At 43.7% G+C, this 62,480-nt stretch overlaps 2 protein-coding genes across 2 annotated transcripts; both read left to right on the forward strand.

The window, feature by feature from the left end:
* Nucleotides 1-20,302: 20,302 nt before the first annotated feature.
* Nucleotides 20,303-52,294, forward strand: LOC131185860 (2'-5'-oligoadenylate synthase 3-like). Its single transcript, XM_058158792.1, has 14 exons — nucleotides 20,303-20,607; nucleotides 22,973-23,255; nucleotides 24,226-24,233; nucleotides 26,507-26,789; nucleotides 29,934-30,103; nucleotides 32,981-33,204; nucleotides 35,083-35,230; nucleotides 42,758-43,162; nucleotides 45,515-45,670; nucleotides 46,191-47,328; nucleotides 47,940-48,109; nucleotides 50,669-50,892; nucleotides 51,710-51,857; nucleotides 52,184-52,294. Exons 1-14 carry the CDS (start codon nucleotides 20,425-20,427, stop codon nucleotides 52,235-52,237), a joined length of 3,594 nt encoding a protein of 1,197 aa, XP_058014775.1. The 5' UTR covers nucleotides 20,303-20,424; the 3' UTR covers nucleotides 52,238-52,294.
* Nucleotides 52,295-58,372: 6,078 nt separating this feature from the next.
* On the forward strand, nucleotides 58,373-59,786 carry ISG15 (ISG15 ubiquitin like modifier). Its single transcript, XM_058158022.1, has 2 exons — nucleotides 58,373-58,534; nucleotides 58,830-59,786. The coding sequence occupies exons 1-2, from the start codon at nucleotides 58,532-58,534 to the stop codon at nucleotides 59,298-59,300; spliced, it is 474 nt and encodes a 157-aa protein (XP_058014005.1). The 5' UTR covers nucleotides 58,373-58,531; the 3' UTR covers nucleotides 59,301-59,786.
* The last annotated feature ends 2,694 nt before the right edge of the window (nucleotides 59,787-62,480 follow it).

Here is a 62,480-nt window from a genome sequence, read left to right on the forward strand (position 1 = left end):
ACATCTGCAGGAAGAGTGGCGACAAGATATTCGAATGAACTGGGAGAACGTGGGACCATGTGACCAGCAAAGGGGTTAGGGGGGTGGGACTCTTGGGGTTTGTATAACTGGGAAAAGAATCCGGAAGTTCCATTTTGGAATTTCACTCATCGTGTGCCAGTTTCCTCATGCTAGTAAAGAACTCTGAAAGACAATGGCTTCTGAGTTTTTTTTATGCAGAAGAGGTTTTTCTGGAACCTTGACAGATACATTAATCAAGAATCATAAGGTACAACACTTAATAATAATCATAGGGTACAATTAAGCAATCAGGAAACAATATCAATATAAATCATAAGGATTACCAGCAACAAAGTTACAGTCATACAGTCATAAGTGGAAGGAGATGGGTGATGGGAACGATGAGAAGATTAATAGTAGTGCAGATCTATCGATCTATCTATCTATCTATCTATCTATCTATCTATCTATCTATCTATCTATCTATCTATCTATCTATCTATCTATCATGTTTTTCTTTATCGTCCATAAGTGCTTAGTGAACAGTGTATTGTTTGGGTCGATGTACTTTATACACAATACTAATAACAATAACAATACTATTGAGATATTCATAATCATAATCTCCCGACTTCTAACATTATAATATATTCTGTTATATATCCGTATACATAATACTATTTTCCCAATTTCTACTTTCTACCTCTTTTTTCTCAGCCCTTCATGAAACAGCCACCCTACGAAGAAGTGTTCTACATCTATCCCTCAGCTCTTGCCCTTTTTAGAATTTCAACTCTTATTGACTTCTTTTGTGTGTGTGTGTGAAGACATTTCGCTTCTTCTCCCAGAAGCTTCTTCAGCTCTGACCGGATGGTGGGGAATGGAAGGATTTATACTCCTTGCAGACAGCTGGTCATTTGCATCCTTTTAGAGGGTCCTTGAAGCCACCTTGGAGGAGAAAAAAAAAATCTTTGGGGCAACTGTGTCCTGGATGGCCAAGAACAACAACTCCAAAGCAGGTAGACTGCCCTTGAAATTGGAGGCTTTGCTCTTAATGATCCTAGGGCCAATTAAGACCCAGACCCTGGGCCTGCATTTGTGCAAGTGATGTATTAAAACAGCATCCCCCACAACCTTTGGGGCACCAGGGTCCGGTTCCATGGAGAAAGGATATTTTTCCCACCGACCGGAATGGGGGCTGTAGTTTTGTGTGCTGCCTGCATCCCAGGGATGGGGTTTGGGTGGCCCGGTTTCTTTTTATTTATTTATATATAAGTATTTTGAATACGGTGTATTGTCCGCCCATACCATTTTGCAAACGAGAAAGAAAAAATTAACATATATACTACCCTGTTTCCCCCAAAATAAGACATCCCCTGATAATAAACCCCAATTGAGCCTTTGAACACATGGCAATAAGGCCAAGTGCTTATTTCAGAGTTCAAAAAAATATAAGACAGGGGTCACGCAATCGACAGCTGGACAACCGGTTCATATATATAAAATAAGTATTATTATTATTATATTACTATACTATTATATCATTAATACTATTGTGATGAATACTACAACAGATATGTGGACTATGATTCTTTAAAAAGAATTGTACCCAGACCGCACGCTGTTGGATGGAATTTAAATGTTATAGAAATAAAACAAATAAAACATGAAGATGATAGATAGTTAGATAGATAGATAGATAGATAGATAGATAGATAGATAGATAGATAGATAGACAGACAGACAGACAGACAGACAGACAGACAGACAGACAGATACATACTTACATACATCCGTGAAATCCAGATTTTTTTACTAGCAGTTCTGTGGGCATGGCTTGGTGGGTGTGGCAGGAGAAGGATACTGCAAAATCTCCATTCCCATCCCACTCTGGGGCCAGCCGGAGGTGGTATTTGCTGGTTCTCTGAATTACTCAAAATTTCCACTACCAGAACCTGTCAGAACCTGCTGGATTTCACCCCTGTATAGTGTGTATGTATATATATATATGTATATATGTATGTATTTATGTATGTGTGTGTGTGTGTGTGTGTATGTGTGTGTGTATATATATAACATTATATATATATAATGTTAAAAAGGAAGAAACAGCTGCAATCACACATTGCTCCCAGAAGCACGAAGCTGAAGCCTGAAGATGACGAATGAGACTTCGTCGAAACGTCGCCAAGACACTTCCAATTTTACGTGGGAGAAAACCCGAATAACCAAAGACCTACATACAAACACCTGTGAACATTGCTCCTAGAAGCACAAAGCTGTAAACACCAGCCTGAAGATGACGAATGAGACTTCGTCGAAACGTCGCCAAGACACTTCCAATTTTATGTGGGAGAAAACCCGAATAACCAAAGACATATACATATACATATACATATATATATATATATCTCATATATATATATATGTTTTCGTACCAAAACCTGCATACACACACACACACACACACACACACACACACACACACACACACACAATGGTGGGATTCAAATAATTGAACAACCGGTTCTCTGCCCGAATGATTTCTTCCAACAACCAGTTTGCCAAACTGCTCAGAAAGTTAACAACCGGTTCTCCCGAAGTGGTCTTTATCAGCAAATATATATTTGAGGTATATGTACATATGCATACACGTGCGCACACAAACACACACACACACACAAAACTGCAGGGGTTCGCTTCACAAACGTGGCAAGGAAAGGAAACCCACGTCTCAAATTTCTCACTTCGCAGCACAAAACTCTGGTGGTCTCCGTTGCGGTCGTAGGTCGAGGACAATGCCCGTAGAGAGGAACACCACCGGCCACCGTGTGTGTGTGTGTGTGTGTGTGTGTGTGTGTGTGTGTGTGTGTAGGAGACTAGTTTGGAAAGTCGTCTCCGGCTGCTGGCACAGAGCCTCCTCCTCTCCTCCTTCGGGTGCCGTCTCCGTTTCCTGCCCCTCCCAAAGGCTGGTATGACTCACCCATCACCCGATGGGACGTCTGAGAAAGGATCCCGCCCAGTTAAGGCAAAACCTGGCCAGGCGGGTTGGGGAGGTCAGAAGAAGGCAAGAAGTCAAGAGGGAGCCTGCGGATTGGCTAAGAGGCGTCTGATGATTAGGTCAATATGAGAATCCCTTTTCCAGGAAAACACCTGTCTCTTTCTGGAGATCGAAGTGGGTCTCTGCGAGGCCAAGTTCAAAAATCCCCACTGCTTCAGAACAGAACAGAACAGAACAGAACATAATATAACATAACGTAACATAACACAACATAATATAACATAACATAATGTAACGTAACATTTCTGGCAAAATTTATGGGAAAGGAACTATAGATTAATGATGGCAACCTCTTATCAAGAACATTTATACAAAATGTTTTATAGATGGCATTTACCACCTGCTAGGTTAGCTAAGAGGGATGCAGTGGCTCAGTGGCTAAGATGTTGAGCTTGTCGATCAAAAGGTCGGCAGTTCGGCAGTTCGAATCCCTAGTGCCGCATAACGGGGTGAGCTCCCGTGACTTGTCCCAGCTTCTGCCAACCTAGCAGTTCGAAAGCAGGTAAAAAATGCAAGTAGAAAAATAAGGACCACCTTTGGTGGGAAGGGAACAGCATTCCGTGCATCTTTGGCATTGAGTCATGCCGGCCACCTGACCACGGAGACGTCTTCGGACAGCGCTGGCTCTTCGGCTTTGAAACGGAGATGAGCACCGCCCCCTAGAGTCGGGAACGACTAGCACATATGTGCGAGGGGGAACATTTACCTTTATCTTTAGGATAGCTAAAATGTTCAAAAATAGGTCTAGCCAATGTTGGAAATGTAACCAGAAACATTTTATCATATGTGGTGGATTTGTGCTAAAAAAAAATTGGGCAAAAATACACAGATGGTTAGAAAAAATAATAGGGGAAACCTGTAGCTTTTAAACCTGAACTATTTTTAATTAAGGATGATATCCGAAAAAATTGATAAAGAGAAATATGTATTTAGTATGACGTGTTTTAAAAGCAGGGAGGATTCTCTTCGCACAATATTGGAAAGATGCAAGAAACACCGCGAGACGAAGAGATAATTAAGAAAATATTAAGATTGTGCAGAAATGGACAGACCGACACTGAAAATCAAGCAGAAAGAAGACACAGAATATTATCAAACTTATTTTACTACTGGTTGGAAAAAAGGGGTGGAGATTAAGAATGGAATCTGTATTGCTAAGCAAATTAAATTCCCAGGCAACATAATGTTTATTAAACACTAAGAAATGTAATTAACAGAAAATTAATAAAAATTATTTTTTTTTTAAAAAAGAAAAGAACAGAACAAATATTTATGACTGTTGCTGTGTCGCGGGGTCACATGATCCCCTTTTGTGACCTTCTCGCAAGCTGCGGAAGCCAGCTTTGTTGGCTCAGTGGCTAAGACACTGAGCTTGTCGATCGGAAAGGTCGGCAGTTCAGCGGTTCGAATCCCTAGCGCCGCGTAACGGGGTGAGCTCCCGTGACTTGTCCCAGCTTCTGCCAACCTAGCAGTTCGAAAGCAGGTAAAAAATGCAAGTAGAAAAATAAGGACCACCTTTGGTGGGAAGGGAACAGCGTTCCGTGCATCTTTGGCATTGAGTCATGCCGGCCACATGACCACGGAGATGTCTTCGGACAGCGCTGGCTCTTCGGCTTTGAAATGGAGATGAGCACCGCCCCCTAGAGTCGGGAACGACTAGCACATATGTGCGAGGGGGAACATTTACCTTTATCTTTAGGATAGCTAAAATGTTCAAAAATAGGTCTAGCCAACGTTGGAAATGTACCAGAAAACAGGCACATTTTATCATATGTGGTGGATTTGTGCTAAAAAAAAAAATTGGGCAAAAATACACAGATGGTTAGAAAAAATAATAGGGGAAACCTGTAGATTTTAAACCTGAACTGTTTTTAATTAGGGATGATATCCGAAAAATTTGATAAAGAGAAATATGTATTTAGTATGACGTGTTTTAAAAGCAGGGAGGATTCTCTTCGCACAATATTGGAAAGATGCAAGAAACACCGCGAGACGAAGAGATAATTAAGAAAATATTAAGATTGTGCAGAAATGGACAGACCGACACTGAAAATCAAGCAGAAAGAAGACACAGAATATTATCAAACTTATTTTACTACTGGTTGGAAAAAAGGGGTGGAGATTAAGAATGGAATCTGTATTGCTAAGCAAATTAAATTCCCAGGCAACATAATGTTTATTAAACACTAAGAAATGTAATTAACAGAAAATTAATAAAAATTATTTTTTTTTAAAAAAAGAAAAGAACAGAACAAATATTTATGACCGTTGCTGTGTCGCGGGGTCACATGATCCCCTTTTGTGACCTTCTCGCAAGCTGCGGAAGCCAGCTTTGTTGGCTCAGTGGCGAGGACACTGAGCTTGTCGATCGGAAAGGTCGGCAAGTTCGGCGGTTCGAATCCCTAGTACGGATCTCCTGCGTGAGCAGGGGGTTGGACCAGATGACCTTCAAGGTCCCTTCCAACTGTGTTACTTTGCAATCGGTTACGTGAAAATACTAACTTATTAACGACGGAGGCGAGTAAGGTCGTATGATGGGGCAAAACATCGCTTTATAAACGTCCCACTTAACAATGGAAATCTGGTGCTCCTCCGTTGTGGTCGTTAAGTCAAAATCTACCTGTCTAGGCCCGCTCTCTTTTCAACAAGAGGGAGGAATTAATAATAATAATAATAATAATAATAATAATAACAACAACAACAACAACAACAACAACAACAACAACAACAACAGAGTTGGAAGGGACCTTGGAGGCCTTCTAGTCCAACCCCCTGCCCAGGCAGGAAACCCTACACCACTTCTGACAAATGGTTATCCAACATTTTCTTTAAAATTTCCAGTGTTGGAGCATTCACAACTTCTGGAGGCAATTCATACTTTTTAGACCCCTCTGCAAGCCTATCCCTGCTTCTCAGGACTGGATCCAGCATCCTCCAACTCTTCCTAGACTGAATTGTATCATCTTGGTCGGATCTTCCTGGACAAAAACCTCCCTGCATTTCTTCCAATCCGTCTGAAAGGGAGGCAGCTTGCGAAATGGAGCCTGGCGAAATAAGGTGGCATGATGCCTTCGTGCGCTCAAGCTATTATATTTCTGCTGACGCAACCTAGGTTTGGTCTTTTGCTGTTTTGCAAAACAGTCCATCCTGAACTCTGATTTGTCGTCGCTGTCACAACAATCCCGCCAGGAAAATGAGATTGAGATCGAGGAGGAGGAGGAGGAGGAGGAAGAAGAGCAAAAAAAATAATAATAATCAATCAGTCGCAATAGAGCTGGAAGGCAGAAGTGAAATCTAAATTTCTTTCCTACCGGTTCTGTGGGCGTGGCTTGGTGGGCGTGGCTTGGTGTGGGGGTGTCACGTGACTGGGTGGGCGTGGCTATGTGATTGCGGGATCAAAAGACAGAAACTCACTAATAATGTCCTGCTGGAGCAGGGTTGGACTAGATGATCTCCAGGCTCCCTTCCAGCCCTGGATTATCCTCTGAAGCTGTGTCTAGTGCCAGGTTTGTTTCCTCTCCTTTTTCCTCCCTCCCTCCCTCTTCCTTCCTTCCTTCCTTCCTTCCTTCCTTCCTTCCTTCCTTCCTTCCTTCCTTCCTTTCTTTCTCTTTCTTTCTTTCTTTCTCTCTCTCCCTTTTTTTCTCAAACGAATCCCACCCCCCCATTTTTTGCCTAGCAGGCTTCAGCTTTTTTTACCATTTAAAAAATACTTTTAAAAGTAAAAAAAAAAAATGCTCTGACGATCGCGTGGCTCAGCTGGCCATGTGGGGGAGGGGCAGGGATTTTTGCTACCGATTCTCCGAACCACCCGCTGCTCAATCGCTACCGGATTGAGCGATCCGGTCCGAACCGGGAACATTTCACCCCTGCGCTACACCTACTACACCATTTCAGACAGTCCAGCCTCTTCTTAAAAACCTCCAGTGATGAAGCACCCACAACTTCTGGTGGCCAGCTGTTCCCCTGGTTGATTGTCCTCACTGTTAGGAAGTTGCTCCTTAATTCCAGGTTGCTTCTCTCCTTGATTAAATTTCCATCCATTATTTCTTGCCTTGCTTTCAGGTGCTTTGGAGAATAATTTGAAACCCCCCCCCTCTTCTTTGTGGAAGTCCCCCAAATCCTGGAAGACTGCTATCGTGTGTCCCCCCCCCCCTTAGTCCTTCTTTTCTCTAGACTACCCAAACTCAAATCCTGCAACTGTTCATTGTATGATTTAGTCTCCGGGCCCTTAAATCATCTTAGTTGTTCTTCTCTGCACTTTTTCCAAAATCTCAACTTCTTTTTTGTTTCATGTGGTGACCAAAACTGGATGCAGTGTTCAAGATTGCTGATTTCCTGGCTCTTTGATGCTTGCAAATATGCTGATGGTGTTGCTATTGCCGTTTCTCTGTCTCGGCTTATCTTAATCCCACAGAAGCAACACACTGATCCGTAAATACGCAGTAATTAATTTAAGCTGCTCGTTGTTTGCAAGATGTTAATGGCTGGTAGTTTCCAAAGGCACACCATTGTTAACCACGATGCTCAGGAGTGATAATATCTCCACATCATTTGCCAGGTTGCAGAAATAAATAAAACAAAATTTTATTAAACGGTTTGTCTTTAAAAAAACAACACAAAAAACCATCACACATGTATACAAACAAGACATATCAAGACATAACGTATTAAAAGTTACATAACATTCATGGTAAGTTTACACCATTTTGTATCGACTTACGTATTTTGCTTCTGTAGTTCTCTATTCTACCATTTCTATTTACTACTCAATAGTAGGATAATCGCGTTACTCCAACATATATATATTAATCGAAGGAACTTGGTATGGGGGGGTCTACGACAACTCACCGCGGCCAACTCACCGCAGGACAAGAGTTACACCAATATTGAAGAAAGCTGGAACAGAATCATTATGAGCCACATAATGGCTCAGTGGTTAGAGTGCAGTACTACAGGCTACTTCTGCCGACTGCCGCCTGCCTGCAGTTTGGCAGTTCGAATCTCACCAGGCTCAAGGTTGACTCAGCCATCCCTCCTTCCGAGGTGGGTAAAATGAGGACCCAGATTACTGGAGGCAAGAGGCTGACTCTGTAAACCGCTTAGAGAGGGCTGTAAAGCACTGTGAAGCGGTATATAAGTCTAAATGTTATTGCTAGTGCTATTTTCCTTCCTTCCTTCCTTCCTTCTTTCCTTCCTTCCTTCCTTCCTTCTTTCCTTCCTTCCATGGTGCACAGTGGTTAGAAGGCAGTATTGCAGGCTAATTCTGCCCACAGCCAGGAGTTCGATCCTGACCAGTTCAAGGTTAACTCAGCCTTCCATCCTTCCGAGGTCGGTAAATGAGGAGACCCAGATTACTGGGGGCAAGAGGCTGACTCTGTAAACCGCTTAGAGAGGACCATAAAAGCACTGTGAAGCGGGAGATAAGTCTAAGGGCTATTGCTATTAAAGAAAGGATGCCAAAGGAAGGGCCAAACCAAGTGGGAACGACAAAAATTAACCTAAAAATGGAAACACCGTGTTGGCTGGGGAATTCTGGGCGTCGAAGCCCGCAGGTCTTCAAGCGGTTGAGGGGGAGACCCCGCGATCGATTTTAAGAGCCTGGGGAGACATCGGCCATTAGACGTCAACGCCAAATAAAAGCCTGAATAAAGGGATAAATATTGTCATAGTCTTCTTATCTCATCAGGCGGTGTCTCCCCAGAGGGGAGCCTGGATTCTCGGCCTTGATCTGTTACTTGAAGTCCTGCACAAGGTGTGCTAAATTTAAAAGGAAAGCAATGGGCTTGAAGAGACTTCAAAGCAGGGGCTGTATTTTTATAAAATGTTTTATAGAAGGCATTTAGATCCTAAGACATTATCGCGTATGTATCCAGATATGCAAGCAAAATGTTGGAGATGTAATTGTGATGACGCTACATATTTTCACATTTGGTGGACTTTGTAAGGCTATAAAGGCCTTCTGGATAAAAATTTGGTGGATTTTTACAAAATGTTTTGAAAAAGAAGATAAAAGTTCCTGCCGCAATTTTTTTCTGTTGGGAATTATTACGGACTGTACAGTAATTGAGACTAAATTGATTTTAAATCTAATAACAGCAGCAAGATTACTAATAGGACAGTACTGGAAGGAAAAAGAAGTACCTACAATAGAAGGATGGATATTGAAAGTTGCCAATTTGGCTGAGATGGCGAAGATATCAGCCTTTTTGAAAGACCATACGCAAGAAAGATACTTAAAGGAATGGAAAAAATGGATTGACTATATTCAAAGTAGATATCAGACTAAGAGTTATCAGACTGCCTTTGAATGATTAGGATGTATTATTTTTGATTGTTTTCGGGGGAAGTTAGGAATTGATGAGAATTGTAGGGGTATAATTAAGTTGGGACGAAATTTTTTTAGCATATGTTTGTTTTATTTTTAACTATACTTTGTGCTCATTCCGGGAAGTCGGGGGAGGGGGGTTGTGAAGGGAGGGGGGAGGGGAGGGGGGGGGAAAGGGGGGGAAATTTTTCTGTAAAACTTTTTGAATAAAACAAAACAAAACCAGGGACTGTATAAGTAAAATAATTCAGGCAATTCAATGTTCACCAAGCACTTATGTTGATTAAAATAAACAAATAAACAAACTAAGGGAGCTATAATCCAGCAACACCCAGCGGCTCAGATCATTTCCCAGAAGATTGGAATCTCCAAACCTGGGAACACGGTGCCCTATTTAAGAGACCGAAGCAGAGATGTGCAGATCTGGTTTATGCGGGCTTGTCAAGGTAAACGCTACGCCAGACAAACCAGGATGTGCCTCCTCAGAGCCCCGGAGGCTGTTGAGTTTCTTCGCTTGTTGGGTTTGTTTTCATCCTTCGGACTCGGATTCTGCCGCTTGTCTGATGAGAAAATGTTGCTCCCTGTTCAGCAAGCTGATTACGTGGCGCTCGGGGAAGATAATAGCTGATAATGTATCAGCGCCGAAAAGGATTGTGTTTAGCTAAAAAGGGATTATGGAAACCTCGGGTGATTCGGCAACGGTAAAGGTGTGGGGAGATTTTATTTATTTGTTGGCATCAGCATCCTTCGGTCTCAAAAGACTTTGGTATCGTGCTTTGGAAACAGCATCTAGTGTGGCTAAAAAGGCCAATTTGAGAGCGGCAATTTCTTCCACATTGAGGGCAGATACATTCTGTCCAGTGGTGGGATTCAAATAATTTAACAACCGGTTCTCTTCCCTAATGACCAAATGGATAGGCGTGGCTTGGTGGTCATGTGACCCTGTGGGAGTGGCCAACTCAATGTCACTCACGTCGATGGGCACTTCGCCTTACCTGTTACAATGTAACAAGGGGTGGTTTTTTGGGTTTTTTTTGAATTTATATCAAAAAATGATATGCCAAGAGTACGTTGGAGACAGCGCATATGAAAGGTGTTCAACTTTCTCTCCTGCCGTACGTAAAGGGTCCAAGACTCACTTCCGTACAAGACTGTGCTCAGGACGCAGGCTCTATAGACCTGGATCTTTGTATGTTCCGTCAGCTTCTGTCGTGTCCCACTCCTCCGCTGACGGCCGGGTCGGGGAAGTCCGTATCAGGCGTGCCTCTGCAGCTCTGCCAAAGTCCTAGCAGAGTTCTCAAGGCAGGCAGGAGACCAGGAAGTGACTTCAGCAATCCAAGGTAGACTTTGCCTGACTCAGAGAATGCCAGAAAGCAGATCCTTTATATAGGCCATGGGGTGTGGCTCCATGACTCAGCACTTATCCAGGCCTGCCCCTCCCTTCCTTTTGCTGACGTCGCCTCTCTACTTTCCGGAAGCGAGGATCTCTCCAGCCTCCAGCTGTTGGTAATCTGAGCTCATGACTGGCTTCACATTCTTCAGACTCACATGCTGTGGGGGAGGGGTTTAGTTGCTCCGTTTGCCTGGGCATGGTGCCAGGACTGGGGGCTGAAGGCATGTCAGGCCCTTCGTCTTGCTCGGCCTGTCCGGGCATGGTGCCAGGGCTGGGGGCTGGAGGCATTCCAGGACTATTCTTCTGAACTATCAGCGTCCGGCAGGAGATAAGAGGGGCCCGGCTGCGGCGGGGGGGGGCGAGCGAGACACAACAGCTTCTTATTAAGCCATACTCTCTTTGTAAGTCTGGAGAATGTGGTGGCCGTTTTACCAATACATTTATTCAGCTCAGTATCTAAAGAGAGAGTGTCGGAGGTAGTTGAGCCGAGGTACACAAAGTCATGGATGACCTCCAGTTCTTGTGCAGAGATTGTAATACGGGGAGGTGAATCCACAAGAAAACAAGCAAGCTGAGACACCACCAAGGACTCCACAGTGATGATCTTCCTCCTCCTCCTCCATCTCCATCTCCACTTCCACTTTCCCTTTCCTTCTCCTCTCTGCAAACCCCCTTCCCTTCTAGCACTGATGATGTTACCTAGATGGGTCGTGAAACGTCAGAAAAGAAAACAAGCAAACTCAGAGAGCGCCAAGGACCCCTACAATGGTCCTCCTTCTCCTTTCCTCCTTCTCCTCATCTCCTTCTCCTCCTTCTTTTCTCCTCCTCCTCCTCCTAATCCTCTTCTCCTCCACTTCTCTGCAAACCCCCCCTCCCTTTTAGCACTGATGTTGTTACCTAGTTGGGTCATGAAACGTCTTCAAGAAAACGAGCCAGCTCAGAGAGCACCAAGGGCCCCACAGTCATTGCCCTCCTCCTCCTCCTCCTCCTCTTTCCCTTTCCTTCTTCTCCTGTCTGCAAACCCCACCTCCCTTCTAGCACTGATGATGTTACCTAGGCGGGTCATGAAACGTCGGGCGAGAAAACAAGCCAGCTCATAGATTACCAAGGGCCCCGCAGTCTTCCTCCTCCTCCTCTCTGCAAACCCCCCTCCCTTCTAGCTCTGATGATGTTACCTAGGCGGGTCATGAAACGTCGGGCGAGAAAAACGAGCCAGCTCAGAGAGCAGACCCTTCACGTCAGCCTGAGCTACAAAAATTCTCCTTTCTTGAGACCACTGATAAGCCCTAACAAAGGGCTCCTTGCAGGAGAGACCACGGGGATAAGCAGGCAGCGGGACCTCTTACTCAGTCAGCCCTGGGATAGCGGAAGGGGGGGGGATGAAGGGTGGTGGGGTCAGGTTTAATCCCCTTGCAAGGGTGCCCCACACAGCCACATCTCTCCTGGCTCGTGACAAGGCGAGGGTCGATCATGCTACAGTGGTACCACCCAGGCTGACCTATGGAGTTGCAAGGAGTGAGGAAGGGTCAGCAGTTACCCCCACCCCACCCCGGGGGGGTGAGCTAATTAAGTACATTCATCTCTTTTGTCCAATTGTGTTCAGTGGCAAAAGCTAGAGGCCTCCTCTTTTTTTTTTCCTCCTCTGCCACTTAAGGGGGGCTTTGAAAGCTGCAGGGCACTTTCCTTCGGGAATTTGGATGCTCTCAGGGGGAAATGGATGGAAGCTCCTGAAGAAGCTCCTTGGAGGAGAGGCGAAACATCCTCCAAGAAAAAGCAGGAAGCCCAGCTCTGAAGAAGCTCCTTGGATGAGAAGTAAAACGTCTTCCAAGAAAAAGCAGGAAGCCCAGCTCTGAAGAAGCTCCTTGGATGAGAAGTAAAACGTCTTTCAAGAAAAAGCAGGAAGCCCAGCTCTGAAGAAGCTCCTTGGATGAGAGGCGAAACGCAATAAAATACTTTATGTCTCCAGACTCCAGATTTTGGGCTTAGACAACTTAGAACTACGCCGACTTCAATTTGACCTAAGCATAGTACATAAAATTATCTACCCCAATGTCCTACCTGTCAACGACTACTTCAGCTTCAACCACAACAATACACGAGCAAATAATAGATATAAACTCGAGATAAACCGCTCCAAACTTGATTGCAGAAAATATGACTCCAGTGACAGAGTGGTCAATGCCCGGAATGCACTACCTGACTCTGTGGTTTCTTCCCCAAACCCCCAAAACTTTAAGCTTAAACTGTCCACTGTTGACCTCTCCCCATTCCTAAGAGGTCTGTAAGGGGCCTGCATAAGAGCACCCGCGTGCCTACCGTCCCTGTCCTAATATTCCTTTTTTACTTACTCTTTTCATGTATCCAAATTATGTTTACACTTTTACCTGTTTTCTTATACTGTAGATGATTGACAAAATAAATCAAATAAAAATAAAAATAAATAAATGTAGATTCTCCATCATCCGGGTTAAAGTTGTCCCAAAAATGCTTTTTTTCAAGAGGCAACTGGACTTTCTGGTGGTGGTGGTTGTTTTCTTTGAAGGCGTTTCGCTTCTCATTCAAGAAGCGTCCAAAAAGCTGGAGAGTTTCGTAAAAACTTTATTTGAACTCCCTACTTCGAGGAAATATTTGCAGGGTCTTTACTCAAAATATCTGTCTCAGCATTTCCTTGTAAGCTGCAAACAACCGGCTCTTGATGTTGGGGGAATTATTCGGCTTATGCGATTTCACATTTTAGTGGCGCATGTCTCCAGCAAGAATTAAGGTTTTAGACGAGTATCCAAGCTTGTACTGTATAAAATTCTCGGCACTCTTTGGATAATTGAGAAGAAGCAGATTAATTCTTCCCAGGCCAAAGAGCCCCAAATCTATGTAGGCGGGAAGGTGGATTATCTCTGGAGTATTTATCTTTATAATTCTTCCACAATAGGAATTTTCACTGATGCTGTTTTCCCACAGTGCCTTAAGCCATGGTTGGTTTAATCATGGTTCCCACAGTGCCTTAAGCCATGGTTTGGTTAATCATGAATAAACAACAGCTGGATGTCTCCCCCCCCCAATACTAAACAATGAATCAGGGTTTACAAGCCAGATTGGATGAGGTTTCATCAGAGGGATCACTGGATCACTGACCAGCCAACCACATTTTTGGCTTCATTTTATTAATCGGAATAGAATTTATTTATTGTGAAAAATTGAATTCACAAGAAGGGCAAATCCTGCCTTAAAAATAGCAAGAAAATCTAAGGATAACATCTCTCTCTCTCTCTCTCTCTCTCTGAATTACTGGCATCTTTATAGGGCAAGGAGAGTTTATAGACTTGGCTTGTGACACCTCCACCACCAACAGGTAAATGGTCTCTGCTTCATTTTAGCCGAACTCCCTTTAACAGTAAACAAGAGCAGGAAGGTACCTTGGAGTCATCTAGTCCAACCCCCTGCTTAGGCAGGAAACCCTACGCCACTTCAGACAAATGGTTATCCAACCTCTTCTTAAAAACTTCCAGAGTTGGAGCATTCACAACTTCTGGTGGCAAGCCGTTCCACTGATTAATTGTTCTAACTGTCAGGAAATTCCTCCTTAGTTCTAAGTTGCTTCTCTCCTTGATTAGTTTCCACCCATTGCTTCTTCTCCTGCCGTCAGGTGCTTTGGAGAATAGCTTGATTCCCTCTTCTTTGGGGCAACCCCCAAGATATTGGAACACTGCTATCATGTCTCCCCTAGTCCTTCTTTTCATTAACCCAGTTCCTGCAACCGTTCTTCATATGTTTTAGCCTCCAGTCCCCTAATCCTCTTCGTTGCTCTTCTCTGCACTCTTTCTAGAGTCTCCCCATCTTTTTGACATCGTGGCGACCAAAACTGGACGCAGTATTCCAAGGGTGGCCTTATCAAGGCATCTCTGTCCCCTTGGTGGCCAGGTTTTGGTGGCCTTGACCTCCGCATCAATGGAGAAGGAACAGGGGTGAGTTGCTCCCATTCTGTCCAGTTCTGGCGAACCGGTAGTCAAAACGGTGAGAGGCTCTGCCCACCCGCCCAGACATAATAATGAGTGATGTGCGCATGCGCAGAAGCTTCTATGTATGTAGGTACGCTCGCACCTGTTGCAAACCAGTAGCAAAGGTAAGTAGAACCAGCAGGCTGGAAGTTACTTCCAGTGTTGGAGCATCCATAACTTCTGGTGGCAAGTTGTTCCACCGATTAATTGTTCTCACTGTCAGGAAATTTCTCCTTAGTTCTAAGTTGCTTCTCTCCTTGATCGGTTTCCACCCATTGCTTCTTGTCCTGCCTTATGGTGCTTTGGAGAATAGTTTGACTCCCTCTTCTTTGGGGCAGCCCCTGAGATATTGGAAGACTGCTATCATGTCTCCCCTGGTCTTTCTTTTCATCAAACTAGACATAATCCAATTCCTGCAACCGTTCTTCATATGTTTTACCCTCCAGTCCCCTAATCCTCTTTCTTGCTCTTCTCTGCACTCTTTCTAGAGTCTCCACATCTTTTTAACACCGTGGCGCCCAAAACTGGACGCCGTATTCCAAGTGCGGCCTTACCAAGGCATTAATATGGGACCTTTCCCTCTGGAACTTCCTATTTATCTGTGTCCAGTTAAGCTCCCCAGGAGCAAAGCTGGAAATTTGAACTCTCTACTCTGAAAGTGTATGATGGGCTGAGCTAATTCAGGTTGCAGTTAAATGTCTCTGGAGATTCTCAGCCGTCCAGGTCAGGGTTGTCCCGAAAGTGCTTTTTTTATCAAGAGGCAACTGGACTTTCTGATTTTTTTTTTTCTTTGAAGACGTTTCGCTTCTCATCCAGGAAGGCCCAAAAAGCTGGAGAGTTTCGTAAAAACTTTATTTGAACTCCCTACTTCGAGGAAATATTTGCAGGGTCTTTACTCAAAATATCTGTCTCAGCATTTCCTTGTAAGCTGCAAACAACCGGCTCTTGATGTTGGGGGAATTATTCGGCTTATGCGATTTCACATTTTAGTGGCGCATGTCTCCAGCAAGAATTAAGGTTTTAGACGGGTATCCAAGCTTGTACTGTATAAAATTCTCGGCACTCTTTGGATAATTGAGAAGAAGCAGATTAATTCTTCCCAGGCCAAAGAGCCCCAAATCTATGTAGGCGGGAAGGTGGATTATCTCTGGAGTATTTATCTTTATAATTCTTCCACAATAGGAATTTTCACTGATGCTGTTTTCCCACAGTGCCTTAAGCCATGGTTGGTTTAATCATGGTTCCCACAGTGCCTTAAGCCATGGTTGGTTTAATCATGGTTCCCACAGTGCCTTAAGCCATGGTTGGTTTAATCATGGTTCCCACAGTGCCTTAAGCCATGGTTGGTTTAATCATGGTTCCCACAGTGCCTTAAGCCATGGTTGGTTTAATCATGGTTCCCACAGTGCCTTAAGCCATGGTTGGTTTAATCATGGTTCCCACAGTGCCTTAAGCCATGGTTGGTTTAATCATGGTTCCCACAGTGCCTTAAGCCATGGTTGGTTTAATCATGGTTCCCACAGTGCCTTAAGCCATGGTTGGTTTAATCATGGTTCCCACAGTGCCTTAAGCCATGGTTGGTTTAATCATGGTTCCCACAGTGCCTTAAGCCATGGTTGGTTTAATCATGGTTCCCACAGTGCCTTAAGCCATGGTTGGTTTAATCATGGTTCCCACAGTGCCTTAAGCCATGGTTGGTTTAATCATGGTTCCCACAGTGCCTTAAGCCATGGTTGGTTTAATCATGGTTCCCACAGTGCCTTAAGCCATGGTTTGGTTAATCATGAATAAACAACAGCTGGATGTCTCCCCAATACTAAACAATGAATCAGGGTTTACAAGCCAGATTGGATGAGGTTTCATCAGAGGATCACTGGATCACTGACCAGCCAACCACATTTTGGCTTCATTTTAGCCGAACTCCCTTTAACAGTAAACAAGAGCAGGAAGGTACCTTGGAGTCATCTAGTCCAACCCCCTGCTTAGGCAGGAAACCCTACGCCACTTCAGACAAATGGTTATCCAACCTCTTCTTAAAAACTTCCAGAGTTGGAGCATTCACAACTTCTGGTGGCAAGCCGTTCCACTGATTAATTGTTCTAACTGTCAGGAAATTCCTCCTTAGTTCTAAGTTGCTTCTCTCCTTGATTAGTTTCCACCCATTGCTTCTTCTCCTGCCGTCAGGTGCTTTGGAGAATAGCTTGATTCCCTCTTCTTTGGGGCAACCCCCAAGATATTGGAACACTGCTATCATGTCTCCCCTAGTCCTTCTTTTCATTAAACTAGACATACCCAGTTCCTGCAACCGTTCTTCATATGTTTTAGCCTCCAGTCCCCTAATCCTCTTTGTTGCTCTTCTCTGCACTCTTTCTAGAGTCTCCACATCTTTTTGACATCGTGGCGACCAAAACTGGACGCAGTATTCCAAGGGTGGCCTTATCAAGGCATCTCTGTCCCCTTGGTGGCCAGGTTTTGGTGGCCTTGACCTCTGCATCAATGGAGAAGGAACAGGGGTGAGTTGCTCCCATTCTGTCCAGTTCTGGTGAACCGGTAGTCAAAACGGTGAGAGGCTCTGCCCACCTGCCCAGACATAATAATGGGCGATGTGCGCATGCACAGAAGCTTCTATGTATGTGCGCTCGCACCTGTTGCAAACCAGTAGCAAAGGTAAGTAGAACCAGCAGGCTGGAAGTTACTTCCAGTGTCCTGCAAAAGCCCAAGGAAGCTCGCGCGAGCCCTTATCTTGTGCTTATCGCTCGAGAACAGGCGATTAAAGCGAGCGGCGGGGCTGAAGTGGCAGGAAAACAACCATCAGTGGCAGCATCAAGTCCAGAGTCCGGGCCTTCGATGTGACATGGCTTTTGTGTTGTGGTCCTCAGCATCACCTGAGGATGGTCATAAAGGTCTCTGTGTTGTCCTGTCACTCAAAACTAGACGGGAGAATCTTGTCAATACTGAAATTGGAATCTGACCCTTGTTGCTCTGTCCAAGAAGGAAGTCACTTCGCGGCTGTGGGAGGGAACCGAATGCAAATAATATTCCTCAACGTTATTTTATAGAATAGAATAGAATAGAATAGAATAGAATAGAATAGAATAGAATAGAATAGAATAGAATAGAATAGAATTTTTATTGGCCAAGTGTGATTGGACACACAAGGAATTTGTCTTGGTGCATATGCTCTCAGTGTACATAAAAGAAAAGATACGTTCATCAAGGTACAACATTTACAACACAAATGATGGTCAATATATCAATATAAATCATAAGGATTGCCAGCAACAAGTTATAGTCATACAGTCATAAGTGGAAAGAGATTGGTGATGGGAACTATGAGACGATTAATAGTAGAATTAGAATTAATAGTAGAATTAATAGTAGAATTAATAGAATTAGAATCACCGAGCTGGAAGGGACCTTGGAGGTCTTCTAGTCCAACCCACTGCTTAGGCAGGAAACCCTACACCACTTCAGACAAATGGTTATCCAGCATCTTCTTAAAAAGCTTCCAGTGTTGGAGCATCCATAACTTCTGGTGGCAAGTTGTTCCACCGATTAATTGTTCTCACTGTCAGGAAATTTCTCCTTAGTTCTAAGTTGCTTCTCTCCTTGATCGGTTTCCACCCATTGCTTCTTGTCCTGCCTTATGGTGCTTTGGAGAATAGCTTGACTCCCTCTTCTTTGGGGCAGCCCCTGAGATATTGGAACACTGCTATCATGTCTCCCCTGGTCTTTCTTTTCATCAAACTAGACATAATCCAATTCCTGCAACCGTTCTTCATATGTTTTACCCTCCAGTCCCCTAATCCTCTTTCTTGCTCTTCTTTGCACTCTTTCTAGAGTCTCCACATCTTTTTAACATCGTGGCACCCAAAACTGGACGCCGTATTCCAAGTGTGGCCTTACCAAGGCGTTAATATGGGACCTTTCTCTCTGGAACTTCCTATTTATCTGTGTCCAGTTAAGCTCCCCAGGAGCAAAGCTGGAAATTTGAACTCTCTACTCTGAAAGCGTATGATGGGCTGAGCTAATTCAGGTTGCAGTTAATTGTCTCTGGAGATTCTCAGCCGTCCAGGTCAGGGTTGTCCCGAAACCCTCTTTATCAAGAGGCAACTGGACTTTCTGATTTTTTTTTTCTTTGAAGGCGTTTCGCTTCTCATCCAGGAAGCTTCTTCAGCTCTGGATTCCAGGTCTGCAGCGTGAAATTTCTGCCATCCGTTAGAAATGGTGTAGGGTCTCCTGCTTGGGCAGGAGGGTTGGACTAGATGGCCTACCAGGTCCCTTCCAGCTCTGTTAATCTGTATCTGTATCTTTCAAGCCGGTCTCTCCTTCTTCTCCTTGCTCTCTATATAAAAGATGCCAGTAATTAATTTCAGAATAAGCATTAGAAGCGTTTGTGTCTCGCTGCTGCCATCTAGTGGTCACTCACGTTAGGAATTTTCTTTTTTTATATTTTTATTTTATTTATTTATTTTGTCACACAGTATATATAAGCATAAGCATGAAATAACTATTCAATATATATAACAGCAGCAAGATTACTAATAGGACAATACTGGAAGGAAAAAGAACTACCTACAACAGAAGAATGGATATTGAAAGTTGCCAATTTGGCTGAGATGGCGAAGATATCAGCCTTTTTGAAAGACAATACGCAAGAAAGATACTTAAAGGAATGGAAAAAATGGATTGACTATATTCAAAGTACATATCAGACTAAGAGTTATCAGACTGTTTTTGAATGATTATGATGTATTATTTTTGTTTGTTTTCGGGGGAAGTTAGGAACTGATGACTGTAGGGGTATAATTAAGTTGGGACGAAAATTTTTTAGCATATGTTTGTTTTATTTTTAACTATACCTTGTGCTCATTCCGGGAAGTCGGGGGAGGGGTTGTGAAGGGAGGGAGGGAAAGGGGGGAAGGGGAAATTTTCTGTAAAACTTTTGAATTAAAAAAACACAACTATACAATATATAAGCATGTATATAAGTATGCGTATGTAATAACTATATTAATTGGATATAACGAAAGGAAACAATAGGACAAAAAAAATATATTTTTTTTTAAAAAAAATTTAAAAAATAAAAATATTTTTTTTTAACAAAAAAACATTTGTACACGCTCGGCACTACAGGTAGTTCTCGACTTACAACAGCTTACCCTTCGAAGGAAGTTTCAACGGGGCACCGTAGAATGTGACTTATGGCCGTTTTTCACACTTACGACCGTGGCAGCATTCCCCAGGCTCACGTGGTTTATCTTTGGATACTTGACTTTTATTTATTTATTTTATTTTTTATTTTATTAGATTTTTATACCGCCCTTCTCCCGAAGGACTCAGGGCGGTGTACAGACAACCACAGACTTTTTTACCTGTTATCTTATAGATGATTGATAAAATTAAATTAAAAAAAAAAAAAAGTAAGTGAATAAAATGAGCAGGAAGGCGCCTCCTCCATCCCTCCTTCCCTCCCTCTCCAGCCGCCCCTTTTCCAACCCCTGCTGGGCCCTCCAAGCGCTGCCAGCTCCACCCTCCAGTTTCCTGCCAGGGAAATGAAACTGGTCCGAAGGAGGAGAAACAGAAAGCCAGTGAGCAATCTGGGCTTTAGTGGAGGGTTGCATTGAAAGTCCACTCCACTGCTCTGGCCATGGGCTCTCTCGGCTCCTTCGGATCGTGGCAGCTGGACAAGTTCCACAATGACTACCTGCAGCCCAGCGAGGAGTTTCTGAAAAAGGCACGGCGAGCCATCCACTCCATCTGCGAGTTTCTTAAGGCGACCTGCTTCCAGGATAGGCCCAGGAGAGATATTAAGGTGCTGAAGGTGGTGAAGGTGAGCGGAGGATGATGGGCAGGCAGGTGCCTGGAATGGAGCTGGAGAGGAGGGGAGGAGAGAGTCTGCCCAGGGAAGGGAGACGGTGTTGGGAAAGACTAGGAAGCTATCCTGACTTAGAGAGGGGGTTTTTTTGGGGTGTGTGTGTGTCCTGAAATATTCTTGATATAATGAAGGGAACAATAGGACAGGAACGGTAGGCACTTTTGTGCTCTTATGCACGCCCCTTATAGTCCTCTTAGGAATGGGGTGAGGTCAATAGTAGAGAGTTTTTGGCTGAAGATTTTGGGGTTTTGAGTAGAGACCATGGAGTCAGGTAGTGAGTTCCAAGCGTTAACAACTCTGTTACAGAAGTCATATTTTCCGCAATCAAGTTTGAAGCGGTTGACATTAAGTTTAAATCTATTGTTTGCTCTTGTATTAATGCGACTGAAGCTGAAGTAGTCTTTAACAGGAAGGACATTGCAATAGATGATTCTGTGTGTTAAACACAGGTCTTGTCGAAGTCGGTGGAGTTCTAAGTTTTCTAATCCCAAGATTTCAAGCCTGGTGGTATAAGGTATTTCGTTGTTTTCAGAGGAGCGAAGAACTCTTCTAGTAAAATATTTCTGGACGCGTTCGATTGTATTAATGTCAGAGATGTGGTATGGGTTCCAGACGGATGAGCTGTATTCAAGAATAGGTCTGCTGTCTGAGAGGCAAACAAACGACCTGGGTTTTGCAATTTGTTAACTAACGTAGATACTTTGTGTTTTTATTTGTTTTCTGGTGTTTAGGTTTATTAGCTTTTAACGTTCCCTTTTTCTCCCTCTCCGGGTTTTTTTTTAAAAAAATATTAAATATAAAGAAAATTCATTGTCTACATAAGCAGGGCGTTGTCGGAATACAGTGGATTTTGAGAAACAGTAGTCGTCATAGTAACAGTAATATTCATAACATGAATAAGGATCACATAATAATAACAACAGTATTTCCTTATCTATTTTAGTGTACCTCCCTTTTGTAATCTGTCGTTCTTTTATGCTTCCAAATGTCTAACTTCTGTTTCTGCTAGTTAGCCACTGATAAAATGGGCATTCAACATTTCTAAACTTATTTAACAAGATGGAAACTGGCTCCAGATAAGAAAAAGTTTGATAGTAGAAACTGTTGGGTTTATCACTGGAGTCTGGTTTAATCTCTTTTGTGAACTCCAAACAACCTTTGTGTGCAATGCACAGAGGAGCAGGTGGGTGGTTACATTTGTCAACTGGTAAGGAAGGTAAATGAATCCCGCCTCTTGATTACAGTGTGGTACGCTGGCTTGACAGCCACGGATAGAAAAACATTAGAGAGTGGTGAGGACAGCACAAAATATCGTGGGCTGTCCCCTGATACTACTAGATGAGATCGCTAGGGCTCTCTGCCTCAGAAGGGTGAGAAGTGGTAAGGAGGGATGATTCACACCCTCCTTACCACTTCTTTACCCTCCTACCATCGGGAAGGAGATACAGAAGCATAGCCAGCCACACAAACAGGCTGAAGAACAGTTTCTCTCCGTGGGCTGTCAGACACCTGAATGCGAAATAACATCATAACTAGAATAGAATAGAATTTTTTTTTATAGAATAGAATTTTTTATTGGCCAAGTGTGATTGGACACACAAGGAATTTGTCTTTGGTGCATATGCTCTCAATGTACATAAAAGAAAAGATACGTTCATCAAGGTACAACATTTACAACACCATTGATGGTCAGTATATCAATATAAATCATAAGGACTGCCAGCAACAAAGTTACAGTCATACAGTCATAAGTGGAATAAATGACATCATAACTACTTAGTACAATAGACTTGCAGGCCCGGCGCAATGTGTAACGTGTTCACCCTGGTGCAATAGGACACTGTCTTATACTTTTTGAACCCTGAAATAAGCGCTTGGCCTTATTTTCAGGGAGGTCTTATTATTTTGGGGCGCCTGGAGCAAAGACGGGGCTCCTCTTGGTGTCTTTACCAGATTTCCAGCTCTATCTCCCTAACCCTAATCAGAGGAAATGGCAGGGACCGGCTGCATATGCGTTTAAATATTTTCAGGGTTGGCTTATTTTTGGGGAGGGTTATTTTAGCGCACGCTCTCAAAAGTCAGATTGGGCTTATTATCAGGGGAGGTCTTATTTTCGGGGAAACAGGGTATGGTTTATTGGGTTAGAGATTTCCTGTTTCCACTGTGAGTTGTGTTGGGTGTGTTTGTACGCACAGAGGGAGCCACCAATCTCATTGTACATACGTGCCATGACAATAAAGGTTATTATTATTATGTATCCCTTGGTGCAGACGCCCCAGGGGACTTACTACGTGAAACTATCCCTTTCTTCCTTTCTCAGGGCGGATCGCTGGGGAAAGGCACATCCATGAAAAACGGGTCAGATGCTGATCTGGTGCTGTTCTTGAACATCTTCAAAAGTTTCACAGACCAGGAAAACAATCGGAAGGTGATCATTCAGGAGATCGAAAGGCGGCTCGACGAATGCCAGGAGTTGCTGAATCTGGAAGTTTTCTTTGAGAAGTCCAAGTGGTCCAATCCTCGTGTGCTCCAATTCGAGTTATATTCAAAAGAGTCACAGGATTCCATTGAATTTGATGTCCTGCCAGCCTACGATGCCCTAGGTGGGTTTTCTTCCTGAGCAAGGAAAGCCCCCCCCCCCGTCTTTTCACCCCACCACTCCAGCTAGGGTTGGGCAGGGAACACCAGAGCCATGGAGACCACTGAAGCCTGCTTGTCCTTTAAAACAGAGGTCACCAACTGGTGGTCCATGGAAAATTATTTGCATTTTTTATATTGCACTAAACCAGGGGTCCTCAAAACTATGGCCCCGTTCATATATGCAATGAATGTTTGAGTTGCTGCAGAGAGTTTCCCCCTTCAGGGTCTTTTTGTGCGGATCAGAGGGGGGCAGAAATTCCAACTTGGGGTCTGCTTCAGCCTCCTGGTGTGGGGCTTTGGGCGAAGGCTGGAGGGAAGAGCCGCTGGTGGCAAAGAGCCGGAGGGCCTCGTTCCAATGGGATTGCATCATGGCTTGGAACTGGCTGACCATCTCAGCCAGCTGAGCCTTGCACTACCTGGCCTTGCACTCCCGCAGGTTTTCCCTCTGCTTGGAAAGCCTATGCTCCTAGTCCTCAGTGAGGTGCTTCTGCTGAGCCTCCTTTTCTGTCCAATCCAATTTGAACTGAGCTGTGTTTTTTTTTTAAATATTAAATATAAAGAAAATTCATTGTCTACATAAGCAGGGCGTTGTCTGAATACAGTGGATTTTGAGAAACAGTAGTCGTCATAGTAACAGTAATATTCATAACATGAATAAGGATCACATAATAATAACAACAGTATTTCCTTATCTATTTTAGCGTACCTTCCTTTTGTAATCTGTCGTTCTTTTATGCTTCCAAATGTCTAACTTCTGTTTCTGCTAGTTAGCCACTGATAAAACGGGCATTCAACATTTCTAAACTTATTTAACAAGATGGAAACTGGCTCCAGATAAGAAAAAGTTTGTTAGTGGAAACTGTTGGGTTTATCACTGGAGTCTGGTTTAATCTCTTTTGTGAACTCCAAACAACCTTTGTGTGCAATGCACAGAGGAGCAGGTGGGTGGTTACATTTGTCAACTGGTAGGGAAGGTAAATGAATCCCACCTTTGATTACAGTGTGGTACGCTGGCTGGACAGCCACGGATAGAAAAACATTAGAGGGTGGTGAGGACAGCACAAACTATCGTGGGCTGTCCCCTGATACTACTAGATGAGATCGCTAGGGCTCTCTGCCTCAGAAGGGTGAGAAGTGGTAAGGAGGGATGACTCACACCCTCCTTACCACTTCTTTACCCTCCTACCATCGGGAAGGAGATACAGAAGCATAGCCAGCCACACAAACAGGCTGAAGAACAGTTTCTCTCCGTGGACTGTCAGACACCTGAATGCGAAATAACATCATAACTAGAATAGAATAGAATTTTTTTTTATAGAATAGAATTTTTTATTGGCCAAGCGCGATTGGACATACAAGGAATTTGTCTTGGTGCATATGCTCTCAGTGTACATAAAAGAAAATAATAATAATAATAATAATAATAATATTTTAATTTGTATACCGCCCTTCTCCCGAAGGACTCAGGGCGGCTTACACTATGTCAAGCAATAGTCTTCATCCTATTTGTATATTTATATACAAAGTCAACTTATTGCCCCCAACAATCTGGGTCCTCATTTTTTTTGTTTTGTTTACATTTATATCCCGCCCTTCTCCGAAGACTCAGGGCAGCTTACAGTGTGTAAGGCAATAGTCTCATTCTATTTGTATATTTACAAAGTCAACTTATTGCCCCCCCCAACAATCTGGGTCCTCATTTTACCTACCTTATAAAGGATGGAAGGCTGAGTCAACCTTGGACCTGGTGGGGCTTGAACCTGCAGTAATTGCAAGCAGCTGCTGTTAATAACAGACTGTCTTAGCAGACTGAGCCACCAGACCTGCACGGCTTCCAGACACCGGGACAGCACTGACAGCTTCACTGGGGTGGCCCGGGTGGAAAAGTACAGCTGGGTATCATCAGCGACAGTTGGTATCTCACCCCAAAGCCACTGATGATCTCACCCAGCGTTCATATAGATGTTGAACAGGAGGGTGAGAGAATCGACCCCGCGGCACCCCACACATGAGGCACCTTGAGTCGATCTCTGCCCCCTGTCAACACCGTCATGCCGATCAGAGAGGTAGGAGGAGAACCACCGATAAACGGTGCCTCCCACTCCCAACCCTCCAACCGGCGCAGCAGGATACCATGGTCGATGGTATCAAAAGCCGCTGAGAGGTCTAATAGGACCAGGGCAGAGGAGTAACCCTATCCCTGGCCCTCCAGAGATCATCCACCAGTGCGACCAAAGCTGTCTCCGATTGTATCCGGCCGGAAGCCGGACTGGAACGGGTCTAGATAGACAGCTTCATCCAGGTACTGGGGTAGCTGACATGCCACCACACTCTCAACAACCTTCGCCGTGAAGCGAAGATTGGAGACTGGCCGGTAGTTCCCTAAAACAGCTGGGTCCAGGGAAGGCTTCTTGAGGAGGGGTCTCACCACTGCCTCTTTCAAGGCCGCGGGAAAGACCCCCTCCCGCAAAGAAGCATTTGTAATCCCCTGGAGCCAGCCTCGCGTCACCTCCTGAGTAGCCAGTACTAACCAGGAAAGATACCTTCATCAAGGTACAACATTTATAACACCATTGATGGTCAGTATATCAATATAAATCATAAGGACTGCCAGCAACAAAGTTACAGTCATACAGTCATAAGTGGAATAAATAACATCATAACTACTTAGTACAATAGACTTGCAGGCCCGGCGCAATGTGTAACGTGTTCACCTTGGTGCAATAGGACACTGTCTTATACTCTTTGAACCCTGAAATAAGCGCTTGGCCTTATTTTCAGGGAGGTCTTATTATTTTGGGGCGCCTGGAGCAAAGACGGGGCTCCTCTTGGTGTCTTTACCAGATTTCCAGCTCTATCTCCCTAACCCTAACCAGAGGAAATGGCGGGGACCGGCTGCATATGCGTTTAAATATTTTCAGGGTCGGCTTATTTTTGGGGAGGGTTATTTTAGCGCACGCTCTCAAAAGTCGGATTGGGCTTATTATCAGGGGAGGTCTTATTTTCGGGGAAACAGGGTATGGTTTATTGGGTTAGAGATTTCCTGTTTCCACTGTGAGTTGTGTTGGGTGTGTTTGTACGCACAGAGGGAGCCACCAATCTCATTGTACATACGTTGTGCCATGACAATAAAGGTTATTATTATTATGTATCCCTTGGTGCAGACGCCCCAGGGGACTTACTACGTGAAACTATCCCTTTCTTCCTTTCTCAGGGAGGATCGCTGGGGAAAGGCACATCCATGAAAAACGGGTCAGATGCTGATCTGGTGCTGTTCTTGAACACCTTCGAAAGTTTCACAGACCAGGAAAACAATCGGATGGAGATCATTCAGGAGATCGAAAGGCGGCTCGATGAATGCCAGGAGTTGCTGAATCTGGAAGTTTTCTTTAAGAAGTCCAAGTGGTCCAATCCTCGTGTGCTCCAATTCGAGTTATATTCAAAAGAGTCACAGGATTCCATTGAATTTGATGTCCTGCCAGCCTACGATGCCCTAGGTGGGTTTTCTTCCTGAGCAAGGAAAGCCCCCCCCCCGGTCTTTTCACCCCACCACTCCAGCTAGGGTTGGGCAGGGAACACCAGAGCCATGGAGACCACTGAAGCCTGCTTGTCCTTTAAAACAGAGGTCACCAACTGGTGGTCCATGGAAAATTATTTGCATTTTTTATATTGCACTAAACCAGGGGTCCTCAAACTATGGCCCCGTTCATATATGCAATGAATGTTTGAGTTGCTGCAGAGAGTTTCCCCCTTCAGGGTCTTTTTGTGCAGATCAGAGGGGGGCAGAAATTCCAACTTGGGGTCTGCTTCAGCCTCCTGGTGTGGGACTTTGGGCGAAGGCTGGAGGGAAGAGCCGCTGGTGGCAAAGAGCCGGAGGGCCTCGTTCCAGTGGGACTGCCTCATGGCTTGGAACTGGCTGACCATCTCAGCCCGCTGAGCCTCCAGGCACCGGTCCCTGGCCTTGCACTCCCCCAGGTCTTCCCTCTGCTTGGAAAGCCTATGCTCCTATTCCTCAGTGAGGTGCTTCTGCTGAGCCTTCTTTTCTGTCCAATCCAATTTGAACTGAGCTGGGTTGTTTTTTTTTAATTTGCATTTATATCCCGCCCTTCTCCGAAGACTCAGGGCGGCTTACACTATGTTAGCAATAGTCTTCATCCTATTTGTATATTTATATACAAAGTCAACTTTATTGCCCCCCCAACAGTCTGGGTCCTCATTTTACCTACCTTATAAAGGATGGAAGGCTGAGTCAACCTTGGGCCTGGTGAGACTAGAACCTGCAGTAATTGCAAGCAGCTGTGTTAATAAAAGACTGTCTTAGCAGACTGAACCACCAGAGGCCCAGAGTTTTGCCAACTCTTTCTCATGGTGGCTGCTTAGCTCCAAAAACTGCTTCCTGTTGGGGCCCTAAGGAGCCCGGGCGGGCAGACGAGGAGTGGCTGGGAGGGGAGGGGCGAGTAGAGGCTGGCGAGGCACCCCTCGATGTGAGTGACATTGAGTTGGCCACCCCCACCCAGTCACATGACCACCTAGCCACGCCCACCCAGCTGGTCATTAGGCGGATCATATTAGTGGTCCATGGGATTTTAAATTATGAATTTAGTGGTCCCCGAGGTCCGAAAGATTGGGGACCTCTGCTTTAAAACAGGGGTCCCCAATCCCAGGGATTTCTTTCCTAGAGGAGAAAAGGAGCTCCTGCTTAGACCTGCCTTTCCGAAGCAGTTGACGGTTTAATTTATTTATTATTTATTTATTTGTCAAGCATGTATTAGATAATGGGTATAAGTATAAACAGGATCAGGAATACAGGAAACGGGTACGAATAAAAGGGGACATTAGGACAGGGACGGTAGGCACGTTGGTGCGCTTATGCACAGCCCCTTACAGACCTCTTAGGAATGGGGTGAGGTCAACAGTAGACAGTCTAAGGTAAAAGTTTTGGGGGTTTGGGGAAGAAACCACAGAGTCAGGTCGTGCGTTCCAGGCATTGACCACTCTGTTGCTGAAGTTGTATTTTCCGCAATCGAGTTTGGAACGGTTTACCTTGAGTTTGTATCTATTGTGTGCTCATGTACTGTTCTGGTGGAAGCTGAAGTAGTCATTGACAGGTAGGACATTGTAGCAGATAATTTTATGTACTACGCTTAAGTCAGACAACAGTCTGGGTTGTTCTAAGTTGTCTAAGCCCAAAATTTCAAGTCGGGTGACATAAGGTATTTTATTGTGGGCAGAGGAGTGGAGGACTCTTCTCGTGAAATATCTCGGTCGTATTTATGTCCGATATGCAGTGCGGGCTCCAGGCAGATGAGCTGTATTCGAGAATTGGTCTAGCAAAGGTTTTGTATGCTCTAGTTAGCAGTACAATATCACCGGAGAAGAAGCTACGCAAGATTAGGGTAACAACTCTTAGCGCCTTTTTGGCAATGCTGTTACAGTGGGCTCTGGTTCCTTTTCCCACTGGAGAAATCGGGTAAGATTCTCTGTCCACACAGCTTGGTGGACAATTTCAAAAGAGCTTTTGAGACCTGGTTGAACTTTCTCCTGACAGGCCAATATGACGGCTCCAGGCCTCATCCTCAGACTTACGTCGATCTGATACGCACGGGCAAAAGTAGCGAGTTCTCTTCCTGCTTCACGGAGCTGCAAAAGGATTTCATAGTGGACCGGCCCACCAAGCTGAAGAGCCTCATCCGCCTCGTGAAACAATGGTACAAAGAGGTCCGTCACCTGGAGAATGGATTCAGGGTCCCAATCCCAGGGATTTCTTTCCTAGAGGAGAAAAGGAGCTCCTGCTTAGACCTGCCTTTCCGAAGCAGTTGACGGTTTAATTTATTTATTATTTATTTATTTGTCAAGCATGTATTAGATAATGGGTATAAGTATAAACAGGATCATGAATACAGGAAATGGATACAAATAAATGGGGACAGTAGGACAGGGACGGTAGGGACGCGGGTGCGCTTATGCACGCCCCTTACAGACCTCTTAGGAATGGGGTGAGGTCAACAGTAGACAGTCTAAGGTAAAAGTTTTGGGGGTTTGGGGAAGAAACCACAGAGTCAGGTCGTGCGTTCCAGGCATTGACCACTCTGTTGCTGAAGTCGTATTTTCCGCAATCGAGTTTGGAACGGTTTACCTTGAGTTTGTATCTATTGTGTGCTCATGTACTGTTCTGGTGGAAGCTGAAGTAGTCATTGACAGGTAGGACATTGTAGCAGATAATTTTATGTACTACACTTAGGTCAGACAAAAGTCTGCGTTGTTCTAAGTTGTCTAAGCCCAAAATTTCAAGTCGGGTGACATAAGGTATTTTATTGTGGGCAGAGGAGTGGAGGACTCTTCTCGTGAAATATCTCGGTCGTATTTATGTCCGATATGCAGTGCGGGTTCCAGGCAGATGAGCTGTATTCGAGAATTGGTCTAGCAAAGGTTTTGTATGCTCTAGTTAGCAGTACAATATCACCGGAGAAGAAGCTACGCAAGATTAGGTTAACAACTCTTAGTGCCTTTTTGGCAATGCTGTTACAGTGGGCTCTGGTTCCTTTCCCCACTGGAGAAATCGGGTAAGATTTTTTGTCCACACAGCTTGGTGGACAATTTCAAAAGGGCTTTTGAGACCTGGTTGAACTTTCTCTTGACAGGCCAATATAACGGCTCCAGGCCTCATCCTCAGACCTACGTCGATCTGATACGCACGGGCAAAAGTAGCGAGTTCTCTTCCTGCTTCACGGAGCTGCAAAAGGATTTCATAGTGGACCGGCCCACCAAGCTGAAGAGCCTCATCCGCCTTGTGAAACAATGGTACAAAGAGGTCCGTCACCTGGAGAATGGATTCAGGGTCCCAATTTATGGAATCTGGTTCCCCCCCCCCCAAGTGAGAGTTTGTAGGAGGGCTGCTGAGTTAGTCTTTCTTAGGAAACAACACCCCCAGCCCCACCTCAATGCTCTGGGATACTATACAGCCAGTCCTTGACTTAGGGCCACATTTTTGTCATTGAGACATGTGTTAAGTGAGTTTTGCCCCATTTTATGATGTTTCTTGCCACAGTTGTTCAGGGAATCGCTGCAGTTCAGGGGTGAAATCCAGCAGGTTCTGACAGGTTCTGGGGAACCAGTAGCAGAAATTTTGACCAGTTTGGAGAACCGGTAGCGGAAATTTTGAGTAGTTCAGAGCACTGGCAAATATCACTTCCGGCTGGCCCTAGAGTGGGGTGGGAATGGGGATTTTGCAATATCCTTCCCCTGGAATGGGGTGGAAATGGAGATTTCTCCTGCCACACCCACCAAGCCACGCCCACCAAGCCACGCCCACAGAACCGGTAGTAAAAAAATTTGGATTTCACCACTGCTACAGTTGATAAATTAGTAACCTTGCTAATGTCCCATCTACCACAGTACCAGTCATTTTCCTTTCTCTTCCCTTCCATAATTGTTTAAAGACTTTTGCAGGAAGTTGGGTCTTTGCTTAATGGGTCCAAAATATAAATCGTGGGAACCTGGCCACTTATGCCTGGAATGACCATCCTGAATTGATTTGTTCCTTTTAAACATTTTCTTGGCTATCCATCGCATCCTCAGGAGTCTCTAACATTCGTTTTTTTTCCTGCTGCTTCTAAGTCCAGGCTCCACTTTTATCCAGGAATACCGGAGGTTGTATGATTCTGATCTTTGTTGCAATAGAGTAATGGAGATTTGTTGGAACATCCACTTCTTTTTTTAAAAAGTTTTTTTATTTTTATTTTAAACAAACAATTCATCATTAATCAATCAGTGTAACATCTGGGTACAAAAAATTTTGTGTCATCGTATTCATCATTTATCATCATTTTCTGAATGCATATTTATCTTTCCTCTTACATTTAAATTTAATGTATTACAACATATTCTTCCCATATTTCTTACTTTTACATTGCTTATTATTTATATTCAATCTGATAAAATTGCCCCCATATGTTGTAATACTCCGATTCTTCCTTCCCTTTAATTGCTAATGTTAATCTACTCATTTCTGCACATTCTAATATTTTCTTTATTACCTCTTCCTTTGTAGGATTTTTTTTTTCTGCTTTCCAATTTTGTGCAAGTAGCATTCTTGCTGCCGTTATTACATGTATAATCAAATATATATTTTCTTTACTAAATTTCTCCAACAAGAACCGCTCCGGTTTAAGATCAATATGTTGCTGTGTCATTTTCTCTAACCATATTCGAATTTTTTGCCAATAATTTCTCGCTTCTGGATATGTCCACCACATAGGATGCCAGTGTCTGGTGGCATTTCCAACATTTAGTTGGTTTATCTTTAAACATTTAACATCTATAAAACAATTTATACAAGTTCCCTTTATATGCTGTAGCCATTGTTAATTTATAATTTCTTTCCCATAATTGCTGCCATTTATCTAACTCTTATGGTATATCCAAAGTTTTTTGCCCACGCTATCATTGTTTCTTTTACTTGTTTGTCTTCTAATTTAACGCCAAGTAAATAACTATAGAATTTTCTAATCATTTTCTCATCTGTATCTCATCCAATTCTGTCATCTCCAAATAAAAGCCATATAACTTTGCATCTTTTTCGTATCTCGATTGTACTATATTTGCAGTTGTGTATACCACTCCATTTCATGAACATCCACAACTTCTGAAGGTTAATTGTTCTTAACTGTCAGGAAATTTCTCCTTAGTTCCAGGTTGCTTCTCTCCTTGATTAGTTTCCACCCATTGCTTCTTGTCCTGCCTTCAGGTGCTTTGGAGAATAGCTTGACTCCCTCTTCTTTGGGGCAGCCCCTGAGAGATTGGAACACTGCCATCATGTCTCCCCTAGTCCTTCTTTTCATTATCATTCATGAATATCATCACATCCAATTTTGGCTGCCACCATAATAATAATAAAAAAAAAGATACTGAGGCTGTAGAAAGAGTGCAATCAATCGATTGATCACTCAGAATAGAGCTGGAAGGGACCTCAGAGGTCTTTTAGTCCAATCCTCTGCTCAAGCAAGAGACCCTATGGACAGCCACCTATCTGAAAACCTTCAGTGATGGAGCAACTACAACGTCTGGTGGCAAGCTGTTCCACTGATTAATTGTCCTCACCGTCAGGAAGTTTCTCCTTAGTTCTAAGTTGCTTCTCTCCTTGATTAGTTTCCACCCATTGCTTCTTGTTCTACCCTCAGGGGCTTTGGAGAATAGATTAACTCCCTCTTCTTTGGGGCAGCCCCTGAGATATTGGAAGACTCCTATCATGTCTCCCTTTGTCCTTCTTTTCATTAAACTAGCCATGCCCAGTTCCTGCAACCGTTCTTCATATGTTCTTAACCTCCAGTCCCCTAATCATCTTCGTTGCTCTTCTCTGCACTCTTTCTAGAGTCTCCACATCCATGTGGTCTCTTTGATATTTAATCTATGTCCCATTTTTTTCCTGGTGCTTCTTGACTTCCATTATTAGAACTTCACAATCCATTTCCTTAGTTTTGTTTCTCGGCCACTGTTTTATGTTTTGGGGGGGAAACTAGATAACTAGCACTATTTTAAAACAGACTTCAATAAAATCTGTTTAAGTGTATCTGTCTTAAAACAGTACTAATTATTTATAAGGTAGTCAAGGATCGATTATCTTTTGTTGGGCTTCTTCATTCAAATGCTGCAGTGAGTTTTATTTAAACTGCTTTTCTGTGTAACCCAGGTTGAGGAGAAGTCATTCCCCCCGAAGTATGCCCTTGAGCTACTAACTGTCTACGCCTGGGAGCAAGGAAGTGGACAGGAGCAGTTCGACACGGCAAAGGGTTTCCGGACAGTGCTTTGGCTCATTGAGAACTATACGCAGATTCGCATCTATTGGACAAAATACTATAATTTTGACAATGAGATCATCAAGCGGTATTTACAGGACCAACTCAGTAAAAACAGGTCAGTCTCCCACCTTGAATTCCAAGGCAGTTATTTTTTTAAAAAAAAAATCAGTAAGGACATCTGTCCTAGTGGAGAGATTCCTGCAACAACAGCTGCGAGCGAGTTTCAAAGTGGAGTAAAATGCAAACACCTTTTGAGCTGTTGCTACCTTTGGTTGCCTTATGCCTCAATGTTCCTTCCACTTTGGAGAAGCAAGAGACAAACAGCTGTGAACGAAAGAACGTGATGTCTGTCCGTTCCCCCCAACTTCCCTTCTTTCCTTGCAAAATTAATCCTGAAGTTCTAGCTTGACTTTCAGTGTCAGAGTATGAATATTCATAGCCTGGAATAGACGTGGTAACAGGTCAGCCAATGGGGACTGTTTGGAAACGGAAACAGTTTGGAGGCTGGGCGTTCCACGGAGACCGCCAGTAAGGATTTGACTGATCTTGGATGTATTGGGTGAACAGCCAAGCCGGGTCTAGGACAACTCGCACGGAAACAAGAATTACATTAATATCAAAGAAATAAAGGAAGGATGGAAAAGGAAGGACAAAATCAAATGCAAATGACAAAAATTATAGCATGATTTTTTTAAAAAAACTATTTTAAATAATTACATGGAATCATTGCACTGTCCAGTGGTGAGTTGGCCGCAAAGAGCTGTCCCGTTGCTCAGCTGGCTTGCTCCAGTTAGCAGCTCCGTTGTAAATGGCTAACTGGAGAGATTCAACATAGGCTAGCACAGACACAATTGTGTAACTCCGGAAGGGGGGAAACCACCTGCTACAGTACGGTGCGTGACGGCAAATGCTATGCCTGTTTGTCACAATTGTAAGATGTAATGGATGCGCTTGTGCTGCATGTTGGAACTTCAGGCTGGTCCTGGAGCGGAAGTTGGGGCAGAGTATTTCTGGAGGAGGTTCCTTAGTCCAGGGGTGGTGGGAACCGTGGTAGAGAAACCGGGTGTTGTTTCTGCCCCGCTGAGCCGGCCCTGCTGCCAGATAATGACTTGGATAGTGAGGGGGAAGGGCCGTCAGGACTTACCTCAGGACCACTGGCTCCCCTGGCTCAGCTCCAGGAGCCAGAAGAAGGCCAGATGGAAGAAATAATGAGGCCTCCATCCCCTGACTCTTTCCCCCTCCCCAGGCCATGCCTGCAGACCCAGCTGACAGCAATCAGGCCTGGCTGGACCCTAGGTTTCGTAGGCAGGAGAGGAGGGAACAACAGAAGCAGGAGTGGGGCAGGCCTAGGAAGTGCTGAGTCACGGAGCCACACCCCACAGGATATAAAAGGCAGCCAGAGCTGGTGTGTCTCTTTGTAACAGGCAAATCCACTGATTGACTAGAGCTGAAGTTTGTGACTCACCAGCGTCGTGGAAGATAACGAGGGCTCTTGGCAGACGCTGGCTCTTTTGCCGCCAGAGCTCATAATGCCCGCTAATTAAGCCATCATTCGGACGGAGGCGGAGGAGGACAGAACACTGGGAGTAACTCTGCCTTGAGTATGCTAGGTGCAAGTTGGAGAGTTGTTTCAACGGCCTTCCGAGATTCTCAAAGGGCCAATATTGCATGATGAGATCATGGTTGGCAGGTCATGATTTGGGCTTCAGATGAGCCCCGTGGATTTTAGCGACCTCCGTTTTCTTTTCAATTCCCCCCAGAGTCTCAAGACGTGGGGTATTTCTTGAGTGGGTCCTGGTGCGATCAGCCCCCAAATTAATGCCGATTTCATTGGATCGATCTTTAATCTGCCTCGCCTCCAGTGAAGAAAGCATCCACTGGTTTCATGTTAAAAATCTAAATCTGTTAAGCGACGTGAGGAATTTCAACAGAGCCTAAACTCATCTGCTCCAGCCTGCGCGTATGACTCTTAACTTTCTTTATTGGATTTTAGGCCAGTGATCCTCGATCCAGCAGATCCAACTGCCAACTTCGGAGAGGCAAAAGGCTGGGATCGACTTGCCGGAAAGGCGAAATTTTACGCTTCCATGAATTGCTGTCAGAAACGAGATGGTTCTTTGGTTGAACCCTGGAATGTGCCGGTGAGGAAAAAGGGAGGAGGAGGAGGAGGAGGAGGAGGAGGAGGAGGAGGAGGAGGAGGAGGAGGAGGAAGATTACTGTAGAGTCCTTGGTGCCCTCTGAGCTTGGTTGTTTTCTTCCAGACCTTTCATGACCCAATCTAGGTAACATCATCAGTTGCCCACAACTGTTAACAATAAGTTGGCCACAGCATATACCCCCTTCCGAGTTGCAGGGCTGAGGGTAAAAGAACAGATCTCCCACAGAATTCCAGACGTCAGCAAATAACCCCACGGTCCATTTTTGTGTCTTCCAGCTGGCAAAGGAGGTGCCTTGGGGGGAAGGATGGTCCAATTGTACCCTATTATGAAGAGGCCCCGTGAGGATCTGAAACGCTGGGATGGAAGCAGCTGAATGGCAATGCGCTTTGGCCTTTAATACCTCTTCGGGAGCTCAAATATATGGGAAAATCAGGAATGACATACCAATCTGGAATGGATGAAGACATGATGTTAAAAGCCAACTTAGTTTGACTAATTCAAGACATGGAAAAGAAGCCATCATTCATCCACGGTGGGATGGCCTATGGTGGCATCCAAGTATGAAATCCAGCTTAGATTTGACTTCCGATTGTAGTCATGTTTACTTTTTGTTGGTGTGCATTTTACATATTCATGTCCAGAAATTGCAGGTAAAGGGGTTGACTTTAAGGAAACATATGATGCTGTTACTATATCTCAGGAAAATCGGGCATAGCCTGGAGAAGAATCGTGGTAGGAAGACCAGAAGCGAATGAAATCCATGCTGGCTAAAAATTTTATCTGATAGATTAGATAGATAGATAGATGATAGATAGATAGATAGATAGATAGATAGATAGATAGATAGATAGATAGATAGATAGATAGATAGATAGATGATAGATAGATAGGATGATAGATAGATAGATGATAGATAGATAGATAGACAGACAGACAGACAGACAGACAGACAGATAGATATATGATGATTGATAGATATGATTGATTGATTGATTGATTGATTGTTAGATAGATATGGTGATTGATAGATAGATAGATAGATAGATAGATAGATAGATAGATAGATAGATAGATAGACAGACAGACAGACAGACAGACAGACAGACAAATATGATGATAGGTAGGTAGTTAGATGATAGATATGATGAAGAAAGATAGATAGATAGATAGATAGATAGATAGATAGATAGATAGATAGATAGATAGATAGATTGTCATTTTTGTTGTGGATACACTGCACAGATTAAAAATGAAATTCTTTGGCCTGCTCTCAAAAGTGTACACATAGATAACCAACATATAGAGATGCTATAGGTATATTAATCACGGTCCATCTCGAATAGCTGTCAAGTACAGATCAGCCACGGACCTTGGTGAATCGATTTGAATCTTCTTCCTTTTATCTTTGTGGGAGCCTTGTTTGATGGAAGAGTTAATGACAAGCGCCTCCAGGTCCTGAAGGGATATAAAATTTGGTCCTATATTTACGCTCCATGATGGAATCTTGCTGCTTGGTTTTGTTAAATGATCTTCCTTCCTATGATATTGCAGTTGAAATTATTATTATTTGCTATGCTTTGTTTAATAAACATTTTCAGCTTCTGTTTGCATTTACACTTTTGTTGTTTCCGACTCCACAAACTTCCTGTTTGTAGCATTGACACTGTTCAAACTACATCCAATCTTGCAAGCCAGGATTGCGGGGGGGTCCTTTTCAGATTTTATATATATTATAGCACTGATATTCTATGAAGTTTATATGATCTAGCACTCAGATATTATATAAAATTTATATGATTTAGCACTCAGGTTTTATATACATTATCGCACTCAGATATTACATGAAGTTTATATAATCTATCACTCAGATTTTATATACATTATCGCACTCAGATATTATATAAAATTTATATGATCTAGCACTCATTTTATATACATTATAGCACTCAGAAATTACATGAAGTTGATATAATTTAGCCCTCAGATTTTTATATACGTTATAGCACTCGGATATTACATGATACAATCTAGCACTCAGATTTTGTATGCATTATAGCACTCGGATATTATATAAAATTTATATGATCTAGCACTCATTTTTATAGCACTCAGAAATTACATGAAGTTGATATAATTTAGCCCTCAGATTTTTATATACGTTATAGCACTCGGATATTACATGATACAATCTAGCACTCAGATTTTGTATGCATTATAGCATTCTGATATTATATAAAACTTATATGATCTAGCACTCAGATTTTATATATATTATAGCACTCAGATATTACATGATATAATGTAGCACTCAGATTTTGTATGCATTATAGCACTCGGATATTATATAAAATTTATATGATCTAGCATTCATTTTTATAGCACTCAGATATTACATGAAGTTGATATAATTTAGCACTCAGATTTTTATATACGTTATAGCACTCGGATATTACATGATACAATCTAGCACTCAGATTTTGTATGCATTATAGCATTCTGATATTATATAAAACTTATATGATCTAGCACTCAGATTTTATATATATTATAGCACTCAGATATTACATGATACAATCTAGCACTCAGATTTTGTATACATTATAGCATTCTGATATTATATAAAACTTATATGATCTAGCACTCAGATTTTATATACATTATAGCACTCAGATATTACATGATATAATGTAGCACTCAGATTTTGTGTACATTATAGCACTCTGTTATTACCAGCCCCTCCTTTTCTAGCCACTTCTCAGCCCTCCAAGCTCTGCCAGCTCCACCTCCGTTTCCTGCTAGGCAAATGAAAGTGGTCCGAAGGAGGTGAAGCTAAGGTCAGGGAGCATCTGGGCTTGAGCGGAGGTTCAGTTGCCTTGGAAGTCCACCCTTCTGTCTGGCCGTGGGCTCTCTCGGCCAGGTGGTATCGTGGCGCCTGGACAAGTTCCCACTTTGACCACCTGCAGCCCAACAAGGTGTTTCTCAAAAGGGCCGGCGAGGAGATCGACCGCATCTGCGACTTTCTCAAGAGGCGCTGCTTCCAGGAGGCTTAATTCCTGGAGTGGAATTAAGATGCTGAAGGTGGTGAAGGTGAGCAGAGGATGGGCAGGCAGGTGCCTGGGATGGAGCTGGGGAGGGTGGGGGGGGAGGCTGTGCCCAGGGAAGGGAGCCGGTGTTGGGAAGGGTTCCCCCCCCCCCAGCACTAGGCAAGCTGTCCTGACTTGGGGTGGGGGGGGTGGTTGGCCTTGAAATATTCTGTTGTCTGAACTGGGTGACCACACACACTAGGCGGGGATGGGGGTGGAATAACCGAGGAGCCCATTCCCCTCCCCCCCCTCCAGCTCTGCTGGGGTAGTTTAGCAGAATAACAAGAGTTGGAAGGGACCTTGGAGGTCTTCTAGTCCAACCCTCTGCCAGGCAGGAGAACCGATATACCATTTCACACAAATGGTTGCCCGATCCCTTCTTAAAAAGTGTCCAGTGTTGGAGCATTCACAACTTCTGGTGGCAAGTTGTTCCACCGATTAATTGTTCTCACTGTCAGGAAATTTCTCCTTAGTTCTAAGTTGCTTCTCTCCTTGATCGGTTTCCACCCATTGTCATTTTTGTTGTGGATACACTGCACAGATTAAAAATGAAATTCTTTGGCCTGCTCTCAAAAGTGTACACATAGATAACCAACATATAGAGATGCTATAGGTATATTAATCACGGTCAATCTCGAATAGCTGTCAAGTACAGATCAGCCCACGGACCTTGGTGAATCGATTTGAATCTTCTTCCTTTTATCTTTGTGGGAGCCTTGTTTGATGGAAGGGTTAATGACAAGGGCCTCCAGGTCCTGAAGGGATATAAAATTTGGTCCTATACTTACGCTCCACGATGGAATCTTGCTGCTTGGTTTTGTTAAATGATCTTCCTTCCTATGATATTGCAGTTGAAATTATTATTATTTGCTATGCTTTGTTTAATAAACATTTTCAGCTTCTGTTTGCATTTACACTTTTGTTGTTTTCGACTCCACAAACTTCCTGTTTGTAGCATTGACACTGTTCGAACCACGTCCAATCTTGCAAGCCAGAATTGCGGGGGGGGGGGTCCTTTTCAGATTTTATATATATTATAGCACTGATATTCTATGAAGTTTATATGATCTAGCACTCAGATATTATATAAAATTTATATGATTTAGCACTCAGGTTTTATATACATTATAGCACTCAGATATATACATTATAGCACTCAGATAAACAGAGGGAAAGAATCAAGATCACGTGAAGTGTTAGTGCCACTTTATAAGGCCTTGGTAAGGCCACCCTTGGAATACTTGCATCCAGTTTTGGTCACCACGATGTAAAAAAGATGTGGAGATATGTAGAAAGAGTGCAGAGAAGAGCAAGAAAGAGGATTAGGGGACTGGAGGCTAAAACATATGAAGAACGGTTGCAGGAACTGGGTATGTCTAGTTTAATGAAAAGAAGGACCAGGGGAGACATGATAGCAGTCTTCCAATATCTCAGGGGCTGCCCCAAAGAAGAGAGAGTCAAGCTATTCTCCAAAGCACCTGAAGGCAGGACAAGAAGCAATGGGTGGAAACTGATCAAAGAAAGAAGCAACTTAGAACTAAGGAGAAATTTCCTGACAGTTAGAACAATTAATAAGTGGAACGACTTGCCTGCAGAAGTTGTGAATGCTCCAACACTGGAAATTTTAAAGAAAATGTTGGATAACCATCTGACTGAGATGGTGTAGGGACCTTGAAGGCCTTCTAGTCCAACCCCCTGCCCAGGCAGGAAACCCTACACCATCTCAGTCAGATGGTTATCCAACATAATCTAGCACTCAGATTTTGTATACATTATAGCACTGATATTATATAAAATTTATATGATCTAGCACTCATTTTATATACATTATAGCACTCAGATATTACATGATATAATTTAGCACTCAGATTTTATATACATTATAAGGTAAAAAGTAAAGATTCCCCTCGCACATACGTGCTAGTCATTCCTGACTCTAGGGGGCAGTGCTCATCTCCGTTTCAAAGTCAAAGAGCCAGCGCTGTCTGAAGATGTCTCCGTGGTCATGTGGCCGGCATGACTCAACGCCAAAGGCGCATTTGAACGCTGTTCCTTCCACCAAAGGTGGTCCCTATTTTCTACTTGCATTTTTACCTGCTTATAGCACTGGATATTACATGAAGTTGATATAATTTAGCACTCAGATATATACATTATAGCACTCAGATTTTGTATGCATTATAGCACTGATATTCTATGAAGTTTATATGATCTAGCACTCAGATATATACATTATCGCACTCAGATATTACATGAAGTTTATATGATCTAGCACTCAGATATATACATTATCGCACTCAGATATATACATTATAGCACTCGGATATTACATGAAGTTGATATAATTTAGCCCTCAGATTTTTATATACGTTATAGCACTCGGATATTACATGATACAATCTAGCACTCAGATTTTGTATACATTATAGCATTCTGATATTATATAAAACTTATATGATCTAGCACTCAGATTTTATATATATTATAGCACTCAGATATTACATGATATAATGTAGCACTCAGATTTTGTGTACATTATAGCACTCTGTTATTACCAGCCCCTCCTTTTCTAGCCACGTCTCAGCCCTCCAAGCTCTGCCAGCTCCACCTCCGTTTCCTGCTAGGGAAATGAAAGTGGTCCGAAGGAGGTGAAGCTAAGGTCAGGGAGCATCTGGGCTTGCGCGGAGGTTCAGTTGCCTTGGAAGTCCACCCTTAACATAACATAACATAACAACAGAGTTGGAAGGGACCTTGGAGGCCTTCTAGTCCAACCCCCTGCCCAGGCAGGAAACCCTACACCATCTTAGTCAGATGGTTATCCAACATTTTCTTTAAAATTTCCAGTGTTGGAGCATTCACAACTTCTGCAGGCAAGTCGTTCCACTGATTAATTGTTCTCACTGTCAGGAAATTTCTCCTTAGTTCTAAGTTGCTTCTTTCTTTGATCAGTTTCCACCCATTGCTTCTTGTTCTACCCTCAGGTGCTTTGGAGAACAGCCCGACTCCCTCCCTTCTATCTGGCCACGGGCTCTCTCGGCCAGCTGGACAAGTTCCCACTTTGACCACCTGCAGCCCAACAAGGAGTTTCTCCGCAGGGTCGGCAAGGAGATCGACCGCATCTGCGACTTTCTCAAGAGGCGCTGCTTCCAGGAGGCTTAATTCCTGGAGTGGAATTAAGATGCTGAAGGTGGTGAAGGTGAGCAGAGGATGGGCAGGCAGGTGCCTGGGATGGAGCTGGGGAGGGGGGAGGCTGTGCCCAGGGAAGGGAGCCGGTGTTGGGAAGGGTTTTTTCCCCCCCAGCACTAGGCAAGCTGTCCTGACTTGGGATGGGGGGATGGTTGGCCTTGAAATATTCTGTTGTCTGAACTGGGTGACCACACACACTAGGCGGGGATGGGTGTGGAATAACCGAGGAGCCCATTCCCCTCCCCCCTCCAGCTCTGCTGGGGTAGTTTAGCAGAATAACAAGAGTTGGAAGGGACCTTGGAGGTCTTCTAGTCCAACCCTCCGCCAGGCAGGAGAACCGATATACCATTTCACACAAATGGTTGCCCGATCCCTTCTTAAAAAGCGTCCAGTGTTGGAGCATTAAAGACTACTTCAGCTTTAATTGCAATAATACAAGAGCAGCCAACAGATTTAAACTTAATGTCAACCGCTTTAATCTAGATTGCAGAAAATATGACTTCTGTAACAGAATCATCAGTGCTTGGAATACTTTACCTGACTCTGTGGTCTCTTCTCATAATCCTAAAAGCTTTAACCAAAAACTTTCTACTATTGACCTCATCCCATTCCTAAGAGGACCATAAGGGGTGTGCATAAGAGCACAAACGTGCCTACCGTTCCTGTCCTATTGTTTTTCTTTTCTTCTTCCTATATATATGCTTATACCTCCTAATATTTACTCATATATGTGTTTATATGCTATATAATCTTTTTGTATGATACCTACTGTCGGACCAGCTATCCAAAGCTGTTAAGTGTCTAATCTCCCCACATTTTGTCAGAAGGGAGAAACAGCCCCCAGCCCCCTCATTGCTGGGAATAACCATCTAGCTGGCACTGCAGGGTTGTCCCAACAGCTGCCAGCCTGAGTGATCAGTTTAAGAATCCTTGAAGTCACCTTATCTCTGGTGACTTCATGAACTCATCCATCTTGGAGAGGGGGGTGCCACAATGATATAGAAGCGATTTGTCGCTGATTTTTTTTAAAATTTTATTTTGCAGCTCTTTCGCTTTTTCTGCAATCAATCCTAGGAATTCTCCCATTCAAATAGAGCAATTAGGCTTTTATACAGGCTCAGAAACCATGCCCTGACAGCCAGAATTATTAACCAGCGGAACTGCCCGCCTCCAGAAGTTGCTTTATATTTATATTATAAAGCATCTCAAGATATAAACTGCCATTTGTCAGGAACGTTAGGGTTTCCTGCTTTGGGAAGGCGGGGGTTGGAATAGAGGTCCAAGGTCCATTCCAACTCTGTTAGCCTGTCTTCATCGGACAACATCAGCAGGAAGGCGCCTCCTCCAGCCGTCCCTTTTCCAGCCTCTTCTCGGCCCTCCAAGCGCTGCCAGCTCCACAACTCTGTTTCCTGCAATTGAGCAGAGGTTAAATTGCCTTGGAAGTCCACTCTTGCGTCTGGCCATGGACTCTCTCGGCCACGTCGAGTCGTGGCAGCTGGACAAATTCCACGCTGACCACCTGCAGCCCAACAAGGTGTTTCTCAAAAGGGCCGGCGAGGAGATCGACCGCATCTGCGACTTTCTCAAGAGGCGCTGCTTCCAGGAGGTGCCCTGGAGTGGAATTAAAGTGGTGAAGGTGGTGAAGGTGAGTAGAGGATGGGCAGGCAGGTGCCTGGGATGGAGCTGGGGAGGGTGGGGGGGGGGAGGCTGTGCCCAGGGAAGGGAGACGGTGTTGGGAAGGGTTTTCCCCCCCATCACTAGGCAAGCTGTCCTGATTTAGAGGGTGTTTTTTTGGGGGGGTTGGTGTCTTGAAATATCCTGTTGTCTGAGGGACAAACAAAGGACCTGGGTTTTGCAATTTATTAACCAAGGTAGGTACTTTGTAATTTAATTTCATTTGTTTCCTCTCTTTTAAAATGGTGTTCAGGTTTATTAGCTTTTAACGTTCCTTTTTTCCCCCTCCAGTTTAATTTTTTTTTAATTAAATATTTTTTTAAAAAAAAATTCATTGTCTCCATAAACAGAGCATTGTCTGAGTACATTTTGGATTTTGAGAAATATTAATCGTAATAATTACAGTAATATTCATAACGTTAATAACGATCACACACAATAATAACCGTATTTGCTTATCTGTTCGTACCTCCCTTATGTAATTAGTCATTTTCCTTACAATGACGCCCCTTCTGAGGTCAGACCTCATTTTAATGAACATATGTGATACGGGATGCAAATGTGTAGCATGTTTGACTACACGTAATTGATTTCCTATGCAAAGGGGAGGTTCCTTTCACCCTGCCCAATCAATTTTCCTCTTGCATTTGCTTTGTTGTGTTAACTATAAAAAGGAGAGAAACATGGAGCTGGAGGTTTTGACAGATTTAACAGAATTAGAAGGGACCTTGTAGGTCATCCAGTCCAACCCCCCACCCACCCAAGCAGGAGACCCTACCCCATTTCTATCCTCTTTCATAGACAAATCCCATTTTATCAAGGCACCCTAACAAACTCCTTTTGAAACGATCTTCCGACTCAGTTGCTTATTTGGGAAGGTAAACTGAGGCAGAACCTAGGGCCAGATTTAGCTTTCAGTCAGAACTGGGTGATCACACACACTAGGCGGGAGAGGGGAGGAGTACCAGAGGAGCCCATTCCCCTCCCCCCTCCAGCTCTGCTGGGGTAGTTTAGCAGAATAACGGAGTTGGAAGGGACCTTGGAGGTCTTCTAGTCCAGCCCCCTGCTCAGGCAGGAGACTCTAGTATGCCATGTCACGCAAATGGCTGTCCAGTCTTTTTCTTAAAAACTTCCAGTGTTGGAGCATTCACAACTTCTGGAGGCAAATCGTCCCACTGATAGTTCTAACTGTCAGCAAATAGTCAGGAAATAGCTTGAAAAAGTTGGGGGTGAAAATTTTCCCCAGCAGCACCCCTGCTTTCCAATGGACTAATCTAATCTCCCCACATTTTATCCGAAGGGAGAAGCAGGAAATAACCATTTATTTTTTATTTTTTTATTTATTTGTCAAACACAACAGTATATAGCATGAAATAACCGTACAAATTGGGTACAACCAAAGGGAACGTTAGGACAGGAACGGTAGGCACGCTGGTGCTCTTATGCACGCCCCTTACAGACCTCTTAGGAATGGGGTGAGGTCAACAGTAGATAGTCTTTGGTTAAAGCTTTGGAGATTTTGGGAAGAGACCACAGAGTCAGGTAGTGCGTTCCAGGCATTAACAACTCTGTCACCGAAGTCATATTTTCTGCAATCAAGATTGGAGTGATTCACTTTAAGTTTAAATCTATTGTGTGCTCGTGTATTGTTGTAACTGAAGCTGAAGTAGTCTTCAACAGGAAGGATATTGTAGCAGATGATTCTATCTGCTAACTGCTAACTCAGGTCATGCCGAAGGCAGCGGAGTTCTACATTTTCTAAACCCAGGATTTCAAGTCTGGTGGCATAAGGTATTTTGTTGTGATCAGAGGAGTGGAGAACTCTTATTGTAAAATATTTCTGGACACGCTCAATTGTATTAATGTCCAAAATGAAGTGTGGGTTCCAGACAGGCGAGCTGTACTTGAGAATTGGTCTAGCAAATGTTTTGTATGCTCTGGTTAGTAATGTAATCTTTCTGGAGAAGAAGCTACGCAAGATTAGGTTTATAACTCTTAAAGCCTTTTTGGCGATGTAGTTGCAGTGGGCTTTGGCACTTAGATCATTGGATATGAAAACTCCAAGGTTTTTAACGGAGTGGGGGGTCATCTGTAAGGTAATGTCCATCGAGCTTGCATTTAGTGTTCCGATTCTTTTTTTCCAATGTGTAAGACAGAGCATCTGTTAGTGTCATCTAGCTGCTAGCCTGAGTGATCAGTTTAAGAACCCTTGTGATTTCATTTCTGGTGACTGCATGAACTCATCCCTCTTGGAGATGGGGTGCCACAACGATTTAGAAGCGATTTGTCACTGATTTTTATTTTATTTTATTTTATTTTGCAGCTTGTCTTTTCTGCAATCAATCCTAGGAATCCTCCCATTCAAATAGAGCAATTAAACTCTGGAGAGGTCATGAGACGCATTATCCCGTGGGCAAGGAAGACCCTGAATGTCAAGGGCCCTGGGGAAAAATATATTATATCAGGAAAGGTGTTCTTGGTCCTATGCTAGGTACATAACAAATCGTTACTACCTTCCTCCTCCTCACAAGGGCAACCAGGTGATGGCAGCTGCCTTTATTATGTGTATCTCTTGGTGCAAAGGGATGCGGTGGTTCAAGGGCTAAGACGCTGAGCTTGTCGATCGGAAGGTCGGCAGTTCAGCGGTTCGAATCCCTAGTGCTGCCGCGTAAGGGGCTGAGCTCCCGTGACTTGTCCCAGCTTCTGCCAATCTAGCAGTTCGAAAGCAGGTAAAAAAAATGCAAGTAGAAAAATAGGGGCCACCTTTGGTGGGAAGGGAACAGCGTTTCTGTGCGCCTTTGGCGTTGAGTCCTGCCGGCCACATGACCACGGAGACGTCTTCGGACAGCGCTGGCTCTTCGGCTTTGAAATGGAGATGAGCAGCGCCCCCTAGAGTCGGGAACAACTAGCACATACGTGTGAGGGGAACCTTTAACTTTACATTGGTGCAAACGCCCAGGGGACTCACTATGTGAAACTGTCCCTTCTTCCTTTCTCAGGGAGGATCGCTGGGGAAAGGCACATCCATGAAAAACGGGACAGCTGATCTGGAGCTGTTCTTGAACATCTCCAGAAGTTACACAGACCAGGAAAAGGATCGGAAGAAGATCATCGAGGAGATCGAAAGGTGGCTCAAGATAGGGCGTTTGTCAGGTGCCGTACAGATGCTGTTCTTAGAGCTCATCCAAATTTACAAAGACCAGGAAAAGGAGCGGAAGATGTTCACTGAGGAGGCTGCAAGGCGGGTTGACGAATGGCAGAAGCAGCCGTATTTGTCCGATGCCGACCTGGATCTGTTCTCGAACATCTTCAAAAGTTACGCTGACCAGGAGAACAATTGGAAGAAGTTCACCGGGGCGATTGGAAGGAAGCTCAACGGATGGTTTTTCTCACATACCGACTGGGCGCTGTTATTGGATCTCATCAAAAGTTACACCGACAAAGAAAAGGATCGGAAGACGATCATGGAGGAGACCAAAAGGCGGGTCGACAATCGGCAGATGAAGCCGTACCTGTCAGATGCCGACCTGGTGTTCTTCTTGAACATCTTCAAAAGTTACCCAGACCAGGAAAAAGATCGGAAGGGGATCATCGAGGAGATCGAAAGGCGACTCGACGAATGGCAGAAGGAGCCGTACAAGTTAGACGTTGACGTGGGGTTCTTACTGGACCTTCTCGAGAGTTACAGAGACCAGGAAAAGGATCCGAAGGAGATCACTCAGAGGATTACAATGTGGCTCCACGAATGCAAGAAGGAGCTCTATTTGTCAGATGCTGACCTGGTGCCGGTCCATAACTTCCTCGAAAGATACTTAGAGCAGGAAAAGGATCGGAAGACGATCATCAAGGAGATTGCGAAGTGGCGGAAGGAAGGCCGGCAGGAGCCGTATTTGTCAAATACTGACCTGGGGTTCTTATTGGACCTTCTCAAAAGATACGCAGAGAAGGAAGAGGAGCAGAAGATCATCTTGAAGGAGATGAAGAGGTGGTTCAACGAATGCAAGGAGAACACGTGTTTGGAAATTATATTTGAGAAGTCCAAGCGGTCCAACCCTCGGGTGCTCCAGTTCAAATTACGTTCCAAAAAATCAGTGGATTTCATTGAATTTGATGTCCTGCCGGCCTACGATGCCCTAGGTAGGTTTTCTTCCTGAGCAAGGAAAAAGCCCCCCCCTTCCCCCCCCTCCCCACTCAGCTAGGGTTGGGCAGGGAGCACCAGAGCCATGGAGACCACTGAAGCCTGCTTGTCCTCTAAAACAGGGGTCCCCAATCCCGGGGCTCCGGTCTCTTCGAAACCTAGCCACAGGGGAGATGCGCAAGCAAGGACATGTGCAAAGCTCCACTCCCACAAGTGGAGAGTACGCACAACTGCAGGCCCTTCAAATGCAGCTATGTGCGCGCACCTACGCCTCCTTCTCTCTCTCTCTCTCTCACACACACACACAAACACACACACACAGAGGCCACCAAGCTGGAAAAGTTGGGGGACCGCTGCGCTAAAGTGAACTTGTGTAAACAATTCAGAACATCCTCAAGAGATCCAGAAATGAACTGGCAGCTGAAGAGCAGGCAGGAAAATTCAGCGTCTCTAGCAATCTCTTCTTCTGTTCCTTTTCTTTCTGCCATTGTTTCCAAGGAAGAGAGAACACGGGTGAGGTTTTTCTGGGTGGGAAGGGATGAGCTTTTGAGGGGGGGGGGACGGTGAGTGTTGGTGGTGCTTTGCACCCACCTGGCTTCTCTTGTGACAGGCCAATATGACGGCTCCAGGCCTCATCCTCAGATCTACGCCGATCTGATACGCACGGGCAAAAGTGGCGAGTTCTCTTCCTGCTTCACGGAGCTGCAAAAGGATTTCATAGTGGACCGGCCCACCAAGCTGAAGAACCTCATCCGCCTCGTGAAACAATGGTACAAAGAGGTCCGTCGCCTGGACAATGCATTCAGGGTCCCAATTTATGGAATCTGGTTTTCCCCCAAGTGAGAGTTTGTAGGAGGGCTGTTGAGTTTTGTTTTGTTTTTAATTTGAATTTATATCCCGCCCTTCTCCGAAGACTCAGGGCGGTTAGTCTTTCTTAGGAAACAACAGCCCCAGCTCCACCTCAATGCTCTTGACTTATGGCCACGTTTATTTATTTATTTATTTATTTTTATTTGCATTTATATCCCGCCCTTCTCCAAAGACTCAGGGCGGCTTACACTGTGTCAAGCAATAGTCTTCATCCTATTTGTATATTATATACAAAGTCAACTTTTTATTGCCCCCAACAATCTGGGTCCTCATTTTACTTCCCTTATAAAGGATGGAAGGCTGAGTCAACCTTGGGCCTGGTGGGGCTTGAATCTGTAGTAATTGCAGGCAGCTGCTGTTAATAACAGACTGTCTTACCAGTCTGAACCACAGAGAGCCACATTTTTGTCATTGAGACATGTCTTAAGTGAGTTTTGCCCCGTTTGCATTCGCCATTGATGTTTCTTGCCACAGTTGTTCAGGGAATCACTGCAGTTGATAACATAACATAATAACAGAGTTGGAAGGGACCTTGGAGGTCTTCTAGTCCAACCCTCTGCCCAGGCAGGGTTTCCCTACACCATTTCAGACAAATGGCTATCCAACATTTTCTTAAAAATTTCCAGTTAGTAACCTTGTTAACGTCCATCTACCACAGTACCGGTCATTTTCCTTTTTCTTTTCTTCTATAACTGTTTAAAGACTTTTGCAGAAAGTTGGGTCTTTGCTTAATGGGTCCAAAATATAAATCGTGGGAACCTGGCCACTTGTGCTTGGAATGACCATCCTGAATTGATTTGTTCCTTTTAAAAACTTTCTTGGCTATCCATCGCATCCTCAGGAGTCTCTAACATTCGTTTTTTTTCCTGCTGCTTCTAAGTCCAGGCTCCACTTTTATCCAGGAATACTGGAGGTTGTATGATTCTGATCTTTGTTGCAATAGAGTAATGGAGATTTGTTGGAACATCCACAAATTCTTTTTTTTTAAAGTTTTTTATTTTTATTTTAAACGAACAATTCATCATTAATCAATCTGGGTACAAAATTTTTTGGGTCATCATATTCATCATTTATCATCATTTTCTGAATGCATATTTATCTTTCCTCTTACATTTAAATTTAATGTATTACAACATATTCTTCCCATATTTCTTACTTTTACATTGCCTATTATTTATATTCAATATCATAAAATTGCCCCCATATGTTGTAATACTCCGATTCTTCCTCTGATTCTAACCACAATACTGGAATACTTCTATCATGTCTGTCCTACTGTCCCAACTTCTGAAGATCTTTTTTAAGGTGACATAATAATAATAATAATATCAGAGTTAGAAGGGACCTTGGAAACCCCTACACCGTTTCAGACAAATGGCTATCCAACATTTTCTTAAAAATTTCCAGTGTTGGAGCATTTACAACTTCTGCAGACAAGTTGTTCCACTGATTAATTGTTCTAACTGTCAGGAAATTTCTCCTTAGTTCTAAGTTGCTTCTCTCCTTGATCAGTTTCCACTCATTACTTCTTGTTCTACCCTCAGGTGCTTTGGAGAATAGCTTGACTCCCTCTTCTTTGGGGCAGCCCCTGAGATATTGGAAGACTGCTATCATGTCTCCCCTAGTCCTTCTTTTCCTTAAACTAGGCATAGGTCTTCATGGCTTGTCCGCTGAGTGTTAGTCTCTGGTATATTTCTTGACTGCTGGTTCTTTTATGGTTGATGCCGCTTCCGTATCTCCATTCTCAGTTCTCACAAGCTGGCTGCTGGATCTGGTGTTATTGTCATGTGGTCTCTTTAATATTTAATCTACGTCCCATTTTTGTCCTGGTGCTTCTTGACTTCCACAATTAGAGCTTCACAATCAATTGCATTAGTTTTGTTTCTCGGCCACTGTTTTATGCTTTGGGCGGTGGGGGGGGGGGAAACTAAATAATTAGCACTATTTTAAAATGGACTTCAATAAAATCTGTTTAAGTGTATCTGTCTTAAAACGGTACTAATTATTTATAAGGCAGTCAAGCGGGACGCGGTGGCTCAGAGGCTAAGACGCTGAGCTTGTCGATCGAAAGGTCGGCAGTTCAGCGGTTCGAATCCCTAGTGCTGCCGTGTAACGGGGTGAGCTCCCGTGACTCGTCCCAGCTTCTGCCAACCTAGCAGTTTGAAAGCCCGTAAAAAAATGCATGTAGAAAAATAGGGACCCCCTTTGGTGGGAAGGGAACAGCGTTCCGTGCATCTTTGGCGTTGAGTCATGCCGGCCACATGACCAAGGAGATGTCTTCGGACAGCACTGGCTCTTCAGCTTTGAAACGGAGATGAGCACCGCCCCCTAGAGTCAGGAACGACTAGCACGTATGTGCGAGGGGAACCTTTACCTTTACGTTAGTCAAGGATAGATTGTCTTTTGTTGGGCTTCCTCATTCAAATGCTGCAGTGAGTTTTATTTAAACTGCTTTTCTGTGTAACCCAGGTGCAAGAGAAGCCATTCCCCCCGAAGTATGCCCTTGAGCTACTAACTGTCTACGCCTGGGAGCAAGGAAGTGGACAGGAGCAGTTCGACACAGCAGAGGGTTTCCGGACAGTGCTTTGGCTCATTGAGAACTATACGCAGATTCACATCTATTGGACAAAATACTATGATTTTGACAATGAGATCATCAAGCGGTATTTACAGGCCCAACTCAGTAAAAACAGGTCAGTCTCCCACCTTGAATTCCAAGGCAGTTATTTTAAAAAAAAAAAAATCAGTAAGGACATCTGTCCTAGTGGAGAGATTCCTGCAACAACAGCTGCGAGCGAGTTTCAAAGTGGAGTAAAATGCAAACCCCCTTTGAGCTGTTGCTACCTTTGGTTGCCTTATGCCTCAATGTTCCTTCCACTTTGGAGAAGCAAGAGAAAAACAGCTGTGAACGAAAGAATGTGATGTGGATCCGTTCCCCCCAACTTCCCTTCTTTCCTTGCAAAATTAATCCTGAAGTTCTAGCTTGACTTTCAGTGTCAGAGTATGAATATTCATAGCCTGGAATAGACGTGGTAACAGGTCAGCCAATGGGGACTGTTTGAATAGGCGTAGCAACTGGGTCAGCCAATGGGGACTGTTTGGAAGCGGAAACAGTTTGGAGGCTGGGCGTTCCACGGAGACCGCCAGTAAGGATTTGACTGATCTTGGATGTATTGGGTGAACAGCCAAGCCAGGTCTAGGACAACTCGCACGGAAACAAGAATTACATTAATATCAAAGAAATTAGGGAATAGACTCGTTAAAGGAAGGATGGAAAAGGAAGGACAAAATAAAATGCAAATGACAAAAATTATAGAATGATTTTTTTAAAAACTATTTAAAATAATTACATAGAATCATTGCTAGGTGCAAGTTGGAGAGTTGTTTCAATGACCTGCTTTCATGTTAAAAATCTAAATCTGTTAAGCGATGTGAGGAATTTCAACAGAGCCTGAACTCATCTGCTCCAGCCTGTGCGTATGACTCTTAACTTTCTTTATTGGACTTCAGGCCAGTGATCCTCGATCCAGCAGATCCAACCGCCAACTTCGGAGAGGCAAAAGGCTGGGATCGGCTCGCCGGAAAGGCGAAATTTTACGCTTCCATGAATTGCTGTCAGAAACGAGATGGTTCTTTGGTTGAACCCTGGAATGTGCCGGTGAGGAAAAAGAGAGGAGGAGGAGGAAGAGGAGGAGGAGGAGGAGGAGGAGGAGGAGGAGGAGGAGGAGGAGGAGGAGGAGGAGGAGGAGGAGGAGGAGGAAGATTACTGTAGAGTCCTTGGTGCCCTCTGAGCTTGGTTGTTTTCTTGCAGACCTTTCATGACCCAATCTAGGTAACATCATCAGTTGCCCACAACTGTTAACAATAAGTTGGCCACAGCATATACCCCCTTCCGAGTTGCAGGGCTGAGAGTAAAAGAACAGATCTCCCACAGAATTCCAGACGTCAGCAAATAACCCCACGGTCCATTTTTGTGTCTTCCAGCTGGCAAAGGAGGTGCCTTGGGGAGAAGGATGGTCCTATTGTACCCTATTATGAAGAGGCCCCGTGAGGATCTGAAACGCTGGTATGGAAGCAGCTGAATGGCAATGGCCTGAAGTTCTAATAGCAATTGCTCCCAGAAGCACGGAGCTGAAGCCTGAAGATGACGAATGAGACTTCGTCGAAACGTTGCCAAGACACTTCCAATTTTACGCAGGAGAAAACCCGAATAACCAAAGACCTAAATAGATAGGATGATAGATAGATGATAGATAGATAGATAGATAGATAGATAGATAGAGATAGATAGATAGATAGATAGATAGATAGATAGATAGATAGATAGATAGATAGATAGATAGGTAGGTAGGTAGGTAGGTAGGTAGGTAGATAATTGATAGATAGATATATGATGATTGATAGATATGATTGATTGATTGATTGATTGTTAGATAGATATGGTGATTGATAGATAGATAGATAGATAGATAGATAGATAGATAGATAGATAGATAGATAGGTAGATAATTGATAGATAGATATATGATGATTGATAGATATGATTGATTGATTGATTGTTAGATAGATATGGTGATTGATAGATAGATAGATAGATAGATAGATAGATAGATAGATAGATAGATAGATAGACAGACAGACAGACAGACAGACAGACAGACAGACAAATATGATGATAGGTAGGTAGTTAGATGATAGATATGATGAAGAAAGATAGATAAATAGATAGATAGATAGATAAATAGATAGCCATTTTGTTGTGAGTACACTGGCACAGATTAAAAATAAAAATTTTTGGCCTGCTCTCAAAAGTGTACACATAGATAACCAACATATAGAGATGCTATAGGTATATTAATCACGGTCCATCTCGAATAGCAGTCAAGTACAGATCAGCCCACGGACCTTGGTGAATCGATTTGAATCTTCTTCCTTTTATCTTTGTTAGGTAGTGGGAGCCTTGTTTGATGGAAGGGTTAATGGCAAGGGCCTGAAGGGATATAAAAAAGGAATATAAAAAAGGGATATAAAAAAAGGGATATAAAAACTATCTACTTTTGACCTCACCCCATTCCAACTATAAGGGGCGTGCATAAGAGCACAAAAGTGTTCTACCGTTCCTGTCCTATTGTTCCTTTTCATTATATCAAATTAACATAGTTATCTGCATTCTTTTCCTTATATATATATATTTTCTTATATGGTATGTTGTTGTTTTATGTCGATGTTTGTATACTGTTGTGACAAATGAAATTGAAAAAAAAAAAAATTTGGTCCTGTATTTACACTCCATGATGGAATCTTGTTGCTTGGTTTTGTTAAATGATATTCCTTCCTATGGTATTGCAGTTGAAATTATTATTATTATTATTATTATTATTATTTTCTATGCTTTGTTTAATAAACATTTTCAGCTTTTGTTTCCATTTACGTTTTTGTTGTTTTCGACTCCACAAACTTCCTCTTTGTAGCATGAACACTGTTCGAACCACGTCCAATCTTGCAAGCATTTTGTGCAGGAGTTGAAGGGTGGGGTAGACATTGGTGTTTTTTTTCCCCCCTGTCCAACAGATTCTACATTTCACCTCTGATCATGTCCCCAGGATTGAATATATTTAATTTCTTTGTTACATTAACTTTTAATTGTTTAAAAGTTAATGTTAAAAAAGTTAAAAAGATGTTGAGACTCTAGAAAGAGTGCAGAGAAGAGCAACAAAGATGATTAGGGGACTGGAGGCTAAAACATATGAAGAACGATTGCAGGAACTGGGTATGCCTAGTTTAATGAAAAGAAGGACTAGGGGAGACATGATAGCAGTCTTCCAATATCTCAGGGGTTGCCACAAAGAAGAGGGAATCAAGCTATTCTCCAAAGCACCTGAGGGTAGAACAAGAAGCAATGGGTGGAAACTGATCAAAGAAAGAAGCAACTTAGAACTAAGGAGAAATTTCCTGACAGTTAGAACAATTAATAAGTGGAACGACTTGCCTGCAGAAGTTCTGAATGCTCCAACACTGGAAATTTTTAAGAAAATGTTGGATAACCATCTGACTGAAATGGTGTAGGGTTTCCTGCCTGGGCAGGGGGTTGGACTAGAAGGCCTCCAAGGTCCCTTCCAACTCTGATGTTATGTTATGTTATGTTTTATGATTGCCACCCAGAGTCACTGGTTTGAGATAGGCAGAGAAAGGTGGTCCTTTAGGCAGCAATATTGGTAGTCCTCTACTTCTAACAGTTCATTTAGTGACGGTTCAAAGTTACAGCAGTATCGGGGGGGGGAAAGAGACCTACGGCCATTTTCCACACTTTACAACCATTCCAGCATCTCCAGTGGCCATCGGATCAAAATTCATAGACTTGGCAACTGACTCGCGTTTATGACCGTTTCAATGTCATGTGATTCCCGTTGCGACTTTCCAACAAGGAAAATCGATGGGAAATCTAGATTTACCAGACCACCATCTTACCGACTGAACACCTCTGATGATTCACTTAACAACGGGACAAGGAACAGGAGCTGAAGGTCCTGAGATTCCTTCCAAGATGTTAAGAGATAGGAAGGAATTTGTTTTTTTTTTACACAAGAACTTAAAAAACATCAGATTCAATTCAGATGGGAGGTGACAGTATTTTATCAAGGAAGGAGATATAGAATTGACACTGTTTTAAAGGCAAAGGATTTTCTTTCTACAGTTTTGAAAGTCGAAATAGAAGTGATAGAAAAACTTCAAGAGATCCAAGAAGGCGTGGGGATCCAAGAGGCTTCACTGCTGCTAGCATCAGAGGAACCACAAGAGCAAGCAGGAAAGATATTTCATTGAATGGAAAAAATGGATTGATTATCTACAAAACAGATATCAGATTAAGAAATATCAGATTGCCTTTGAATAATTAGGAAGTATTATTTTATGTAATGGGGAGGGGGTTGGGAGATGAAAATATTTGGATGAGGTTAATTGGATTAGAAGGGAAAATTTTACTCTATGTTTGGTTTAATTTTTTTTATTTATTTATTTATATCCCGCCCTTCTCCGAAGACTCAGGGCGGCTTACACTATGTCAGGCAATAGTCTTCATCCATTTGTATACTATATACAAAGTCAACTTATTGCCCCCCCAACAATCTGGGTCTTCATTTTACCTACCTTATAAAGGATGGAAGGCTGAGTCAACCTTGGGCCTGGTGGGACTTGAACCTGCAATATTGCAAGCAGTTGATGTTAATAACAGGCTGCATTAGCCTGTTGCGCCACCAGAGGCCCTTTATGTATAACAATACCTTGTGATTGACCCGGGAAGCCGGGGGAGGAGGGGAAGGGGTTTTCTGGGAGGGAGGGGGGAAAAAGGGGGGGAAATGTTTTTGTTTTTTAAAACTTTTTCAATTAAAAAAAAAACGGGACAGGAAAGATCATAAAACAGGGCAAAACACACTTAACAAATGAAACGTGTTTGAAACGTATTAGTATTTATTTATTATTTATTTATTGTTTATATTTATATACCGCCCTATCTCCCAAAGGACTCAGGGCGGTTTACAGGCATTTAAAAGCAAAAAATACAATAAATACAATTCTAAAAACAATTAAAAAACTTATTCAAAAGCCTAATAATTAAAAATATAAAAAATTAAAACCCAAGATAAAACCCACAAACTAAAATCTAACTCAGTCCTGCGCAGTTAAATAGATATGTTTTAAGCTCGCGGCGGAAGGTCCGAAGGTCCGGAAGCTGACGAAGTCCTGGGGGCAGTTCATTCCAGAGGGTGGGAGCCCCCACAGAGAAGGCCCTTCCCCTGGGCGTCGCCAGACGACATTGCCTCGCTGACGGCACCCTGAGGAGTCCCTCTCTGTGAGAGCGCACGGGTCGGTGGGAGGTATTCGGTAGCAGCAGGCGGTCCCGTAGATAACCGTAGTAGCTCAGGTAGGTAGTTGGTGCTGTTGGCTTGAGCTCCGAGCTTGGCAATTTGACTGCAAACAGTTGTGTCACCATTCAAGGAGATGCCGTCTGTCCGTTTTGAAGTGGGCTCGTGGTGCCAGAACACCGGTCTTTAAATACCATTTTTTATGAGACGCAAATTAGTATGAATGTTATTTGTTCGGATACTTGTGAGTCATAGTCTGGTTTTAAATTGTTTGATTGGCCGGCTGTTGTTAGTGAGCCGTCTACTAATCTACATATCAGTAACAACAGCCAGGCAGTCAAACAAACCGAAACCAGATCATGAGTTACAAGTCAGTATGAAAGTTGTTTGTTCACATTCTTGTGAGTCATGGTCTGCTTTTGGACTGTTTTGATAGGCTGGCTGTTGTTACCATCTTTAAAGCGCTCCATGGCTTAGGACCGGGCTACTTACGGGACCGTCTACTGCCGGCCTCTATCTCCCAGCGTCCGGTGCGCTCCCACAGAGAGGGACTCCTCAGGGTGCCGTCAGCCAAAGGGGGAGGGCCTTCTCTGTGGGGGCTCCTACCCTGTGGAACGAGCTTCCCCCCCCCCCGGGCTTCGACAACTACCTGACCTTAGGACCTTTCGCCGCGAACTTAAAACCTATTTATTCCGTTTGGCTGGACTGGCCTGATTTTAAATTCTAAATTTTAAATTTTAATTGTGGGTTTTAAATTTCTGTAATTTTTATGGGGTGTAATGTTATTTTAAATTTTCTGGCAAATTTGAATCAGTTTTTTAAGGGTTGTTTTAATTATGGTGTATGTTTCTGTTTGTATTTTATTTGCCTGTTCACCGCCCTGAGTCCTTCGGGAGAAGGGCGGTATACAAATTAAAACATTATTATTATTATTATTATTATTACTGAGACAAAGTCCTTGGCTTTAAGTACCTCCTATGTGATGCTACGAACAAACAAGATCCACGCTACTTTGCATCACATTTTTAAAAAAATGGTATTTAAAGGCCAGTGTCCTGACGGACGAGCCCAATTCAAAGCGGACAGGCGATGTTTCACTCAAACGGTGACGAAACGTTTTCAACCAAATTGCCAAGCTCGGAGCTCAAGCCAACGGCACTGGCTACCCACCCAAGCTCCTAATATTCAAACACGTTTCATTTGTTAAGTGTGTTTTGCCCCGTTTTATGACCTTTCCTGCCCCGTTGTTAAGTGAATCATTGGAGGTGTTCGGTTAGCAAGATGGTTGTTCGGTGAATCTGGATTTCCCATCGATTTTGCTTGTTGGAAAGTCGCAACAGGGGATCACTTAACAAATGTCTTATGTAGCCCCTTAGCATTTTTGGGGGGAGGTGGGGGGGGAATGGTGAGGTTGGAGCGGCAATCCCTCACTCCCCTTCTTTCTGAAATCGATGACACTCCAAACTCCATCATCCTGTGCCAGCTGAGGGCGGCCTTCATTAAACAAGCTATTTCTCAAAGCACCTGAAGGCCAGACAAGGAATAATGGATGGAAACCCAATCAAGGAGAGATTCAACTTGGAAATAAGGAGGAATTTTCTGACAGTGAGAGCTATCAACCCGTGGAACAGAAGTTGTGGGAACTTCCTCCCTGGAAGCTTTCAAGAAGAGACTGGACTGCCATCTGTCAGAAAGGGTGTAGGGTCTGCTTGGGCGGGGGTGGGGGTGGGGGGGTGGGGGGTGGACTAGATGACCTCCACGGTCCCTTCCAAGTCTGTTAATCTGTTATTGTTCTGTTATTCAGAAGTTGTGGGAGCTTCATCCCTGGATGGCTTTCAAGGGGAGACTGGACTGCCATCTGTCAGAAAGGGTGTAGGGTCTGCTTGGGGGGGGGGTTGGATTAGATGACCTCCAAGGTCCCTTCCAAGTCTGTTAATCTGTTATCGTTCTGTTATTCAGAGGTTGTGGGAGCTTCCTCCCTGAAGGCTTTCAAGAAGGGACTGGAGCGCCATCTGTCAGAAATGGTGCAGGGTCTCCTGCTTGGGCAGGGGGGGGGGTTGGATTAGATGACCTCCGAGGCCCCTTCCAACTCTGTTTCACCGGTAAACAAAGCCAGTTTGTTCCTGACCGCATAAATAAACGTCGGGCGTCCCCCTTCTCCCGGACCCCCACCCTCTCCGGGAAAACCCCTTTCCTGGCTTGTCCTTGCGCGCCGCCTTTCGCTTTCGTTTTCGCTTTCCCTTTCGAGTTTCGTTTTCGGCCGCTCGCAGAAGCGCAGCGCTAGCCAGGTTTCTTTTCCGGAGAAGCTCCGCCTCGCCGGGAAGCGTCGAAACCCGGGCGGACCGTATAAAAGGAGCCGGCCAGAGCCGGCCGGAGCCAGAGGCGGTGTTGTGGTTTTGCGGACGGAGAGAGAGAAAGAGAGAAAGAGAGAAAGAAAGAGAGAAAGATCTCGAAGCACCGACGGCTGAAGATGGTAAGAAGCGGGGCAAAGCGCGCGTCTTTGCGGCGGGAGGGATGCTCCGCTAAACGCAGCCTCGGGCGGGGGGGCTTCTCCAAGCGGGGCCGGGGGTCCTGAGCCCACCCAGCCCCGGCTCGTCCTGGGGAGGATGGCCGGCTGGGATGGGATGGGATGGGACGGGGGTAGGTAGGGAAAAAAACTCTCCTTCGCAGCCCGATTCAAGCGATCCTCTGCTGGGCTGTGGAATCCCCAACTAGGATGCTCAACTCCATCCTCCGTTGCGCCCTTTTTTTGGGGGGTGTCTTTCCAGGCGCTGACTCTGACCGTGAAGCTTCTGACGGGCGAGGTCCACTCCGTGGTTTGCTCCCCCAGCCAAACCGTCTGGGATTTCAAAACCCAACTGGGGCGCCAGTCCGGGGTGCCCCCCTATCAGCAGAAGCTGGCGAGCCCGAACGGCGCCCACTTGGATCTCCAGGACGCGTCCCCGCTTTCCAACTACGAGCTGCGCACCGGCGACACTCTGCTCCTGATGGTGAAAAACGAGGAGTCCATCCAGGTTCTGGTGAGGAACACCAGCAACCGAACCACCTCTTACTACGTCCTGCCTTCCAACACGGTGGCGCAGTTCCGAGCCCAGATCCGGGCGCAGGAACGGATCCAAGACGACCAGTTCTGGCTGGTGTACGACAGCCGGACCTTGGAGGATGGGCGCAAACTGTCCGATTACAACATCTGCCCCGGTGGCACCGTTACTCTGAATCTACGCATGAGGGGTGGGTGAGGGGGTCGCCGCTGTTGTAACTCTTAGAGGTAACTCTCTGGATTGAATTTACTTGCCCCCTCCTCCTACTCTCCCCTCCCTCCCGATTTCGGTTTTGTTCCTCTTTCCTTGCATGCTGTACCTTTGATCAAAAGTAAGCTGGGCAAAAAAAATTGATGAGAGATTAGGGCAAATGCTAATATTGGTTATATAACAGAAAATACAAGAAAAAGAAAATAAAAACGAGAGAGAAAGAATATTAGGGCAAAAAGTGAAACAAATTGTGTGGGAGATAACTTAAAGCTGTATTAATTTGTGACACGGGCCAATACTCTGTTCAGAAAAAAATGTATTGTTTGTGCAAAAAAAAAACTTTTACAAAAAAACCCCCCTTTTCTCCATCCTTGTTATGAATCCAGAATTGTGTTATGTAGTCAACAGCTAGCTCTGCGTTTACTTCCACCCAACTGTGAAATAATAATTTTAACGAATTAAAATGAATAAATTTTCCAGTAAAAAGACAGTTGTTATTTTTTTTCTGTTTGGGCTCAGCGTTTTTTCTGTAATTTTGGTATTTAACGTCATTTCCTTGCTCTTGGAGTTGCAACCTTGGGAATTGTGATGGGGTGGGGTGTCACGTGACCATATTTGAGGGGCTGCCACAAAGGAGAGGGGGGGTCAATTTATTTTCCAAAGCACCAGAAGGCAGGAGAAGAAACAATTGGATGGAAACTGATCAAGGAGAGAGAAGTAACCTGGAATTAAAAGGAGAAAGTTCCTAACGGTGAAGACAGTTAACCAGAGGAACAGCTGGCCACCAGAAGTTGTGGATTAGGGTCATCACTGGTGGCTTTTTTAACGAGATTGGACAGCCATTTGCCTGAATTGGTACAGGGTCTCCTGCTTGAGTAGCGGGTTGAACTAGATGACCTCCAAGGTCCCTTCCAGCTCTATTCGGATTTGAAGTGGAAGTGCAGACAGAACTTGAACTGGTTGGGTTGACTTGATCATGTTTTGGGCAGTGGTATGTATCCACGTCTGATTTTATTAACCTGGAGAATTTTGGACTTTTTGATCCCAAGCTTCTCCATAGACTTGTGGCTCACCATTGCCTGTCTTGTAAGTTTGATTTATTTATTTATTTATTTATTTATTAAATTTCTATACCGCCCTTCTCCCGAAGGACTCAGGGCGGTGTACAGCCTTATTTAAAACATATAAATGCACAGTATAGATTCCAAATTTAAATGCATTTAAAACGAAATATTTAACAAGGCCTAATTAACTAAAACGGTCATGGACCGATATAAAACCCTTAAATTTAAAATTATAAATAAAGAATACATTAAAATTAAGTTAAAATTAAAATTAAGTTAAAAACACTTAGGCTAGAGGCGCCCGATTGAATAATAGAGTCTTTTTTTTTTTATTCAAAAAGTTTTACAGAAAAAAATTTTCCCCCTTTCCCCCCACCTCCCCTCCCCCTTCCCTTCACAACCCCCCTCCTCCCCCCCCCCGACTTCCCGGAACAAGCACAAGGTATAGTTAAAAATAAAACAAACATATGCTAAAAAAATTTCGTCCCAACTTAATTATACCCCTACAATCATCAATTCCTAACTTCCCCCGAAAACAATAAAAAATAATACATCAGACTGGTAAGACAGTCTGTTATTAACAGCAGCTGCTTGCAATTACTGCAGGTTCAAGCCCCACCAGGCCCAAGGTTGACTCAGCCTTCCATCCTTTATAAGGTAGGTAAAATGAGGACCCAGATTGTTGGGGGCAATAAGTTGACTTTGTATATAATATACAAATGGATGAAGACTATTGCTTGACATAGTGTAAGCCGCCCTGAGTCTTCGGAGAAGGGCGGGATATAAATGCAAATTTAAAAAAAATTTAAAAAACAGTCTGATAACTCTTAGTCTGATATCTACTTTGAATATAGTCAATCCATTGGTACTTCTTTTTTCTTCCAGTATTGTCCTATTAGTAATCTTGCTGCTGTTATTAAATTTAAAATCAATTTAGTCTCAATTACTTCATAATAGAGTCTTCAGTTCCCGCTTGAAGGTTCAGAGGTCGGGGAGTTGGCGTAACCCTGGAGGTAACTCGTTCCATAGGGTCGGTGCTGCCACAGAGAAGGCTCTCCCCCTGGGGGTCACCAGCCAACACTGTTTGGCTGATGGCACCCGGAGCAGGCCCACTCCGTGGGAGCGCACAGGTCATTGGGAGGCTATCGGTGGCAGAAGGATTTTGTTTTGTTTTGTTTTTAAATGCATTTTTATTTTATTTATTTATTTATTTATTTATTTATTTATTTATTTATTTATTTATTTATTTTGTCACAACGATATATGTAACTATCATACAGAAAGGTTATATAGTATATAAAGATATAAGCATATATATATATTTGTTTTCTGAGGTTTTCGTGGGTGTTTGTATGGTCTTTGGTTATTCGGGTTTTCTCCCGCGTAAAATTGGAAGTGTCTTGGCGACGTTTCGACGAAGTCTCATTCGTCATCTTCAGGTTTCATCTTCGTGCTTCTGGGAGCAATATATGAAGAAGAAAAGAAAAACAATAGGACAGGAACGGTAGGCACGTTTGTGCTCTTATGCACGCCCCTTATGGTCCTCTTAGGAATGGGGTGAGGTCAATAGTAGAAAGTTTTTGGTTAAAGCTTTTAGGAGCTTTTAAAGCTTTTATTTTAAAGCTTTTAAAGCTTTTATTAAATGTTTTACAAAAAGCTTGAGAGCTAAGAAACAGAAAAGAAAGAAGAAGAAAAAATAGAAGTAACCAATCTCCTTTTCAGCAAATATAAATTTGTTGGACCGTCTAATCTTTTCTTGAAAACCTCCAGCGTTTTACCCCAAAGTAGGTAACAACATCCGTGCCGGAAGAAAATGGAGGTTACAAAGAGGAAGAGGAGGAGGAGGATGGTGGGGGTCTTTGGTGCTCCCTTAGCTTGCTTGTTTTTTGGGTAAGACGTTTCATTACCCAAACTAGGTGACATCATCAGTGCTAGATGAAAATGGGGGTTTCCAGGAGGAGGAGGAGGAGGAGAAGAAGGAGGAGGAGAAAGATTGTGGGCTTCTTGGTGCTCTCTGAGCTTGCTTGTTTTCTTACAGGCGTTTCATTACCCAAACTAGGTAACGCCATCACATCGCTAGCCCTGATGATGTTACCTAGCTGGG

The sequence above is a fragment of the Ahaetulla prasina genome, chromosome 15, assembly GCF_028640845.1.
Source record: "Ahaetulla prasina isolate Xishuangbanna chromosome 15, ASM2864084v1, whole genome shotgun sequence".
Lineage (NCBI taxonomy): Eukaryota > Metazoa > Chordata > Lepidosauria > Squamata > Colubridae > Ahaetulla > Ahaetulla prasina.

Excerpts from the sequence above, each read along its gene's own strand:
- LOC131185860 (XM_058158792.1), top strand. The coding sequence starts at position 20,425 with ATGGGCTCTCTCGGCTCCTTCGGATCGTGGCAGCTGGACAAGTTCCAC. Across the intron at positions 20,608-22,972 it reads AGGTGCTGAAGGTGGTGAAG|GGCGGATCGCTGGGGAAAGG; the intron begins GTGAGCGGAGGA and ends TTCCTTTCTCAG. Across the intron at positions 45,671-46,190 it reads TATCAGGAAAGGTGTTCTTG|GGAGGATCGCTGGGGAAAGG; the intron begins GTCCTATGCTAG and ends TTCCTTTCTCAG.